This window comes from Pseudopipra pipra, chromosome 11, assembly GCF_036250125.1.
Source record: "Pseudopipra pipra isolate bDixPip1 chromosome 11, bDixPip1.hap1, whole genome shotgun sequence".
Lineage (NCBI taxonomy): Eukaryota > Metazoa > Chordata > Aves > Passeriformes > Pipridae > Pseudopipra > Pseudopipra pipra.
In genome coordinates, this window is record NC_087559.1 from 1,882,744 (window position 1) to 1,953,869 (window position 71,126).

General features: G+C 47.9%; 1 protein-coding gene across 1 annotated transcript; it reads right to left on the reverse strand.

The window, feature by feature from the left end:
- Positions 1-7,965: 7,965 nt before the first annotated feature.
- On the reverse strand, positions 7,966-26,995 carry LRRN1 (leucine rich repeat neuronal 1). The gene is made up of 2 exons (XM_064667127.1): positions 26,844-26,995; positions 7,966-11,822 (listed from the first exon to the last, which is right to left on the reverse strand). The coding sequence occupies exon 2, from the start codon at positions 11,589-11,591 to the stop codon at positions 9,441-9,443; it is 2,151 nt and encodes a 716-aa protein (XP_064523197.1). The 5' UTR covers positions 11,592-11,822; positions 26,844-26,995; the 3' UTR covers positions 7,966-9,440.
- Between the last annotated feature and the right edge of the window lie 44,131 nt (positions 26,996-71,126).

The following is a 71,126-nucleotide window of genomic DNA, read 5'->3' on the forward strand; positions in this document are numbered from 1 at the left end:
GTTTGCTGTGGGAGAGCTGGCTCCTGATCCATCCAGCATCCTGTCTGTTCTAGTGGTCAGCGAGAGTTTTGGGAACAGAGGGGTTTGGGCAGCATGTGGAGGGCAGGAATTCCATGAGCACTTGGGAGTGACTGGTGACAGCAGTTGGGCTCCTTCTGCTTCTCTGATGTCATTAGTATTGCCTCCTCCTTCCCATTTGTATGTTCTAATGTCCATTCCAGGACCACGGGATGAGTACACACGGTTTTGGTAACTGCGGAGCTTTTTGGGGTTTCATTTGTCTCCCCAGCCCTGCCTGTGCCAGGCCAAGCCAGCAGTGCAAGTGCTCTTTGTCCTCCTCAGTCACAGCAAGGTGCCTTCCTGCCCTCGTGCTCTGCCTAAAGACTGGAGCCAGTGGCAGTGTTCAGTTCTCCTTGTGATCCCATCTCTAAGGCATGTGGCATTTACTGGATCTTGGGAGAATTGTGCTGTTTGCAGACACAGTTTCTGCTCTTCCAGCACGAGCTACAGGAAACTCTTTTGTCTCACTGGGACCCACATTGCTCCTGAATGGCCAGTGGTGCAGGCAGAAACACCCTCCTGGTTGGATATTCACTGGCAGATAAACAAGGAGATTGTTTTCCTTGGGTATTGACCAGTTTGGGATCATCACCCAACCCGGGGCAGTATTGATTGGTTCTGCTGCAGAGCACGGCCTTGCCGTATTTAATCCAAATTAAATTGGATTCAGCTGTCACTTTTTTCTTAAGAAAATGCAGCTTTGCTCCCTGATGGCAGTTTGACTCCTCTTTTCCTCCCCACTGAGCTCTTGTGTTGGAAGGCTCTGGATGAAGAGGGAGCTCTTCAGCAGAACTTGGGATCATCAATAACATCAGCTCCTGCCCCCCATCCATCAGTCAGATACCTTCTCAAATAAAATGATGAGAAATCTGTTTAGCTCAGAGTAGTTGGAGTAAATCAGGGCCGTGGATGTGCTGATTGAGAGGCTGGAGCTTTTCCAGACTTCATCTCTGGGATGGACTGGGGAGGATTTATTTGGCTTTTCATTCCTTGACAGCAGTTTCTTCCCTTCATGGCAGAGGTTAGAACAATCACAGGCTATTGGGGAGATATTAAGATTAATGATTTTATGTGTAAACTGGTTTTCCTCAGTCAGAACATTAAGGGATAACAAAATGAAGAAGCTCTTTTGAGGAGATGAGGCCTCAGAGGTCTTCAGAAGAGGAATGGAAATGGTTTCCAGGAGGACTGAGGGTCTGAAGCAACTTGTGCTGAGAGGGTTGTAAATGGTCATGGTTTAGGAGCTTCAGAAGGACAAGGCCTTTGGGGTCCTGGAAGAGTAAATGCAGCAGAAGGAGGCTCTGGCTGAAAGGTGTCAGAGAACATTAGGGCTCTTCAAATGAGGAGACCTGAAATATTGGTAAACCTTTAATGCAATTTATTCAGTGGCTTCTACCACCCAGCGCTGATGGTTTCTATGCAGACTTCCCTTAGAGATAAGAAAACTTGATATTAAATACTAGAGCAGTCTTGTTTTGCATATTATTTGAATTATTAAAGAGCTTTTTAATGATTTGCTGTAGGCAGAATAGTCAAAGTATCTATTTTATCTGTGCTGATCGTCTGACCTTGTGCTATCAGGCTTGTGTTTGCTGACTGGATAAATGTGAGGGTGGAATCCAGTGAGAGATTGGTGAGGCTGCTCAGTTTGCAGTGTGAGAGGAGGAAAAGGCTCCTTGGCTGTGTTGACACAGGTCCTGTCCCTTCCACTGGAGAACTGGAGTGTTTGTCTTGCTGTGGATCTTTAACAGAGACAGGTCCCACCCTTCTCACCTCAGCAGAGCGAGGGAGGGCAGAGCTGTGCACGGAATTTCTTTGCTCAGAGTGTGAGTTTTTAGTGTAATTACCTTAAAAAACCAGGCTATAGGTATGAATGGGTTATGGATAATGTTTGAATTCAGCTTTTTGGTTCTGCCTGGTAGCCAAAGACCAGCTGAGGTCTTGACAGAACAAAACATTGTCAAGGGCTCATCCTGGGAAAAATAAAGTAAATAAAGTTGTGTTAAAAACGTGAAAAGAGGAGAAAGGAAGAGGAAAGGACTAGAAAGAAATAACATGCCCTCGTTCATGGTTCGTAACGTCTTTTTTGGTCTATTTTCTGCTGCTTTTTTCCTTGTCTCTGTCTATCAAGGCACTCTCCTAAATAAACTCTCCGGGGCAGTTCAGGAAGGCTGTGGAAATGAACTGTTACTTCCAGCAGGAGCACAGCTCTGATTGACTTTGGGAAGATAAGGATCAGAGCCCCTGTGTGAGTTCAATTCATGCAATTATGTGAAGGAAAATGAATCACTGGGGAAAGCAAACTAACTGAGAGCTCTTCTGAGCTGGGGTTTTCAGCCTGGGCCAGAGGAAATGAGGTGTCCAGACTCCATTAAAATATAACCGAAGCTGCAGCATAACTCTCCCAATCTTTTCTGATAAACAGCTCAGGAGAAGCTCCCTGTGGTTGATAACCTTGAACATTCACAGCTTCAGCCTTGACGTGCCAGGACGTGGAAGCCACAGCAACCACTTGTGTGCCATTGGTCCCCTGGGATGTGTGACAGCCAAACTGCTCCCAGGGGGAGGCTGGGGAGCAGGGCAGGAACTGCTAAAGGCAGCATTCTCCACAAAACCCATTGGAATCTGCTGCTTAGGGACCTGCAAATGGCCTCAAATAGCTGCTGCCATTGCAGGAGCTCCCTGAGTGCTCTTCAGTGGAGCACTTAAACATCTGCACCTTCCTTTGCTCCTTCTCCAGGACACATTGGGGTCACTCCTGAGGAGCTGCCGTGTCTGATGGTTGTGCTTCCCCTCGGCAGCACAGGAGGAGGGGCAGGAGCAGCCAGATGCTCCCTGGGCTGTGCTCTCACACTAAGCCTTGCTCCATAATTGCTCACATTTGAGCCTGTGCAGATGCTCCTGCCGTGATTTCCCTCCTCTGTGTATTTAGATCAGCAGAATATCAGGCCATGGTTTACTCTGCAGTTTGTGTAGGTTATGGCACAGTCTCCTGGAGCAGCACTGGGGTTCAACTCTGCTCCCTAAAAAACTGGCAGAGGTTTTGCTAAATTCTGTGAGTCCAACCAGGGCAGTGGTACTGTCAGTACCAGATTTATTGATGCCTTTGTCTCCAGAGCCATGTCCAAACAGCCACGGGTTTGTGTCACCAAAGGGGAGAGGGGCAGTAAAATCTGTTATTGTGGAACTGTGGAATGGGTTGGGTTGGACGAGGCTTGGAGCAACCTGGGCTACTGGAAGGTGTCCCTGCCCATGGCACGGGGTGGACCTGGATGGGCTTTAAAGTCCCTTCCAGCACAAACTACTCTGGGATTCTGGGATTCCAGGATTCTGGGATTCCATGATTCTGTTTGTCAGCACAAGGGTGATGTCCATCCATGATCCATTCCTGGTTGGCACTGTGACTCTGGGTGGGTGTCCTGGCAGCCTCAGGACATGGCAGTGACAGGTCACTATTTAAAGCTCCAACGTGTGGATTGGGGTTGTTTCTTCCCAGTCTGGCTGCAAACACTCCTGCCAGGCTGCAGCAGCTGCTGGGCACCTGCATCCTCAGTGTGCCTTCATTTGCAGGGAAATACAAACATGTCATTGAGTCGAGGGTGTAGAACCCTTTTTTAAAAAATATTATTATTATAGAGAACTCTTCAACTGGAATATGAAGAATAAAAGGGTAATTTCATACCTGGAACAAAACAATTAAGGAACACTTTCTCTTGTTGATGTTCAGAGCAGTGGGTTTGTGAGTGACCTGCACTGGGAGGTCACACAGCCCTTCCACTCTGCACAGGGAAATGATCCTGTTCCAGCTGAAAGCAGGCAATCCTCAGGGATCTTTCTTTGTTGTTCCCCACCCTGAGCTTTTCTGATACATCCATTAATTTTTGGAATGCAGTCCAGCAGAATATGCCCCAGTAGGAAAAGCTCCCATTTAAAAAACCTGCCAGGAACTTTTATTCCAGTTGTGAGCAGCAACCTGGAGCTGCAGTTTTTAAACATTTTTTTTTTTACCACCTTTAATCACTGCAAATCAGTGACTCCACTGAAGATTATATGATTTTAATCCCATCTCCCCACCCCCGTAACTGAGATAAAAATTATGGTTTCAAGTGATTTTTGAAAAGTCTGTACTATAAAATTCTGCAGAAAATGTTTCACAGCTGCTCAGAATTTAAGGATAGTTAAAACTTCCAGATGCACCTGAGAAAAATCTCATTTACCTGGTTTTGAACCTACTGCACCACTGAAGTTAATGAGCTGTAAGCTCTTAAGTCACTTGAAAATTTTACTTAGTGATCAACTCTAGATTTTCCAAAGTATTTATTTTCATGTATCTTAAAAAACTGTTATTGTGCCCTAGCATTCCTTTGGTCTACTTGACATAAGTATACAATAGTACAAATTTCATGGGAAATCTCCTTTATCTCACTAAAAAGAAAAATGAGTCATTTGTTACTTCCATACAGGTGGAAAACACAACAGAGGGTCATGATGTGCTGAGGAATAGGGGTAGGTGGAGAACTGGAGCAGGGAGACCCGGGAAGGGGGTTTTGGGTGTGAGCAGGGAGGTGCCCCAGCTGGGATCTGTCACTGCCAGCAGCACTGAGGGCTCCAAAATGGGACATTTAGGGGAAGGGGGAAAGGCTGGTGGAGAAACCAGGTGACATTCCACGCAAATAAAGTCCTTGGGTGAGAGCTCTTGAGGTCTCGTGAGGAGCAAGGTTGGGGAGCAGGGTGAGACCAGGGGAGGCTGATGCAGGAGAGCTGGTGAGGGGTAAAAGTTCTCCAACAAAACCCACTGCAGTAGTTGGAAGGAGCAGATGAGAAGGGTGACAGTTGAGGGGAAGCAGAAAACATCCCCCATGTGTGACACAGCAAAGACACATTATCGGGGGGCTGGGAGCAGAGGATCTTCTCCTGCAGGGATACAGGGCTGTGCTTTAGCACAGGCTGGGGAACCAGCCCAGCTCAGGCACTCTGGGTTCTCCTGAGGACAGAAGTCCCCTGGCAGCACGTCCCCTTGCCCCTCAGCTGTGGGGGTCTGGGCTGAGGGCACTGGGCTGCAGTCCTTGTGCTCAGCATGGGGAGTGGGAGGAGGCCAATTCCAGCTGCAGCAGAGATCCGTGGCATTCCCTGTGGTGAAACAGGATCCCAGGGTAACAAACAGCCACCCCTGGAGCGTTGGGCGGGTTGGGAAAGGGCTCCTTCCAGCCCCAGTCCCACACCCCTGTGTGCTTTCCCACCACTGTTGTGCACATCCATTGCGATGCTTTGTAGGATGGTGAGATGGTCACAGAGATGTGCCCAAGTGACTCCTCCTGTTCCCACCAGGGTCCATCAGCTGTGTGGAGATGTTGCAGAACTAGCCCTCAGCTGCTTATCCCAGTCATTTCAGGAATTTCCCTGTGCTTTGTCCTCAGTCTTGTTTTCAAGGTTGCAGCACAAAGCAAAAGGAGTTGCCTGATTTGAACTCAAAAAAGATGCTCCTTTATCACTGATGTCCCAGATTGTCAGTGGCAATAGGGTGAGTTTATGCCCTTCTCTCTGGTCCCAGATTCCCTGACCTACTTCCAGTTTTAACCCTTTCAGGAAACCAGTGGCCCAAACTGTTGGTCTTTTCACAGCCTTCCTTCAGGAACTCAGGGAGTCCTCCTGGGGCAGAGCTGGAGGGCAAGTTGTGGGGCTGTGCTCTTCATCCCACCACCATGTCCAGTGTTGGTTCATGGGTGAAAATACCCTCAAATCCAATAGAATATTCTGATTTAGGTGAAGAATGAGAAGTGGATTTAGCAGGAATGCTGCATCCCACAGTTGAGCGAGTTATTTACTCTTCAGGGGACTGAAATATTTTACTGTTGGGCAGCCAAGGGGAAGTAACAGTGCAGAAGTTTAGTTGGGTATGAAATGTCTCCTCTTACACAGCATTGTTGAACTGTTACCCAAATGAAAGCTAACAATGGCCTTCCCCTACTGTTTTCCAAGTGGCCAGTCTCAATCCCTGATTCTGAGCAAATTGGGGGTGTTTTTTGTTTTCAGTGAGTAGATGCAAATATGTTTTGAAGGCAATTAGAGTGTTTTTGTTTTTGCTCACAATAAACTGCAAGCACAATAGAATTGCTGGCACGAGGTTGAAGGTTATTTACTAAGATTATATGCCACATGTGATTAATCTCTTCCCCACTTTTTAGTCTTTTATTGGCAAAATTTTAAATATCCAGGGGATCTCTACAGAATTCTATGGGGTCAGATTAAAAGGCTGAAAACGCTGCTCATGGGTGGCTGTGTGTGCAGAACACACTGCCTTAACTAGGTGCTTCTGGCTGCTCTCAGGTAACTGCATCTCCCTCCAGGATTCCCAGCAACAGCAGCTTCCCTGGAATCCTGCAGGTCAGCACATCCCAGGGAAGAGTGCGGCTGTTTAAAGCCATTTTCCCCTGCAGTTCTCCGGCAGCACCACTCTAGAAAGATAACAAATGACAGCAAAGTGCCAAACAGGGCTGCAGGGAACACAAGGCCCATTATTCCCCGGTGGAAAGGAACACGTTAAACGTGGCTTTCCTTCCCCTGCAAGCTGCTGGAGTGCTGCTCTGTCCTCCTCCATGGCCACGTGTCCCCACCACAGCCCTGTTTGCCAGGCACTGCTTCTGCAGCTGCCCAGATGTGCAGAAGAGCCGGGTGAGAATCCCCCAGGGCAGAGCTGGTGTGGGCTGGCTGAGAATCCCCCAGGGCAGAGCTGGTGTGGGCTGTGCCCAGCAGCAGGGACAGGTCCTGTGAGGGTGCTCTGAGGGCAGGTGGATCCCCCCGTGGTTTGGAGCCAAGGATGGGCGGTGGGGACAGGGACAGAAGAGCAGGGTGGCTGTTCTGGGGGCAGCCCCGTGTGTAGGTCAACTCAGGGTCACTGAGGAACCAACCCCTTGGACCCCAAAACTCAGCAGGATCCAGGCAGAGCCGTGGGCTCTGTGTGATCCTGTGCAAGGGCTGCAGGAAGCTGAGGAGAGGATAGAAGAGGGGCCTTGCTCTGCACCTTCTGACACCTGTTCAGTGGTTGTTTTCCAAAGACAATGTTACAGTGTCAGGCAAGCTGGAAGCCAACATTTTATGGCCAACCTTGCCCTCAGTGTCCTTTTCTCTGGCAAAAGCAGAGTGAATCTTTACTGCAACAGAGATGAATTCCCGTGGCTGCAGTTTTCAGGTTAGAACAACACACAGACAAGATGATAATTATTGCTCTGCAGCTCTGCTGGAGAAAACACCAGGAGGAAATTTCCCATTAACATTACAAACAAATACAGGAGGAGGTGATGAATAAATCCTTCCACCCTGTGACTTCTCCATGATCAAAAGACACTTGTCTGATCCCAACATCTAATTGTCACATGATTAAAAATGTATGAGATCTCATGAACATAGAAAGGACTGTGTAGAGCAGCACAAGGAGTTGATTTAAATGCAGGATTAGCAGCTTCACCTTGAAACACAAGATCAGCAAGGCAGGGGGCCAAGGGATGGACTCGAGTTTTTGCACCAAAGCAACTTATTAGTGGAACTCTGCTGATAATTTTTCACTTCTAGACAAGGGAAAAGAAGTTTGAACTTTTCTGTAAATTTTTTGGGGGGGTCTTGGATATATCTGAGAAGCCAGTGAGTTAAAAACTTCAAAGAGTCCCAAACCCCAGGCACATCCACGGTTTGAACAATGAACTTTGACTTACCAGGAATGTATTTGGTCTGTAAAACATGTAAAAATTGCACACTGACAGTGGTCATAAAGTGTAGAAGATGCTGTGCTTGTGGCTCAGGGGCCTGGTGTGAGTGTCATCACGTGTTCACCAGCTCCCACCCTGCCGTGACCTGTGTGCAGTCCCTGTGCAGAGCTTCCCTGGAGTCAGAAAAGACAACGGACAACAATTCCGTGGGTTCAGCTGTAAATGATGCCTTTATGTTGTACCCAGTGCACACATCACACCCCTGCTCTCTGAGGTTTGCACTTTTACCACAGCATTTCAGTCAGGTACTCAGAATACTGGTTAATTTTCAGCCTGTAAAAAATACAGTTCAGTGCTGGACCCAAATATAACTTTCTTGTTAATTTTCATCTTAACTTCTGCTTTTAAAGGAATATGAATCCAATTAACTTTTTTTTTTTAAAGTATATACCAACTGGTTTGTTTCCATTTGGTAGCACTGAGTTGGTTTTTTGTCCTAACTGATGGTAATGACAGCTAAATGTCAGCTTCATTTTGATCTTAGCTCAGAATATAAACAGAAAAGTAGAAAAAAAGGAAAAGGGCCTGGTACACACTCTTCTCAATTATTTTTGCTGTGTTCCTGATGCCAAACAGTTTGGATTCTGCATGTGACTCTCAGTCCAAAAGCCATACCGAGACATTGCTCTCTTTAAATTACTTTCAGTATTTTGCATCTAACGCAGAGAAAACACTGCTATAACATAAATGCATAAAAAAACCAAAACCTGGAACTTTGCTGAAACGAAATTCCATCAAGAAAAACCCCCACAATATTTTTATATAACATTTTGGATATATTTTATGTCAAAACATGATCACCAGTCAAACTAGTGACAGCTAAACCCAATACATTATTGTGACTTCTAAAATAAAAAAAAAATCAGAACCAAACTAAATTTATTATAGCTCTGCCTTCATTAAACACCGTGTGTTGGTGATTTAAACACAACAAAACTCTAGTAATTCTTCAAAAGTGTCTACTAAATAGAATAAAAAGAAGAAGAGAACAAATACCATTTAGTCTGTTACATTAGAAAATGGGATGTACATATTCCTATTGCCTGTTAGCTTTGCCTAAGCCTTCAACTACTACAAAAATAATAATAATAATAATAATAACGATAAAAAAGGGAACTCATTGTTCAAAGTCAAAAACATTCAAATCAGTTGATACAACATTACAGTACAGTCAACTAACATCCTTCAGGGTCTCCTTCTCTCAGGGTCCGAGTCCTCAGACCGGGCTCACAATCCCAGTTCACCGCAGGTCCCAAACTGGGCTTGGCTCGGGAGCTCCTGCACCTCGGGATGGCTCCGGGACAGCCTCTCATTCCTCTGTCAGCACTGGAGTTAGAACAGCAGTAAGTCGAGCACAAGAACTAAAAAAAAAAAAAAAAAAAAAAAAAAAGGGAAATAATATAAAATACCGGAGAATTGGAAGGCGGGTGAAGCTGCCATTTGGGTCCGACCGCTGCGATACGCTGTACGAAAAACTCCTGAAATATCCACCTGTCCCTCCGCTCTGCCACGCACCAGCAAAGGCAAAAATACAAAAGTCTTCAACTCGTCGTTTTTGCAGAATAAAGCAAAAAAGTCTTTGTGCTCCTTACTACCAGAAGCAAAATATCCTCTGAGTTACCACATGTAATAGCTTCTGGATGTGTCCACTTGGGTCGGCTTGGTCTCCGCAGAGCCGTCCTTGTCCTTTTCGCTGTCCCCTTCCCAGAGGTTAATAAGGGGAGGGTAGAGCTCGTTCAGGGGGATTGAGGAGGTCTTTTGCATATATTTTTTCAGTGAGTGGTGGTAGTTTTTTCTCTTGAACCTTTTTGCAACATAAACGGAGACGGAGGCGAGGCTGATGACGGCGAACATGGAGCCCATGACGGCCGCCAGGGCCGTGCTGGTCTCCTGGTCGGAGATGTCCAGCGCGAAGGCCGCGTTCTTCGTCGTGACGTTGACGCAGGATCTCTGTGTCTGCTGGTGGATGTTGGACACGGTCAGACACACCTCGTAGTCCGTGGAGGGCTGCAGATGTGTGAGGTTGTACTCGTGGACGTCCACCGGCACCCTGGCGGTGTACGTGATGTGGGGGTTGTCAATCTTCATCGTGGCCGACGACCATTTCAAATTGGAAGTCATGACGTTGGAATTGACCTTCCAGGAGACCAGGATGGAATGTGACTCGGCTTGTTTGACGTAGATTTTCAGGACCTGGGTCCCATCCAGGAGCGTCCCGTTCACCCGGATGGTGGCAACCCTCGTGTCAGCCCCTTCTATGTTCTGAGCAACACAGGTGTATCTCCCGGAGTCCTCCACCTGGATGTTGGAGATTTCCAAGGTGCCCTCGCTGCTCAGCTTGTATTTGTCAGAGAGGCTTTCCACGGTGACTTTATTGCCCAGAGGAGTGACCCAGTAAATTTCTGGCTCCGGTTCTGCCATGGCCCGACAATCCAAGAACACCGTCATGCCGATGTCCAGGTTGAGGTGATTGGGGAAGGTCTCATGGGAGATCATTGGAAGACACTGTTCGGTGGAATCCTGTATTAGCACCTCCTTCACCTGCTGGCCCCGGTATTCCGGAGGCATGGCACAGAACATGGAGAGGGGCTCCATGAAGCGGATGTTGGTTTTGTTGGAGTTGATCCAGTGGATGACGCAGTCGCACCGGAGGGGGTTGCTGTGGATGCTGATCTCGCGCAGGTTTGGGAGGGACTCCACGGTCTTTTGGTAGACTGCGTTCAAGGCGTTGTTGTTGAGCATGAGGCTCTCCAGGGCGGGCACGTTGCGGAATGCCGAGCGGTGGATGTAGGACAGCTTGGGGTTGTTGGTGGCCTCCAGCTTTGTGAGCTCGGGCAGGTTGTCCAGCGCGTACCTGTCGACGGAAACCAGTTCTCCCATGTTGTTGATCCCAAGCTCTTTCAATCTGAGCATGTTTTTAAAATCCCCTTCTTGAATTTTATGAATTGGGTTTTTGTTGAGATCTAGGAATTTTAAATTGGGAACTTTCTCAAGTGCAAGCTGAGGAACTTTTACCAGTTTGTTGTCATAGAAGGAAAGACTTTCAAGACTATCCAAACCTACCAAGGCATTGCCAGGAATGTCTGTGAGGTACATCCCTGCCAGAACCAGACTCCTTAAATTTGAGAGCGGCTTGAAATTCATATCCAGTATTCCAATCACTGGGTTTTCTCCAATCATGAGAATCTCTAAGTTGGGAGTCGAATCAAACCAACGGCTGTCAATGACCTTTAATTTGTTGGAGTTGAGGTGTAATCTCAGCAGATTCTTCAGGCCAGAGAATGCATTTGCAGAGATGCTGCTGATCTGGTTGTGATTTATGTAGAGCTCCTGGAGGTTGCAGAGGTCCTGCAGGCAGTAGTCGGTCATCTCCGTGATCTGGTTCTCCTCCAGGTGCAAAGTGGTGAGTTGGGTGAGATTTGAGAGTCCCACGTCTTTGATGCTTGTGAAGTTATTTTGTGAAAAATCCAACTCTGTTAAATTAAAGAGCTGCTGGAGCTCGTCTGTGGTCTTTGCAATGTTGTTGCTCTGTAGCAGCAGGACTTGGGTGTCACTGGAGAGGTTGCTGGGGATCTTTGTCAGTCGAAGGTCGTTGCAGTCGACTGTCGTGGCTTCCCTGTACGTGGACTGCGGTGTGAACCAGGGCCTGATTTCACAGACACAGAGCTGGGGACATTCACTGCTCTGCATGGAAGACTCAGTCAATGAATTCAGTAACAATTCTAGCACCAAGTGGCACACAGTTAAAAGGGCTCTAACCTTTGCCATGCTGGCCAGAGAGGGAGTTCAGCTCCCCAGCTCCCTAAAATCCCAACGGGGGAGAGGCTGATCCCTTATCAGGCAGAAAATGTAAAGCTTGAAGTTTAAGGTGAAAGGCTTGGACATCCAGAAGGTTAAAGATGACTTGCTGAGTTTAGAGAAGAGGAGAAACACGCTGAAGACCCTCAGCTGCTCCTCTGTGCTCCAGAATCTTCTGCAAATCAGTGTCTGAAGATGTTCCTGAAAACAGATCAGGGTATATGTTATGCTCAGCTCACACACAGTTCATCTATTATTTAGTTTCTTCGAGCTTTGAGGAAAAATACCTGAAAACAATCATTATTTCAACACTAATCTCTTACACAAATCCCAGTTTGGTATCAGTAAGTTATGCAGGGTTTGGAACTCCCTCCCCTACTTGGTGTTGTGTGAGAAATATCTCAGTGAATTATCTAAACCTAAAACTCTGGGATACCTTCCTGTTTTACTCTGCATCAGTTGTTTGAGTGGCTTGGGAAGTGCTGAGGGAGGAGGGTGTGCTGGGTCTGAAGGAGTGCTGGAGCACAGTCCCATGGGAGTCAGTGCCAGGGCCGGCCCCGAGCTCGGATTTCAGGAATTAAGGCTCAGGAAGCTGCTGGTTTATAAGTTTGAAGCTAAATGCATATGAACTTTGCCAAAATTCATCCCAGTTAATCAAATCAGTTCCAGATAACAGCTTAGATTTAATCCAGCTCAGCACCAAACAATAACAGTAAATTTGATTAAATGAATGTAGTGCCCTTCTTTGAGCTGTTTGTACTGCACTGGGATCATATGGACTGTTCACCACAATTCCTGATTGCTGTGTAAACCACACTTTAATATCTGCTTAGCCTGAGGTTCTTCATGCAAGAGTCCATTTAAATTAACCCACCAGTGTCCAGGTACCTCAGAACATCTGGGGTGTCGAGGGGCTTTAAACACATATCCCAGGAAAATCTCCCAGTAAAATCTTCCTCAATCTCACTTTACTGGGAAATTGCTCTGGTGATTGCAATTGAGGCTTCTCAAAATAAAGTTTTGTCTTTTTATATAGATAAAACAAACAGGGATTCCCCATCCCTGGAAGTGTCCAGGGCCAGGCTGCACAGGGCTCGGAGCAACCTGGTCTCCTGGAAGGTGTCCCTGCCCATGGGGGTGAAACAAGATGATCCTGAAGGTCCCTCCAACCCAAAGCACTCTGTGATTCTGGGATACCTGAGAGAACACAACAGTGAGAAACAGTAAAGGCAGAAAGCAGGAAAATGCATCTTTGTCAATTAAAATGCAGTGAAGCCTCAACTGAGTCACAGCCCACAAAAAGCAGTACTAGAAAAAATAATAAAACTAAATGCAGCTTTTAAAAATAGGTTTAAAATAGTCATTTGGATAGAGGTGACAGGAATGCCATTTATACTACACTCTTCCACATCTGATCTGCATATTAAATAATGAAATGAGTGTTTTATTTCAGATTATGATACAGTGCTGTAGGTGGAACACACCAAACAGCATCTGCACATTTATTTTTGTGCTGTTATTCTGTGGTTGGGCTTTGGGGGAAGAGAGAGAGGAATGGGAGGCATTGACCCTGTGGAATCAGCTTTTCTGAGACTTGAATGAGAGCTGAGAGGGCTTTGCTGGAGAGGGGAAAACAAGTTGTAGAACCAACATTCCTTCTCTAGTAACTTCCAACTGATGTAAGAATTGACTGAGACATTGACTGCATTAAAAAATCAAATCCTAACGGGATGGGAACAGCAGGGATTGTGTTACCACGGGGTGGTGGAGCCTGGAATCATCCGAGCTGTGCTGACTCTGAGGGGTGTTTCCCTCGACAGCAACACATTTGTAGCTGACCCGACCCAGGTAGTTCTAGGAAAATTGATGAAATCTGGAGTTTAATTGATTTAATTGCAAGACTTTTCAAATGGCAGCATTTGCCAGTTAATAATGCAGAGCTTCCACCCCGTGAGGATCTTGGGCAGGTCCGGGAGGTGCCTCCAGAGTCTCTCCTGGACCTGGTTTCTCAGTGGGTGAAGAGAGGGAAGTCTGTGCCTTACACAGCTGAGGGCCCTAATGATGCTTTCCTACTGATTTAGCCCTGCTGTGTCTATATGAATCATATAATACTCTAAAAATCAAACTGCCTGAAAAAGACTTCAAAGGTTCTTTTAAAATATGTCAGAGCATGTCTAGATGGTGCAAAAAAAAAAATCAGATTCGATCCTTTCTTTGTTGAATATTTATATCCTCTTACTTGCACGTTGCAGTTATTGTTCATCCTTGGTAAGAAGGCATTTCTGGGTTTACTGACCACTGCAAATATATGATTTTACAAGTTATAGCAACTCTCTCTCTTCTCCAGCTATTTTCTCCTGCAAATGGATTTAATTTTCTTTAACTGCAAATGTTGTTCAGAATGACCTGCACGTTGCTGTCTCCAGCCTCCCCCAGCCCAGGGCAGCTGGGACGAGCCTATAAATGAAAATGCAGTGTAATGACAGAGTAAATTCCAACCAGCTCCATCAGTGCTGTGCTGGTGTAAGGGGCAGCCCAGGGGCCACAGCAGGAGGGACAACCCCAGTCCTGGACCTTTGCTTTAGCTCCTTCTGATGTGTAAAACCTCATCCCTCGCTCTGATCAGAGCTAAAGAGGCAGCAGAGAGGTCACCAAAAGCTGTCCCTCTGCCCCTGGATTGTCAGCTTCCCAGTCTTGCCAGCACTGGTCCCAGACACCTCTGCGTGTTTGATGTCTGAGGGAATAAAACAGCACAAGGTTTTTTGCTGGAAGACTGTGGTGCTGGAATGTTGGACTCCTCTCAGGTTCTGAAGTCCTGTCTGGAATTATAATGATGACAGGAAACAGCCTCAGGTTGTGCCAGGGGAGGGTTAGATTGGATATCAGGAAAATTTCTTCACTGAAAACATTGTCCAGCCCTGGCTGCCCAGGGAGGTGGTGGAGTCACCAAAACACATGGGGATGTGGCACTGGAGGACATGGGTTAGTGGAGAGCAGGGTGGTGCTGGTTGATGGTTGGACTGGGTGATCTGAGAGGTCTTTTCCAACCTTACTGATTCCATGCTAATCACATCTTTTCAAATAAAACCTAGACAAGTTACATCTGTAGGAATATTTTTTGTGTGTGTGGATAAGCTGGAGGACAACCAGGCTTTGAAAACAACATCTGACAGTGAGCAGTTCCAAACAGGCACCAGGGAATAATCACCAGCCCATCTGGATAAACCAGGGGTGGCTCCTGGGAGAATGCCTGGCTCCCACTGGAATTGGTGAGGGTGAATGGAGAACAACAGAACGCTGAAGGCCAGGGAATGTTTCCTAAAGAAACACCAGAAGGGGCAGAGCAGCAGCTCTGGGCTTTCTGGATTAAAGGCAAATATCTGTCCTCTAAATGTCCTCCCTCAGCACAGTCCTAGCACACATTTGGTTGGTTTTTTTCTGAAAATGGTATTTAATATTAACACGTGGCTGATGGCACTTCTTTTAATTCTGTCTTAAAAATGTCTTTTAAAAATGGTGGGTGAGGAAACTTCCCCTGAACAGGAAGGGGGTGTTAGAGCTCCTTTCAGGAGAGACTGAGTGTGTGAAGGAAATGCTTTAGCATTCTCTGCCTTCCTTCTCATTTGTTAAATTCCTATTTTCTAGTGTTCCAGCCCACAACAGCAGTTGTAACAGCTGGTAACTTGATAGCAGCAGAAATAATGGCTAATTTTATGTGAGAGATACAGAGGAAATTATTTTACTCAGAGCTCAATAAATGTATTTTCCATGGCACCTCCCAGGACCCAGGGCAGTCAGAAACCACATTTCTGTCACCAGCAAACCCACAGCAGCTGACTGGGACATTGGCTTGTTCCTGTTCCTTGAGGACAGAAATGAGCAGCATCCCTGTCTCCCATCCTGGAAATGCCATGGGAGGTTTGTCCAAGCATTCCCTTTCCAGCAAGGTTCTGAACACTGGTTGAGAATTTGTTTGGCCCAAGATTATGAGGGCAGGTGTCTGGTGATGGAGGAGAAGGTCCTTCCTTGCAGCTTCCCTTGGGAAGAGGGGTGTGCTGGGAAGAGGTGGGTACTCCAGCCACAGCCTTGCTGGTGGCTCTGGGAGGGTTTGTCTGGTTGGGTGGGTGATCCAAACAAAAAGTACATTCCCAAGCCCCCAGAGCAGTGAGAGGAGAATATGAAGGGACAAGCATGAAATAAACTGTTCATTAGAAGTGTTCAGAGTTAACCTGCCAACTAAAAAGAACAGATAAGAAGCATTTTTGCTTGGTAATTGGAAGACAAAGTGTTTTCACTTCCCTGACAAGTGGATATTAATGGTCACTATTAAACATTGCTGAAAAGAGAAACAATATTGTTTGCACTTGGATATCTGGGTGTCTGCTCTGGAACAGTGATGCTGCCACAGAAACCTTCCCTCTCCTCCCTGAAGTGGTTCATTCTTGCAAGATTTCTTTTCTATTGCAGCAGCGTCACCCAGGTTTTGGTCGGGAGCCATCTGAACTGGATGTGCTGAGGGAAAAGTTGGAGGGATCAGATCCACAAAGAAAATTACCTCGGGCTAAGACAAGCAATTTATTCTGCAGTTGCTGTGAGCCAGGAGCACACACTGATCCCAGTTTCTCCCATCTCTCCACAGAAACATTTTCCCAGATTGAGCCTCCATTGGAGCTAGTCTGTTGGAAAATTGTCTGTGCTAATGTTCTGCTAATGACTCGTGCAGGCTGTGCATTCCCATCCCCAGCCTTTGGGAACTGCTGCCATACCAACACCCCCATCCATCAGCTTGGGAAAACCTGGGCTGCTGCAGCCTGGATCCAGGTGGGTCCTTGGGGGAATGCAGGTTAGACAGCCCAGCAGCACCCAGGGCTTGTGCCAGGGCTGAGAACTGGTGGAGCTTCAGAGAGAACCAGGAAAACTGAATTCAGAGTGGGATCAACACAAGGTGCTGTTCCAGGCTCTGCTCAGGGGGGGCCAGCAATGGTTCAGGAGGCCACGGGCACAAAGTGATGCCCAGGAAGTTCCACCTGAACATGAGGAAGAACTTCTTTGCTGTGCAGGAACAGGTTGCCCAGAGTGTCTGGAGTCTCCTCACTGGGGATATTCCAGAACTATCTGGACACAATCTGTGTGCTCTGGGATGGCCCTGCTGGAGCAGGGAGGTGGGACCAGGTGGAACACTGTGATCCCTTCCAGCCCAACCCATCCTGTGGTTCTGTGGAACAAAGGGCCTGTTAGAGAGGGGACACCAGGAGAGGCTGGGAAGGATCTGGGCTGAAGGTGTGACTACACTGGGAGCAACTCTGGAGATGGACTGGGCCATCAGGAGCCCAGGCTGGGACACTGCAGGCAGGGAAAGGCAGCTGGACAAGCTCAAGGCCAGGATGCTGAGTGTATGTTGTGGTAAAACAGGACCTGCTTTGCTTTGAGCTTCAGTAGAGGCTTTAGTTCTAGTATATAGAATAACTAGTATTTAGGATAACTAGTATTTAGTTCTGGTCTATAGTTCCATATCCTCCCATTTTGTGTGGAGAAGACAGGGATTAGTGCCATGCTCCAGGTGAGCAAATCACCTCTGGGGCTTTAGGAGGGAGAGGCACTGGAACAGGGGCACCACCAAATCACACAACACTAAACCTGGTGTAAAATGCTGTGTTCTAAAATCAGCCTCACTCCAAGAGCAGCAGTGACCTTGGACATCCTAGAGAAAGGGGACTTGGAGTTTAAAACCCAGGATATTTACAGCTAACCTATGGAATGGGCTCCTTTCCCAGGGATTAAATTTCCAAGTGCAATCCTGTCTATTTAGACAAATACTGTGGAATTGTGCTTGATAGGAAGCCTTTTCTACTGAGGTTTTTAAAGCCTCCGATGTCATCAGGAAATAAGCTATTTCCAGGTCTGAATTGTGTAAAATACAGACAAATCAAGCTGCAAATGATGTCAGTTGAAAGAGCTTCCAAAACCTGGATGTGGGAGTTTGGTATTAAAAGGAAATACAAAAACAAGGGCCTGTAGGACATGTAATAATGGTATAAAGCCTCAAAACACATCCTCAGGGATTTATAATATTTAAGGTTTGGGGTTTTTTTACCTGCAAATAATGCCTCCTTTTTCTTCTTGTCTGTACACATATTCCATCAAAATAAAGTCAGTGTTTAATTTTAGGGAAAGCTCTGGTGAGAAGGTGATTTGCTGTATCCCAAGACAACCTTAGACTGCTTTATCTGTGTTCTTTTGAAAAATACTACTCTTATCTCCCCCAAAGAACTGCAAAGAGCATCCTATTCATAATGCCTGCCCTGCAGACACAGCATATTAAATCCTGAAAATGTGTAATTTATTGGGCTTTATTCTTCAGACTTGCATCTGATACAATGTTTTTCATTAAAATACTGAAGTAAATTTGCAGGAGAGGGAAGAAAAGGTTTTCATTCACAGACTGCTGTGGAGCACGAGGGGCTGGATCCCCTGCAGGGGGATTGATGGCCCGTCACATCCCCCTCAGAACTGCAACCCAGCTTCTGTCCTCTGCCTGCAAATCTGCCTGATTGCCATTAACCAGTCACACAGAAACCTCAGGGATAAGAGGTGCCTGCCAACCTGGGGGCTGTCAAATTAGAGAGGCTGCTTGCTTCTTGCTTTAGGAGAGAAAAAAACTCCTAAAGCCGTTTCAAAGCCCTGAGAACCTGAAAGGAGAGAAGTGTTTGTACAGTAGGAATATTCTGGCATTAGGAACCCAACTCATTATCCACTTCCTTCCTATGTTTATCCTCATAAAGTAGTTTAATTTGGGGAATATCTGGGCTGTTCTGTTGCCTGTGGCTTGTTTCATGTCCTGCTCTGAGGGGCTGCCCTGTTCAATATTAGGGCAGCAGCAAAGCTTTGATTTCATTCATGGAGAAGAATCCAATCTGTGATTATTGTCCTCATTCCATGCAATTACCAGGTCAAATTGTTTGACTGAAGCACCATTCCTGAGTCAACCAATTCCATTGCCAGGTTAAAACCCAGTTTCCTGAGACCTTCCCAGCAGCTCTTCCCTTCTGCTCTGACCCGCAGGGGATGGAGAAGTTCCCTTCCTTCCCACCTGTCTGTGCTCTGAGCCATCCACAGCCCTCTGTGGATTTGAAATGAGAGGGAGAATTTAAACTCAATGGGTTTTAACTTGGACAGTATCTAAAATCTACAGAGTATAACTAGTTGGAAGACCTATTCCAACTATTTTTTTGCATTTAGTATCTGCTGGTTGAAGAATGAAAGAGAACCCAGACTAGGAAATACTGCTTCAGCTTCTGATCATATAATCAATATATTTCTAAAATAATAATCACATAATCAAGAAGTGGAATGAAATCTTGGCATGCTTGAGATGTCATAACCACATGGAAGGATCTTGAACATCCTGAGGGCCCCAACCTCCTGAGGATTCCATACAGAACAGCTCAATCTCTGCTTCCTAACACCTATCAAAATCAGCACCATTCAAAGAAAATTAAAAAAAAAAAAAAAAGAGTGAAACAGCTCTGAAAGAGGAACAAGGGCATGAAGAGATTGGGCTGGACTTTGGAGTAGAATTCCCTTACAGGATTTTGAGAGCCAGGGAGCTTGGCCAGTGGAAGGGAAGTGTTAATGATAAGGAAATAAGGAGCACACGAGGAATATTTTTAAGCAGGAGGAAGAGGGATGCCAGAACTCCCCAGGATTTTCATGAAGTTACAGAAAATCCTCTTCCTCCCTTTTTTGCTGACTGGCTTCTGGCAGCGTGTGATTATTTTGCTTCCCACACAGTTCTAGATCAAACTCCAGTTTTCTGAGTCACTCAGGATCCCCCACAGTTGGGAAAGACCCCGTGTGTACAGAGCTGTTACTACCACAAAGGATGCCAAAAACCCTCTGCTAGAAACTGGAGCTGAGAAATCAAACCCAGAGTGAGTCAGGATCTCAGTGGGTATTTATAAAATCAACTTAATACTGGTGGCTGTAGGGAATGCATAAGGCCTGTTATTAAAAATTAGATGTGCACAGAGCTTCAATTGCTTATCTTCAATCAAGAAAAAGTTCTTTTTCTGGGCCTTGTTACACTCTATTTTGATAATTCTGTTTCCTGTGGCTGTGTTAACTTTTCAATTATTAGTGATTAAGTATTAAACTGTATTTTACTATTAGCCCAGATCTATATCTACATAGTTTCTACATGTAGTGTGCTGACAGACTTCAGCCCTCAGAATAAAACAGGCTTTTATTGATTTTTTTTTCTAAGAGGTTTTATGCTTACAAAATCAAATTCTCTATTTTTGAGCTATATTTATATACAAATGTTAATAACCCCATATATTGAGTTGAAAGATCTGATATGAAAGACTGTGAACATACCACTAACCAAGTAAATGGATTTAGCAGGGGAGGTGCTGAGATCTGATGTAAAGGCTGTCAGCACCAAGAAAAAGATCTGGAACTCAACCAAGTTGAGAAGGGAGAGAATTAATTCCATTAGGAGGCCACAGGTTTGGGGTTGGACCTTCTCTGAACTCAGGCTTTACTCTGGCCTAAGGAAAAAGTTGTTTCTCTCCACTCAGACAGATGAACACATGACCCTTTCCCACAAGACTTTCTGCACTTTTGAACAGGCTTCTACCTGAAATATGTGTTTTCCACCACTGTTTCATTCCAAAATCATCTGAGTGGCATTGCCATGTCATCAGGAGAGGAGAGCTCAGTCAGCTGGAATGGTGGGAATGTTCCCAGCCCTGGTTTAGTTATTTCTCTTTACCTCAATTCTCACTGAAATTTCCATACTAATTTTGTTTCACGCAGAAAACAGATGTCAGTCTTGCTTTGGGAAGTTCATGAGATTAAGAAAGAGGGAAAATACCTCATATTTAATGCACTGGATGTTTAAGAACAGCCCTATAAACTGTGCCTTCAGCTTTAGCCCTCAGTCTCATTGCCATGGGTGGGTTATTCCAGCAGTGCTCCAAACTGCTGCCCGGTGCAGGAAACACAGCAGAGGTTTTTCCTTGTAAAAGTTCAAGTTATTGATGCTTTATAGATTAAATCTTTACCTAATTACAGCGATTCTTTTGGGCACAGAAGGAGAAAGGAAAACTTATTTGCCAATGAACTTACAAAGAATCCCAGGATGGTTTGGGTTGGAAGGGACCTTAAAGCTCATCCAGTTCCACCCCTGCCATGGGCAGGGACACCTCTCACTAGCCCAGGTTGCTGACCTGGTTTTACTCAGTGCTTAAAAACTATCATGAAACCATTTTAAAGACCTATTTTCAAGCAGCAATTTAAAAAACTTTTCTTTTTTGCAACTGGTTGTTCCCCTGTGGGTGAAATAAGTTATTTTTCAATGCATTTACAAGGCACTGCAATGCCCATTAGAGTGGTGGAGCTCTGGAATTATCAATATTTACTCTGTTTCTGTTACAATGATGGATCATTTGTAATTTAAAAATGTAGCAAGGCCAATCAGTGGCTCATCTGCATCCCAGTAATTATATGCAGCACATTAGCAAGGTATGAATTTACTTGGTACTTCTGGACTTGCTTAATCAAATAAATGATGTGATGCATGAAATAACAGAAAATGTAGGATCCATTATGTCAATGATAAACATTTTCAAATTACAAAAAAGACAATCCAAGCTTTGATTGATATTTTATTAAAAAAATGTAAAATGTGATTCTACCAAATTTTGGACAAGCTCAGGAGTTCTCTCTGAATAACTTTTACATGCTGCTTAGTCTGACTCTTCCCTGTGTTGCTGCCCAAGCCTTGAGAACTCCAGAAAAGCTGGGCTTGCTCCAGGTGCACCAAGCCTTTGGGATGTGTGGGAATGCTGGAGCTGCTCCCAGACATCCAAAGCCCAGGAGCTGGGCTGGCATCGCGGGGCACGTCCTGGATGCAGCTGTGTGGATCCAAGTCTGGCACAGACAGATCCAAGTGTGGCATTTTGCTTGATGAATTAAGTTCCAGGGACTGTACAAAAGTAGGTATAAATCAAATAAAAGCAGGCATTGAGGAGTGTCCTCCAGGCTCCAGCGTGGAGGAGGAGCCCAGGGAGCATCTCCCATGGACTCAGGCAGCCCCATGGCTTCTCCAGGCCAGGAATATTGTGTTCCAAACTCCCCAGGCACTGGTGGGGACAGTCACCCAGCGCTGGCTCACGCTGGACTAACCACCAGGCAAACCTTGCCAGGGACCTGGAGGGGGCTTGGCTTCCAAAAGCACTCAGTTCTCCTGCTCTAATCAAAGCTGACAGATGCATAAATTGCTGGAATCACCAGAGTTAGTTAAATTAAATACCTGGAAATGAGTTGCTGACTGACAACCTCTAAAATTTCCAACTAAACCCCCAAAGTAAGCTTTGCCTCTGTGTTAAATCACTTCAGGTTGAGGAGTGGCCTGGAAAATACTGCCCTGGGTGAGCACTGGGGACTAAAGGGCAGCACCTCAGGACAGAGAATTATGGAGCAAGGCTGTTGTGCCCAATAAAATAAGGGAAAGAGCTGTTTCTCCCTGGCACTTTTATAACTTGTGTGCATTCTCAGTACTGCACCCTGTTAAATTTTTCAAGCCCATTACTTGCAACTGCTTTGCCTTGTTCTGTTAGTTAAAAAGAAAAGAAAAAGGTAACACTCCACTGCAAATACTTGATCTTTAGAAACTGTGCTCCAGGTAGAAACCAGGGCCTGTTCTGTTAATAATTCAGCCAGATGGAACATCGAGAAAACGCTGGCTTGGATCACCAAATTAAGGTCTTATGAATAGAGGGTGAAGCTATAAAAACATTTTGCAGTAGAATTTAAGGGCAGAGACTAATTTTGTTCCCACTGATGCCACAGACTCGTCCTGCCTTCCTCAGGAGGAGAATTAGGCCAAACCAAAATAGGCCAGTCCAGTATTTTCCTCCAGTGCCATATGTAGAAATATGAAATAGGACATCTAAAGAGCCAAACCAAATTTGAATAAAGTTGCAGGGTTTGAAGCAGCAAAGAGGAGGAGAATGGGGTTCAGGACTTTCACGTGGGGACCTCTCAGCCCTGCATGGAGGAGTGTTCCACTCTGACCTTATGGAGCCCATTAGTGAGGGACTTAATTACTCAGCTACAGGAAAAGAGCGAGCCTGGGCAGGTCTTTGAATAACTCAGCACATCTGCAGGGACTGGTTCTTAGCAAAGCTGTCCCGTGGTGTCTGTGCAGAATTTACGCCCTCCCAGCCTCAGGGAAGCACCATTAGTTCCACCAATAAAACCATTCCTAAGCCAGCTCCATGATTTCCTTTACTTTTGCCCATCTTTCTTCCCGTGGTGGGCACATGTTAATTGTAGAGACAGAACAGAGTATGGGTGTTTTTGCAGTGGCCTTGCTTGGATTTCTGTCCTGGTATAGCAGATGTGGGGTCTGGCTCCTCTCCTTCCCACCTCTCTGCTCCCCCAGGAGCCCCACAGGTACTGCCAGCTCCCGTAACACAGGAAAACTATCCCAGCTCCCAAGTTCCCTTTTGTGGAGAGCTCACAACTTATTTTTAAGAAAGATGTGTTTAAGGCACGACCCTGCTAATGACTTAACTGCTCTCACAATTCCTGGGAGCATCCTGCATCTCCACAATGGCAATCCCAGCTGGGAGAAGATGCAGGAACCAGGCGTGGAGAGGCAGCAGAAAGGCAGGTTCCCTGCCCATCAGCCTCATGCCAGCAGAGAGGAGGAGGGAGGGAGGGATTTCTGCGCTTCCAAAAACTTTACATAGATTTTCTTCAGTTCCGTGTCTACAAAATGTCTGCCAGGGAAAAAATCTGGAGCTTGGCAGGATGAAGCCTCACACGTGTATTGTTCGTGTAACTATGGTAACCTACAAATGCCACCAGTGTTTCCATTTCATACACAAATGAGGGGACAGCTGTGGGGACCACATGTCTGCCAATGGAATAATATATGTGAACTAGGATGGCTTGGTCACAAAATTACAACTCATCTATATTAATCAGGGCTTCAAAGAACAGGCACCTCCAAGGCGACAAAGTGCCCTGGGAGAGAGGAGGGGGGTTATTTCTGGAAATCTTTGGCTCCTCCGTAAATATTTTCAGCATCTTGCTACTTTGCTGGTTGAAAAAATAAAGTCAAATAAATGCTGTTAACAACCAGCACTCTTCTGCAAACATCACTTAACTCTTTTCCTTTGGTTTTGTCTCTTTCTGGTGCCTGAGCCTGGTCTGAGCCTGACACAAAGCCCAGCCTGGGACCAGGCATGTGCTCCAAGGCCTGGGGAAGGAGCAGCTCCTAAAGAGGCAGAACTAACGTGGCACAGAGCTCTGCAAACAAAACCTCTCTTTTCACTCATTGATATCATTAGCAGAAATAAGAGCTTCAAAATAATTCATACAAAAAACTAAAAAAAAATATCTTAAAATATTGTTTAAATGAACTTGGGGAGTTTATGTCATCCCTGACAACAACAGAAAGAAACCTGCAGGCTCAGTGATGCAAATAAATCCCCTTTCCAGCAAATACGAAGCCGTGGGAGCTGCAGTAGCAGCAACACTTGACCCGGGTTATGATTCATCCAAGGTGCTTTAAGTGTCCCTACAAATGAAATCATGGAGAGGGAATTTGCTGCCTGCCTTGGCAGCAGCAGCCAGCCGGGAGCAGCAGGAATACAGCAGGAACACAGGAAAAGTTTTCCCTGGCTTCTGCAGTGCCCCGACACTGTATCGCTGGGAAACAAAGGGCTGCAGCATCCCCTGGGCGTGGGCTGTGCCTCCTGCACCCCCGGGCACAGGCTCAGCCGTGGGATGAGGGCAGAGCTTCACACAGGCTTATTTAAAAGACCCCGTTTGCTCCACGAGCTGGAACCAAATGCACAGACAGAACCATGGAATCACAGAATGGCTGGGCTGGAAGGGACCTTAAAGCCCACCCAGTGCCACCCCCTGCCCTGGGCAGGGACACCTTCCACCAGCCCAGGTTGCTCCAAGCCCCGTCCAACCTGGCCTTGGACACTCCCAGGGATCCAGGGGCAGCCACAGCTGCTCTGGGCTACTGGTTTTAAGCCTGGGCTCTGTCGCCTCCGAGGTTGTCTGAGCCCTGGTCAGACCCCTGAAGCTTCAAAAGAAGTTTCTTTCTGCAGCCCAAGTTTGGACATGCTCAGCATTATTTATGGGAGTAAAAGTTGGTTATCCTTTTATAACTGTACAACTTGATGCAAAATCCTCCTTCCTTCAATAACCAGCACCGTTATTTGTGTCTGTTCCAGGTGAATGGAAACGACTTTATAGTCATCCCAGCAACTGGTCTGTTCAAGTCCAAAATTCCTCCTGGGAGAGATCATTTTGCAGGGACTACATCAAATGTCGTGCAGGTAACTTTTAGCGGTCGAGGCAGAAGTTAAAGTGGAGCTTTTGTCGTGGGGCAGTGACACACGTGGCTGCAGAGCAGAGGGACAGGGGGCACTGGGGCACCAGCTGTGCCCTGCCCAGGGGGTGAGAGCCATGGGCTGAGGGACAGAACAGTCCTGCCCTCTTCACTCCTCCCATCTGGGAAGCTCTGGGCATTGGTTTGTCTCCCTTTCAGAGTGCCTGTCTTTTAAATTACTGTAAATTCCAACTTGCAAGACTTTGGGACATACTTGGGTAGGATCCTTTGGACAACACTGGGACTGCTGCCCTGTGTGACTTGGGTCATTGGAAGCCTCTGGGAGCTCCCGTGGGTACATCTGAGCTGTTCACCAGAAAAGGTTTATGATTTCCTTCAGAAAGATCATGTTCCTTTTATAGCGACCCTTTAAGTCCGTAAGGAAAAGACTTAAAGGTTCACAAATTAGTTTTTATTGAAGGGCTATCATGCTTTTCATTACCAGGGAGCTATCACGTAGCTCCAGGACAAAAATAGAAGCTCCCTGTGCGTGATCTCTCACCTCTGGACAACATTATTGTCTACTTTGAGTTTAATTCTGTTACTTTGCCTTTCATCGCCTGGTGGGAAAGGCGCCCCGAGTAACTTGGGGGAGAGCTAAAATCGCAGGCCAACATCTGTTGTGCGGCCCCGGTGATGCTGAGCCCGCGGCACAAAGCGCCTCGTCCTCTCCCTCCTCCTGCAGGGGAGAGGGGCCGGCCCCGCGCTCAAAGGGCCCTTTGACAGGGGCGACAAAGGGGCGGCAGAGGGGTCGGTCCCTTTGTCCGCCCGCGGCTGCGCGGGGAGGGAGCGGGGGCGAGAGACCCCCAACCCCGGGGGCCGAGGGGACCGCCAGACCCCGAGCTGGAGACCCCCAAACTCGCAGGGAGAGGGGCAGCCAGCCCCGGGGGCAGGGGACCACCAGAGCAGGGGTGACGATCCGCGGCCGCCGGGCCGCTGCCCCGCGCTTCTCCCCGCACCTTTCCGGTACCCGACTCCCCAGGTCCCCCCAGCCGGCAGGTGCGCTGCGGCCGGGCCCCGCTGGAGCATCCCTGTCGTGCCCCGCGCTCTCCGCTCCCGGTCCCGCAGCCCCAGGTGCGGGGCGGCCGCTCCGCCCGCAGCGCCCCGCGCACAAAGCCGCGGCCGCGGGAGGAGGCGGCGGAGCCGCGGCCGCGCTCACACTGCGCCTTTATGCCGCTTTCTGAAGAGCCATTGTCACACTGAAGGCTCCTTGTCTGCTCGCATTCCTGCGGGTGAATGGATGAGGCAGGACATCTGCCGGGATCCGCTCCCATTCGCATGCAAATAGGGACGCGGGCAGCGCTGCCGCACCGCCAGCCCCGCGCCCACCGCCGGCACCCGGGCACCGATCCGCCCCCAAAACCCGCGATCCACCGCCAGACCGGCCAGGGGGACAGCGGAGCGCCCGCGGGGAGGAGGCGGGCGATGCTGCAGCCGAACCCCGCAGCCTCGGCGGTGCGGGGCGGCCGCAGCCCCGGGGCGGTCCCGGCGCGGTGCCGAGCGGCCGAAACCCCGCAGCCCGCGGGGACTCCCCCGGCAGCCCCGGGGGGCACCGGGGGGCGCGTCCGCCGCCGCAAACTTTGCTCCCTCCGCGGGATCTCCCCGGGCGATGTGCGCTGCACATCCCCGCATCCCAGCGCGCATCCCCGCATCCCAGCGCGCATCCCCGCATCCCAGTGGAGCGCACCGCATCCCAGCGCACATCCCCGCATCCCACGGCACATCCCGCATCCCATCGGAGCGCCCGCACCCGCGCAGCTCCCGGGGGTCCCGCTCCCTGCCCCGAGCCGCTCCGCACTCACCGCCGGCCGGGCGCTCCCGCGGGGCTTCCCCGGGGCTGTACATCCGCCGCTGCCGCCGCGCTCCCGCCGCGCCGGGATGCGGAGAGGGGCGGCGGGCTGGGTGGGTGTGTGGATGGATGGGTGGGTGGGTGGGTGGGCGGCCGGCTCCCGTCCCCGCGCCCCGTCCCCCGCCCCGCCCGGCCGGAGCTCTCCCGTCCCCGGTCCCGCCCGCTCTGGAGCCGCTGCCGCGCGCACCTGGGAAGGCGCCGCGGGTCACGTGACAGGCCGCGCTCCCATTGGCTGCGCCGCGCGCCGCCACCGGCTGTGAGGGGCGGGGCTAGGAATGCCCCCGCCCCCAAACCACGCCCCCAGAGTATGGCCCCGCCCCCTCGGACCGGCGGGTGATCCTGCGGTGCCCAAATCTCCGACTGTCCGTCACTGGGTTCGGGGGAACAGCCCCTGCGGTGCCCAAAAATCCGATTGTCCGTCACTGGGTTCAGAGTGCACAGCCCCTGTCAGTGCCTGGCCAGTGTCAGTGGTGCCCTGCAGAACGTGCCCTGTCGCTGACACACTGTGCAGTTGTTTGGGATGACCTGACCATGACAATGTCACCATCACAAACCCCAGCCTGTGTCTGAGGCAGAGCGTGGACCTGCCAGGGGTCTTTCCACCTGCCCTTTGGACCCTGCTTCTAAATTTTTTCAGACTTCATTAGAAGTGACACAGAGGGGTAGTGACAAAGTGCTGTGGCTTACCAGGATTCCAACATTGGGGTTTCTGTGCTGTGTAGAGAGGAAAACCTCGAGCCATGGAGATGGGAACTCGCTGTGCCCCATGACTGAGATTGCATTTGTGTGTCCTCCAGGGCTGCTCAGTGAGGGATTGATGAGTTAGCCAGGAGAAAAATAGGCTACAATGTCCACCTGGTTTCAACCTGGAGGAGACTGAGGGGAGATCTCACAGCTCTTTACAGCTTCTCCTGAGGGGCAGCGGAGGGGCAGGTCTGATCTCTGCTCCCCGTGACCAGGGACAGGACCTGGGAAGGGCTGGAGCTGTGCCAGGGCAGGGTCAGGTTGGATCTCAGGAAAAGGTTCTTCCCCCCAAGGGTGGTCGGCACTGCCCAGGCTCCCCAGGGCAGTGGGCACAGCCCCAAGGCTGCCAGAGCTCCAGGAGGGTTTGGACAACGCTCCTGGGATTTGGGGTGTCCTGGGCAAGGCCAGGAGTTGGACTTTGATGATCCCTGTGGGTCCCTCCCAGCTCAGGATATTCCATAACTCTGTGATTCTGTGAACTGTGGGAGTCATTTGAGCCTGAAATTCGTGGATTTAGAGCTGTCTGGGTAAGCCCTTGGATATGTTCCACTGCCCGTTCCCTCCTGGTTTGCTGACTCTGTTTTCACTTACCTTAGTTCGGAGTTATTGACTTGCACATTTCTGTACCTTTTCTTATCCTGACCTTGCTCCTCACCCACTTCTCTGGTCAAACTCCCTGGGTGCACTGGCTGGAGCCTCACGTCGGACCTTAAGAACAATTAATCTGTGTTAGACGAGGAGTTTCTGGCTGAAGTTTTGGCACTGATATAAAAATCAGCTTTTCTTCATACCTTAAAACCTTTATTTCCTGCTTTTTTTTATTACTCAACCAACAGAAGGCAAAGCTCTGCTGGGTGGTGCTGTGCTGCCTCATCCCTCATGCCCTCTGTTAAGATAATGGGAATTCTGTGTTCCTCAACAGGCACTGGTGCTTTTATTGACAGGTAATTGTTGGGGATATTGTTCACCCTCCAGCCCTGCACAAAGCGTTGCAATCACCTGAGCACAGCCTGGATGAAAAGGTGCTGGTTCCTCATCAGGCTGAGCTCAGCACCTCCTCCAGGCATGGCCCAGAGTGGCACCTTCCCAGGAAATGATTTTAAAGACTGGTTAAACAGTTTTTAATATGAGTTAACAATAAGTTGAACACGTGGCAAATACAGTATGCACTTAATGCTTCAGATTTCCTCCCAAGGCAATGAATTTTTTTCTGGGAGCCCAAAAGGTCATTTGAGTAACAGTAAAAGTGAAGTTTTTCATACATAAGGAAATTGAATTTTCAGAAGGAACTCATCAATGTCCAAAACGCCGCTTTTCCTTCCACAGGGCCCGTTCTCATCTGTCCGGATGTTCCCTTCCCTTCTGTCACTAATTCCTGATGTGGAAGTAATTCAACAGAGGATGCATCTTGGAAAACCCAGTGTTTTGAATGGCTTCAGTTCCTTGTTTCAGGGCAGGGAATTTATTTTCACTTTCCCAGCAGAGTAGCCCCATCCTTTCACACAGTTCCAGTTCCATGGGGTCCTCCTGCAGCTCTCTGCACAATTCCTCTAACCCCAGGGAGAGCAGTGGGACCTGCAGCCCCCACAGCCGTGTCCTCCTTGTCTCCTGACGGGCACTGGGGTTTGAGGGAACTGTGTGAGCCTTGTTTCTCACACACACTGATGATGGTGTTGGTGTGAGGCTGCTCTGGTTCCTCAGGAGGCTCCTGGGCCCGTCCTGTGTCTGTACAGCCCGGAGGAGAGCCGGGGGTCTGGAACTTCCCAGGGGACAGTGTTCTCTGTCTTTAATTTTCATGAGCAGCTGAACACTTGTCTGTCACTGCAGCGGTGCTGTCTCCACTCCAGGCTTTCCCTGTTTTAAATTACACACACAACAGGCCCCTCCCCTTCCAAGATCCATGAGGAGCTTTGCAATGGTCACAAATAAGGTTCCAAAGCAGAGCTCACACCTCCAAACCCCAAAGCAATCAGAGATGGTTGGAAGCTGAAGAGCAGCTCCCCAAGCTCTCCAAACTCCTCAGGACCACAGAATGGAAACCTTCCTTCATGGGACAGGAGATTTGGGGTGTCCCTGCTGAGCCATTGGGTGCAGAGCCCTGAGTGCCACAACCAGTCATTCCTGAACACCTCCAGGGATGGGGACTCCACCACCTCCCTGGGCAGCCCCTGCCAATGCTGGAGAAAAATCCTGCAAGGCACAAATCTGGTGGACCTAAAACCTACCTGCAAACAAAGAGGAGGAGAAATACAGTGAGAGTTAAAATTTTACAATCTTGAGCCGGTGTCTTGGTTTCTAGGCAGTTTTCACAACATTGAAACACTGGGAATGAGAATAATGTTGAGATGGAAATTAAAAAATCTTTCATTCCTGCAGGATGCAAATGAGTATTTTTGTGCAGTAAAGAGCAGTGGAAGTTGTTTCTCTCCCAGGCTGTGAGGTATCAACAGCTCAGGAGTAGCTGCTGCAGGACCTCTTGGACTGAGGGGAAGGTTTGCACTCAGGGAGAAAGGCAGTGAATTTTCCTCTCCATGTTACCTCCCATGAGCTGATCGAGGTACAATCTCCAAAAATGTTTTCCTGTCATCAGTATCAGTCAGAACTAAGTGCTCTCCCACACACTCCTGCTCAAGGGGTCTTGAAAAAGAAGGTCCCAGGAAAATATGAGATTTATGACTATTTGGGCTGCACATTGCCCTTTTTGATTGCCTCTTTTTTTTCATCTTCTCTCCTTCTATACCCTCTGACTTCATCCCCTTATTCCTCCATTGTCTTTGCATTCAGCTGCTTTCCTGGTTCATCTTCATCCCTGAAAGTGCTGTGCAGGGAGTGTGACATCTGCTGTGTCCACTCCATCCCCGTGTCCCCTCCTCCTTCCCTCCCCAAACCTGTTTGCAGCTCCGGGACAGAGACCTGTCTGCTGGTTTGTGTCTTCACAGTGCCTGGCATTTTGGGGACCAGGGCTTTAAAGCTTTGGAAGGGTCTTAGGCTGGATAATAATAAAACAATGGAGCTCTGGGTGACCTGTCACGCACGTCGCTGCCTTTTCTCTCTGAGCAGACATCCTGCCATTAAGCTGCTTAACGTCCCAGTGTGTGCATAATCCATCCCCTGAACTGTGCCACGGGATCCTAAAGTGCCTTTTTGGACTGAAATATCAACTGGGAAGAGGGAGCCAGTGGGACTGACAGGTAGAAGGGGCACCGTCAAAAATAAAAATAAAAGAGAAATAAATAAATAAAATTTAAAAATAATTAAAATAAAAAAATAATTAACATATAAAAAATAATAAATATAAATAAAAACAAAACAAAACAAAAAAAAGAGACTTGCTACTGGGCATGTGAGAATCTTGCTGTGTCCCAACAGCAGCAGCTCCTGAGGGATGGGAGATGGAAATAAGTCTGTGAGCACAGTTTACAACAGGCAGGTGGAATTTTTGGAGAAGTATTCTTGCTGAAGACTTGTTTGTGGGTTAAGCAGAGAAAGAGATATTACAGTTTGACTGTTGTTACAGGTTTCTTAGTATGGGTGACACTTTTTGTGAACCCAGCAAGGTTTTCTCTTCACCCAGGGTTTGGATGTGGACGTTTATTTTCAGAATTGCCTGAGTGTGCTGGATTTATTCAGAAAGGTACCAGCACAGCACATGCAAATCACCCACCAGTAACTGTGTAAGCCAATGACCAATTACCTCAATAACTGGTGATTTGCATAATGCATTCCCAATTATGCATGCAGATATAATAATTGCATGCACAAATGGGGTGAGTGATTGCAGGTGCAGAGTGGGGATATGATCACGTGTGCTGGGCCCACAGAGAGCACCTGGGTGGGAGCAGCAGTGCACCAGCACCAGGGGATGCTGCACACCCAGTTTGGTCCTGGGAAGATCCTTCTGCCTGGATCACTCCCTGGAATTGCACGTTGTTTCCAGGAGAAGTGAAGCAGCTCTCCAGCAGCAGGGTTGTCGTGGTTCCCCGTCCTGGCAGCGGCAGTAGGGAGGCAGATGGGAACAGCTGGATGGGTTTATGTGGGGAATTCTGCAAGAAGGAGCTAAGATGACACCCAGCAGTGCTTTAAAAGCAGGTCATTCCTTTCACATGCTATTCCATCTCACTTCTCTTATGTTTTATTAATTGGGAAGCTTTTTCTTTTGGTTGATGTTTCTTTCCCCAGATGATCTGTCATGTGAATGTTTCATGAGGAGGGACTCTAATCTCATTTCATCACTTTGCAAGGAACCCCCCAAAGCTTCTTAGAAAGCCAAAGCTCCTTAAAGACAATTGAGGAGCTTCATTGCAAGCACATCTTTTGTATTTACTCCAAGAGTAAGACTGAGAACACACGGGGCACGAAGCTGCTGTCTGCTCGATTCCTGTCATGTGCTAATGGATGAACAGCCGTGGAAACATTCCCTTGCATCTCCTGATACAAGAAGTGATGCCCTGGGTCCAGCCAGTCAAAAACCTGCTGTTCTCAACCATCCTGCAGCACAGGTTGTGCACAGACAGGGCTGAGTGTGCAGCTCTCAGAGAGCTGGGCTTAACTCAGGTCTTAAGAGCTGAATTTGCAATTCCTTATGAGCAGGATGTGAAGGAGCTTCTCTGGGCAGAGTTATTCCTTTCCACTTAATTCAGCTGCTGCTTTCAGCATGTCCAGCTCAAAACCCATCTCCTGCCCCCCTTTCCTCCCCCCTACTTCTCTACCATGAATATTTTGGCCGTGTCAAAGGATTCAATATTTCTTTTTCAGGGTATTTTTTTTTCCTGTGTCTTGCTTGTTGAAACCTTCTTGGTGTGAAATTAACTTCAGAGCTCCTGGACCTGAGGAGGAATTGAGTTGACATCTGTAGCTCTACAGACCTGCTCTGTTAGAGAGGAATCCCCAGTGGGATGTTCCTTGCTCAGACTAAGATCTTTTTACTCAATAATTCTGTGTATTAGAATAGAGCATCTCAAGGATTGCAGTTTGAGGATTTTTTCCCTGATTCCGTATGAAATAAATGAAATTACTGCACAGCATGTAAACTTACATATTTAAAATTTTGGCTGGATGTTTGCTGCATAGTGGCATGTTTAGCAAAAACAACAAACACACCAAACCCATCCTTTATTGCTTTCATTCTACCTCTGAGACAAAGGTTTGTGTCCAGGAAAGAGCAGCATGAAGGTCAAAGGTTTGTGTTCAGGGAAAAGCAGCGTGAAGGTAAAGCAGGTAAAGGAGGTAAAGGAGGTCACTTCACCCTCCCCACATGTGGGGAAGGATCTGAGGCTGCTGGAAATCCATTTTACTCCAGGGATCAGCGATCCACAACAAAAATCCTGTGCTCAGGGTCAATGGATACAGTGGGAATTTGGGGAACTCTACACTATATTAATGAATATATTGTGTGTGCACGTGCTGGGGGCTGGGCAGCATTGTTTGGTAGCAGTACAGTGACAGTTCTATTTTTAATGGAAATAATGTTCATTTTAAGCTTTTTCCATGCATGTAGGGATGGGTGGCAGTTCTGGAGCTCCTGGGGTCACACCTGGCTGCCCCCCGTGCCAGGCAAAGCAGTGTCTGGGGTCCTGTGCTCCTGGAATGGGCACCTGGGCCAAGGCTGAGCACAGGGAGCTGTCCCAGGAGTCACTTGGGGTTTTTCTCTGCAGTTGTGATTCAGGGGTGTTGGTTCAGTCCCTGGGGCTGTTACAGACACAGGCATGGCCTTGGCTGAGCTGCTGAACTGCTCCTCCTCTGTAAACGAGGGCTCACAGCCTTTGAACTTCCCTCCCCTACCTGTTGTGGTTGTAGACCCTCAGTGCCCTCAGTGCCCTCAGTCCCTGCGCTCTTCCTCCCTGGGAGGAAGCAGAGACCGCTCTGAGAACTGGGTTCCTCGTGGCTTTAGCCTGAACTGTAGCTCTATTAATACAAAGACAAACAGAATTTAAATTCAATTTGACCTTAAGTGGCAGCTGTGACAAAGCATGGCATGTTTGAAGTCTGGATACAATTATTTGGAATTGCTAAACACTGCACTCCAATCCTGACCTTTCGCTGGCACCGGAGCCAGAGGAGGGCCCTGACTTTAACTTCTGAACTGCAAATCACCCCGTTGGAAGGAGCCTTCAGAAGCCATTATAATCACAGGGAATGTTGGAAAGTGTGTAGAAGCTATAAGCAAAATATTTATTTTACACACTCATCTGCATTTAATCCATAAATCTGTCTACTACGAGAGTGTTTTACTGGTGTAGAGGAGACAAGTAAGCTGAGATCATAGCAGACATGTCCTATAAGGCTTTGCTGGAAATCATTGCTTTTTAATCCCTTTATCCCTGTTATTTCCTACCACTGTGAAAATCCAGCAGCAGGGAAAGCTGGCACAGTGTAGGACAGATGCATAATGTGTAATGCTAAGCAGGCAAGAATCCTTCTGTTTGTGTAATGCTCCAAACACATTAGAAATGTCAGTGTTAGTGCCGTGTCCTACATAAATAAAAATAAATTATCCATATTCAGCCCCGTGTTCCACACCTTTGGGATGACCTTGTGGCATGTGCTGCCTTGATATCAGTGACTAATCTTCTAAGCAGTGTAGTGGAAGATGTCCCTGCTCCTGGCAGGGAGGTTGGGATGAAGTGGTCCTTAAGGTCCTTTCCAACCCACCCCATTCTCCCTGATAATTGGAGCTAGCCAGGAAAGTTGAGCTGGACTAGTTGATATGAAGAGCAGGTACCACCCAAGTGGGCTGTAAAAACTGAGTTGTGTGCTTCATGGAGTATAACACCTGATCTCACACCTTTAATTTTTAATTTCCTTTGCATTATTTCTTCCCCACATAAACACTGCAAACACGCTTAGGCAGTGGGATTGAGCTGGAATGTCCGCAGGGCATCTAGAAATATCCAGGTGCGTGATTGCTTCCCTGATCTTCCCATTAAAGCCTCCTCCAGGCTGTAGTACAAATTTAATCAGCTGAGCTGCCTCCTGGAGCCCTGGGAAGTGGCTGGTCAGGGCACAGTTGGAGGTGTCTGTGCCAGGGTGACAGTGGCTGCAGTTGAAGTGCTCGGGGAGGGCTCGGGGCAGTGCTGGGGACAGCGGGACACCCTCATGTGCCAGGGGTTTGGGAAGGGGGCGGTTCATGGGGATTTCTTTTCCTTACATGTGTGTTTTGCAAGGGAATGTTTGAGGATGCACGTGGCTGTGAGAGCAGAGCTGTGTGTGAGGGATTTACGTGAGCAGCAGCAGCAACAGTCCCCTCCCAAAGGGAATGCCAGCGATTCCAGGTCATCCCGCCCTGCTGGTGCCAAGTGAGGACAGAGCCTGTGCCCAACACCAAACTGCTCCTCTTTGCTTCAGGGTGGCATCAGGGGCACCCCCAGTCCTTTGGGTTAGAAAGTGTTCAATCAAAAAGATCAAAAATTGTGTGTTTCTCTCTTGTTGCCCAGAGGAGCTGTGGCTGCCCCATCCCTGCAAGTGTCCAAGGCCAGGTTGGAGCAACCTGGGAGAGTGGAAGGTGTCCCTGCCCATGACAGGGGGTGGCACTGGATGGGCTTTGAGGTCCCTTCAATTGTGGGGTTTTATGATTCCATGATTCTCCTGCTCTCCAGGGAGGAGATTGGACTGATGGCTCTTCCGACATGCTGAGTGGAACACAATTCCTGTTGGAATCAGAAGTTTTATTGTCCTGGAAATAGAAGTGCAACGAGGCCTGATCTTTGCTCACCCTGGTGCCTCCTGGCCCAGCAGTGGGGCAGCCTGTCCTTGCACATCCCCCAGCATTCCCCGTGTCCATCCTGTCCCATGTAGGACCCTGGCAGGGAGTGACCCCATCCCTGCTGCCCCCACCTCCTCCTGCAGCAGCCAAGGGGTTGGTTGCTGTTTCTGCAGTTCAGGGCTGCAGGTTGGAGCCAATTAATGTGAGCACAGCCTCCTCCCCGAGTCATTAACCACGAGGACAAAGCCTCAGGGTCCCCTCTTCCTCTCTCACCCTGTTAACACTCCCTGTGATTTCCTGGCAGCTCTGCCAGAGCTCCCAGGCTGGAGCCCAGCTCTTCCAAAGGGGCAGCTGTGGGGGCACAACCCTACCTGGATAAATCAGAATTTATCTGATCTGTTAATCTGGGGCAAGAGAACACATGGAGCATCGGGGCAGAGCCAGTTCAGGGTTTTGACAACAAAAATACGGGTTCTTTCAGCCAGAATAATTTAAAACAATGGCTCATTTCTGTGCTGTTCCTGACATTCAGGAGAAATTGTGGGAGAGTGACAGGTTCTCAGGCTGTTCTATCTGACTTAAAAACATGGGCCTTAGGAAATGACTTTGTACCTAAACAACGAGCAGTTTTCCAATTATTTTACTAAACAAATACGAGTATTCTGTAGAAACAGCTGCGACTCTCGGAAGGTATTTTTCCATAAGGTAAATTCAATCAAAGGGAATGTGCTGCTTTTAGATAATGTTCCAGGGGTGAATGCAGAGAGCAGAGCTGAGGAGCTGGGATGCTGAATCTCAGAGCAGAGGAGCCCCTGAGCCCCCACTGCTGCAACAGCCCCAGATCTCCCCCTGCCCCCTGCCAGCCATGACTCCTGGATTCCCTACAGCCCCTCCAGCTCCTGCACTGCTGGGAGTCTGATTCAAAGGGATACAGACAGTTTGCACTCCATGTTGCATTTCAGCATCCCACTGTGCACATCACTGGCAGAGGTTGGGATATTGGATCACAGGATGGTTTGGGTGGGAAGGGACCTTAAAGTCCATCCAGCCCCACCCCCTGCCATGGGCAGGGACACCTCCCACTATCCCAGGTTGCTCCAAGCCCCATCCAACCTGGCCTTGGACACTTCCAGGGATGGGGCAGCCACAGCTTCCCCAGACAACCTCTATGGAGAACAAACCCCTCTGGAGCTGAGCTGTGTTTGTCCACATTCAGATAAGAACTTTGTGGCAGGGCTGAGAGCTGAACCCAAAGGTTTTGAGTCACCAATCCAGGACTGGTTGATCACCCAAGCCTGTTAATCTTCCCAATACATTTAGAGTTTTGTAGGTCCAAGCTGGTTCTGTGGAAACCTGCTGGTGGTGCTCTTGGGGATGGATGAGCAGAGCTGCCTCCTCCTACACTGGCTGTGCCTTCCTCATGGGAACCTTCCAACCCCAGAGGAGAGGCTGCTGGGCAAGGCCACCTCTGTATTTATGTGCTGTGCTGTGGGGTGATGTCCATCATCCCAGGAGGACCACTGAGTACCAGGTACTTGGGTCAAATTCCAGCTGAGTCCTACACCCAAACTCTTTGATCTGGGAATCCACACAAGGACACCAGTGGCCTCCTGGACACCTGGTTGCCTGTGAGGAATGTCAGAGCACAGGCTGAGGGTAAACCCAGCAGAAGAGGAAAATATCAGTGAAAAATCTGAGCTTCCTGTGCATTTTTAAAGCATTTACTAGAACTTAAGAGAGCATTATCTCCCTCGCTAAGCAGTGATCAGATGCCTGCAAGAGCACCTTCTATAGATCCTGCTCCTATAAAATCTAATTGGTTTCATATCTTTTAAATTCTAAAGGCCTTTCTTTAGAGTTGTGGTTTGTTGGTTTTTTTTAAAAAATCAAGGAATAGATTTATTCTTGATGTCTTGAGCACATTATTGCAGTAACCTCATCCTTGGACCACAGCTTTGGCAGAACACACACATCCATAATGAGGGACTGCATGTTCTGGGGAGGTTTTATTACAAAAGAAGTGAACAAGTATATTAGGAAGAAAGGGAGAAAACAGAGAAGACTATTTTTTTGGCCAAGCTTTGTATTACAGATCTCATTTCTCTGGTTGCAGCTGCCTTGAGGCTCCCATTCCAGCGAGCTGCTCTGTTCTGCTGAGCTGGAGATGCTTCCCAAATTTGCTCTTTGGTGAAACAGGCACTTGTGCAGGTTCCCCATAAAAATAACTGATTTGGGTTTTACCAAGAGCTCTGGAACTGCTCCAGTACAAGAAAGAATTACATTTATAGGGAGGTTTATCAAGATGGGAATAGTGGAACAAACATTTGAAATGCCCGGTGTAATCCTCTGTCTTCCCCCAAACAAGCCTCCCTGGGCAGGATTTGCAGCTGTTCTGGAATGAAAGCTTCCTGAAAGGAATCTATTTCCCTGTGGGACTGCCCAGCTTTCAGCCCTGCTTCTGGGGGAAGGTAAGAGAGCTCTGTTTTCATTTACTATTTATGAGATGTGCATTCAGATTGCCTAGTGACCACAGGACTCGGTGCTTTTAAGAATCTGCAAATGAGATGAAGCTCATTATTTTTTAATGTGAAAGGGATTATTGCAATGTGAGTGCAGGGATATGTAACCTCAGAGCTGGGGCTTGCTGGGGGATGGATTTGGAGGCTTTTGCTTTAGGAAGCCAATAAAGAGCACACAGGATTTCCCAGTCATTCTGCTCAGCATCTAAAAGCAGTGTTAACTAGAAATAACACTAAAGGGGATTTTTTGTTTAATTGCAGACCACCACTTGTAGGAAATTGCCCTCCTTGTGTGTGCATTTCACTGTACAGTGTTGAGAGAAATGTAGGGGCATGTTACCAAAATAAATCTTTTTCTTAATAAGCAAAAATTCCTGGTTGTCCCCTCCTGCCCCCATGCAACAGAGCTGGGCTCGGGGTCCCAAGGGAAAGCAAAGGCTGAAAGCACAAATCCAAGTTGATCCCGTGATTTCTGGATGCCAGGGAGGCTCTGGTCACACACAAGGTTTGTGCACAACTGGAATATTTTTCAGGCCTATGTGTCTGAGCCAGAGCTGTCAACAGGTGGCAAAGGCACCTGCAGGAGAAGGCTCTGAGTTATCAACGTGTGTCAGTGACAGTTGGAGCTGTTACAGAAAACAGGGAATTGAGGGGAAGCAGCAGAGCTTTGCTGTGTGGGGGGAGGATGGAGGGGCATCGAGCAATTGAGCAGCTGCCAGGACTTCACAGAGCCCTGGGAATGACATCCCTGCTCCCAGCAGCAGCCTGGGATCTGCAGGGAGGAGGCACAGGACACGGAGATGCCCCTGAACACAGCGGCCGCTGCCTCCTCTCCAGGGCAGCAAGGCAGCATTTATCCAAGTGTCCTCAGGGAACTGGTGACCAGCTGCCAGGGAACAGGCACTTACAGTCCTGAGGTGCTTTTTAAGACCCCAGACTAATTTCCTTGCCTGTGTTCCTGCTCTCCTGAGCTCATGCTCCACAAATGCAGTAATTGCAGGCATTTGTTTCGAGCCGCACGAGCCTGAGCTCCGGAGCAAGTTTTATTTACTGCAATTATATCTGGCAGGTAATTTCTAGTAAAGCCAGGGAAATGATAAACCTCTCACTAAATCCATGAACAGAAAAATAGGGTAAATTGATCAAATAAAAGCTGTTTCCTACCTAATAAAAAAATTATTACGTGCATAACATCCTGGAACAGAAATAGCTCTGATGAAACCATGAAAAGCAGGAACCTGCTAGAGGCATCTGTGCAGGGTTTTTAAATTTGGGTCCACTCCTAGCAAAGAGACTTAGAATCTGCTTTTGTCCTAACAATGAATTATTATTTTACCCTTTGATGGTGGTGGAGCTGCTCCAGCTCTGCCTTATGGAGCAGCAGATGAGTGATTTAGGTCCCTTAAAGAATCCCTGACAAAGGTATTGGCAAAAGGGAATTTAATTTGAGTTTGTAAAGTGTGATTTAACAAAGTTTGATGGCAAGTTTTAGTCTATCATTTACTGCATGGATGAAACCTGCAAAGGGAAATGGAATTAGAATTGATTTAGAATGATTTACACAGAGACTGAAGAGCCAGAAGGGTCAGGGAAACCCTCTTGTTGAGTCTCAAGGTGCAGGGTAGAATTTCTTTCTCATTTGTGTTTGGATAAGGGGAAAAGACAGCCTGGGACATGAGAGCATCCATTTGGACAGGTTAAAGAAAGCTTAGAGCAGAACTGGACCCTTTTGATTTCCACAGCAATATCTCTGCATTCCCCCCTCATGGAGTGTGTTAAAAGCATTCCCAGGGCAGTGGTTCCAGGAGCTGCCCCAGGGTTAGGGAGGCCACAGGCAGTAATATACAGCATTCCCATTTTCCAATGTAAAGCATCCTTGTGTGTGACTCCATGTCACTTCATGCCTCATTATCCATCACCCTCTGTGGGCTGAGGGAAGCTCTGTCCAAGCCTGGGTTGGGAAGCAAGGCAGAAATGGGAGATGAGGAAGGGCTGCTTATCACTCATGGAAAGGCTCTTCTCTGGATCCTCCCTGGTGCTCCCCAGACTCCACACTGTGAGCCCAGACAGAGAACAGTGTCACTCAGAGGCCCATATATTCCTCCTCCTTTGGAGTGATGGGAACCAGGAGTGACAGGCTGAGAGCTGGGAATTACCCATCATGTGGCACCTCCATCCTCCTCCCAGTGCCCTGCTGGCCAGTCTGGGCACGACGTGATTCCAGCTGGTCTCTGCTTGCATTGAGATGGGAAACCAGGAGATATGTCACTGTGGGAAGGGCTCTGCCCATTCTCTGGGACTGTTGGGTTTGCCCTGCCCAGCTGGCATCAGCCCTGGCAGGTCCCTGGTGGGAAGGTAGTACTAAGCCTGGCTTTGCCAGGCTGGCCTTGTGCAGGTTTGAGGATTCTTTGTCCTTCTTATCATCTCCTGGGCACGGGGCCCTCCCTGAGCTTGAGTGGTGGTTGATCCCTGTGAGGTTCCCCAACAAAGAGGAGTAGTGAGGTCTGGGATAACCCCCTGGGCAGCCCGGCTGTGTACATCAGGATATCCCTCTATCCCAGCTGTGCACATCAGGATAACCCTCAGTCCCAGCTGTGCACATCAGGATATCCCTCTATCCCAGCTGTGCACATCAGGATAACCCTCTATCCCAGCTGTGCACATCAGGATATCCCTCTATCCCAGCTGTGCACATCAGGATAACCCTCAGTCCCAGCTGTGCACATCAGGATATCCCTCTATCCCAGCTGTGCACATCAGGATAACCCTCAGTCCCAGCTGTGCACATCAGGATATCCCTCTATCCCAGCTGTGCACATCAGGATAACCCTCTATCCCAGCTGTGCACATCAGGATAACCCTCAGTCCCAGCTGTGCACATCAGGATATCCCTCTATCCCAGCTGTGCACATCAGGATAACCCTCTATCCCAGCTGTGCACATCAGGATATCCCTCTATCCCAGCTGTGCACATCAGGATATCCCTCTATCCCAGCTGTGCACATCAGGATAACCCTCTATCCCAGCTGTGCACATCAGGATATCCCTCTATCCCAGCTGTGCACATCAGGATATCCCTCTATCCCAGCTGTGCACATCAGGATAACCCTCTATCCCAGCTGTGCACATCAGGATAACCCTCTATCCCAGCTCATCCCTGCCTGGCTCAGCCTCCTCCGGCTGCACAGGGGCTGCTCCTGCTGGGATGGAGGGGTGGGACAGGGGAGCAGGGAAGGGGTGGCCGATGTGCTGAGGGAGACAAGGGGGCACGGGGAGGGAGGGCTGGTCCCTCCCCTGCACACGATGGGGAGGGAGGGCTGGTCCCTCCCCTGCACACGATGTGCTCCTGTGGGGGGAGCAGGGACAGCCCGAGGGAGCTCTGCTCTCTGAGCACTGTCCAGCTTCACACTGAACCAGCCTAACCCTCGCCCTAACCCTTCCCTGGGTCCCATCCCAGAGGACACTGCTCCTGGTCTCCCTGGAAAGGTAAAGCAGATGTCAGTGTGTGATTTCAAGGGGAGCACCCCTGACACAGCACTGCTGGGCTGTCCACATGGAAGAGCTCCTTCCTTGGGCACTAAAATGAATTTGTGTTACAGTTGTGCCAGGTTGGATATCAGGAAAAATGTCTCTGCTGAAGGAATGGTTGAGCTTTGGCACAGGCTGCCCAGGGTGGTGGTGGAGTCACCATCCCTGGAGGTGTTCCAACAACACTTGAGGACGTGGTTTAGTGGGCATGGGGGTACTCAGGTGAAGGTTGGACTTGAGGATCTCAAAGGTCTTTTCCAACCTTGATGATGCTGGGATTCTATGGAATCAGCAGGCATGACTGGCTGGAAGAAAAATATCTGCAGTATCTTGTTAGAAATGCTGCTCTCTGGCCCTGCAGGAAGGTTTGGAAGTCATTGTGTGTTTGTTTAACTCACATATAATACTTCATAGTCCTGACATTCCTTGGGAAGGACATCTTAGGCACCTTACCTATTCCCCTGTTATATTCCTGCTGTTATATGTATCTCTTCCATCTCTTCCAGGCTCCAGCCTTTTGAATGCTTGACCAAATTCATGATGAAATAAATTCTGTGTATATTGCTAAAGTTTATTGTGCTGTGAAACATTGCACAGAAATCCTTTGTCTGTCCCGAAACTTCAAACAAATCTTTGCTCCTTTTAAAATAACCTTTGAAATGTTTTTCATCACAATGAGTGAAACAGCAAGAATAATAGATGTTGTAGGATTTGTAGCCACGATAGTTTCCTGCTTCTCCAAATGCTTTTGGAAATGCTGATTGATTTGTAACAAAGCTTGAAATGTCACCAGGAGGAATGAATGAAAAATGCACTGCTCTAATGTATGTTGAAGTTGAAATTGGCTCAAAGTTTTAACCTTTAGAGTTGCCTTTTTTTTTTTTCCCTTTTTTTACCTTTTCACAGCAGTCAAATAGTCGGGAAGATAACTGGGAACAAAATGCACATAGAAAAAATGAATAAATTATGCCCTTATTTTTGGCACATTTACAAGAGAGACATTTTAAAACTCCACTTCAATGGCAAAAGAAAGGATTGCTCTACTTAGAGTAAAGCCTGTTCACTTTGGAACAGAGGGATGTGTGGTCTGAGGGATCCATGGCCTGGCTGAATTCTGCAGGTGGTTTTCTTGAGAGGTGGAAACCCCCCTGACTGTGCCCACGAGCACCCTCTGAGCCTGTGGAGATGGCTCTGCTGGGACTGGTCCAGGCAGGATGGGACCATTTGTGTCCTGGTCAGTGGTGGAAACGTGGCTGGGAGGGTGAGAGCCACGTCCTGGCAGTGTTTCCTCCCCAGCTGGTTCTGCTGGTCCAACTGGCAGCCAGTCGATCAGGAGCTGGGGGGGTGTTTGGGCAGGAATAATAACAAGGCTTTGCCTGCTCTAGAATTTGCAGTAATGGGAACTGTAAACATGGTTTGAAACCCAGCCAGTGTCTGATCCAGCAGGATGACCCTTCAGGGACTCTGAGGCTGCTGCAGGGCCACCAGCTCCTCTGTGCTTTGTCCCTGGGCCCTTTTCTCACTGCTCGTGTTCCAGTTCTCACAGAGCTCAATGCGTTGCCCTCCTCAGCTTAGAAATGGCTGGTGCTTTCTAGGACTTGCTGCTTTTTTTTTTTCCTGATGAATTTACTCACTGGAGTATAAAACATAATAACAAAAGCCTGGGGAGCTGTCTCTGAAATCAGTCTGTGGTTGCTGCTGGTGGGGGAAGATGTGCAGCAGCTGGAGCTGCAGTGCTGGGACACGGCACTGCTTGGGCCTCACTCTCCCCTTCTTCTTCCTCAGTAGCTGCTCCTCTCTGGGCAGTTTTAAACCCAAATGGGTGCCAAGCAGTGAGGGGGACCGAGTGCATTTTGTTGTCACTGAGAACCAGCTCTGCTCACCCTCCCAGAGGTGTCTCCTCCTCCCTCCTCAGCAGAGCCCATGAGGTTCCATTGCTCGGCACGTCCTCGGTGCTGCAGCAGGACTGGGTAAAACTGCTGCCAAATGTGGTGTTACAGCTTTTGCCCAGGATTTTGGGGCTGGAAACCAGGGCCTGTTTCTTCATGCAGCTCCCACTGTCCCAAGAGCTGTTCCCTGTGCTGTGGTGATGGTGTGGTGGTGAGGAGAGGTGGGAAGCAAGAGGTGCTGAGCACAACCACGTCCTCACATGCTCATGGTGGCTCACAGGGAACACCAGGAAGGAAGAAGGCAGGTTCTCAGGTTCCACTTTGTGCTGGTGCTGAAACTTGCTGCCCCATCAGAGATGGAGCAACCAAAGCCCATCCCCGGGGTGTCTGTGAACGCTGACGTTGAGGGAAGGTCAGGAGGGAGCTGCATTGCAAATGAATGAAATGAATCCCGGAGCAGTAATTACAGGGCTCTCTCACCTTGTTCCTAGACGGTTTTTTTTAGCAGAAAAAGGCTCAAAATGAATCCACCTATCTCATTTCAGCCTCATGATGTGTTTGTTCAACATAAAAAATCGATGTTGAACTAGAATTTTGTGGGGAAGGAGAAGGTCCGTGGGGATTACATTCCTGTTCAGTGCAATTTCATGTTTTAGTGCTGCATAGACTGCCTTAATAAGGTCTCCTTGAACAGGAGCTGTGTATTGCAGTTATTGCTGTGCTGGTGTGTAAAAATCAATCCTTGTAATTTTTATTGGTGGCCACGTGCTGTCTTTGGTGTCATTATAATTGGGGCTGTCGTTGACTGACAGCAGCCAGTAATCAAAAGCAGGTTTGTAGTTCTGATCCCATCAAACCCCAAGGACAGGGAGTGTCCTTGTGCTTCACGCTCCTCCCTGGCACTTGGGCCATTCCTCACAATGCCAGTTTGCTGGGATGAGGAAAGCTGGGACTGGGGGGAAGAGCTGGGGTGGCAATGGAAGGGCTGCACCTTTGGCCAAGACACCACCAGTGCAACCAAAATTCATCCCTTTGGTTGAATGAATCCTTTCTCCCTGGGTTCCAACATGAGCACATTGAAGCACCTGGCAGTAATTCTCTCCCTGAATTTCTGTTGGGATAATGGGCAATTAATAGTTTGTACTTGTCTGGGGAAGGGCGAGAAGGAGAGGAAAGATTGCATCCTTTGGAAGCAGCACATCCGTTCCCTGGATCGCTGTCTGGGTGTTTATCTGATCTGGGCAATGAACAGGAGATGAGTGCAGGGAAATCTGAGTGTGATAATCTCCTTGGAAATCAGAGTGAGGCAGAAGCAGCCGTCTGGAAGTCTGGAAGGGGATCAGTCCTGGCCTTCCGGGATGTGTTGGCTGAGAGATTTCCAGCTCAGCCAGGGGAACTCCTCCGAGAGGCACCAGTTTGACTGCAGGGGCTCCACCCTTCATGGTTTCACATCCCTCTGAGTCAACTCAGTTATGACACTTGATTACCTATTTAGCTCTCAGCATCTGATTAAAAAGGTTTGGTTACTGAATTTGAACTCAGATTACTTTGGTTAAGGCACCAAATGGCATTTACATGAATTAGCTTTAAATGTCAAAATCTATGCATGGCATAGAACCTCCAACATGCCTGTAATGAGAAATGCCTGCTATAGATCAGACCTGTAGGAACTCAGTTTGGCCTGTGGTGCTCATGAAAAACAAATCTGCCTTTACCTGCACACGTTCCATTTCTCTTCCCTTGGCTGACAATCCCCTGCGTGTTGGCATCTGACTGCTCAGAAGATTTTGGAATTAACGTTGAAATTATTCATTTGTGTGGCAGAAGCATCTGTTCCAACGTTACATCCTTGTCTGGTACTCCTTCATTCCACATGGGATGATGCACTAGAAAGGCACTCGAGAGGCAGGTTATAAAAATACCACAAAAGCATTTGTTGAAGAGTCATCTGTGACTTCCATGCATTTCATTCTGGAGAGATCCCATGTGGATGGGTGATGTTCACTGTGCTTCCTTCCAGGGCCACAGGGATTCATTTGGGAGTTTCTGCAAGGGGTGGTTCCCATGTGGGGCACACCTGTTCTGGGGGGTGGCTGTGGGGGATGATGTGCTCAGCACAGCTCCGGGCTCAGGCAGCAGTTCCATGGAACCTTCAGTTAAGATTAAATCTCTTCAAAGACAAAAGGCTTGCACTGAGTGTTATGTGAGCTGTAAATCACCGGGCTCTCCTCAGGGCTGAGGTGAGCTTTTGGGTCAGGGTTCAGACTAACATCCTCGGGAACCCATTTTACTCTTGATCCTCTAAATGCCTGCTGGGATAAAAGGCTTATCATCAGTTATCAAATGATAGCCATGGCTCCCTGGGCTGTTTTTAAGCCCAGGTTTGGTGCAGATATTACAGGAATTTTCAGAGGAACAAAGTGCTCAAGAACTTGATTCATGGGTAGAATTTGGCCCATGTTTTATAGGTCTTCAAGGAACCACCAGAAAACCATTTTTCCCAGGTCTTTGTTTTGAAGTTTAACCCTCTGGTACAGGAACTGTTGGCAGAAACTCAACGCAGAAGAAAATATGAGCCATTTGTCAAGGAAAGGAGCAGCACATATTTTAGCCCTACAGCCCTGCAGGCTTTCAGATATTACCCAATAAAACCCAATAAACCAGCTCGTCCACTCTTTCTTCTTGAAGCCCCAAACCCAATTTTAAGTCTGTTTTCTCCTTAGAGTTCACCCCCTACCTTTTCTGCTTCTGGAGGCTGGGTGGTAACAAAGGCTGGAAGGAATTTCAGGGTGTTCTCATCTTTCCCAACCTCCAGGTCTCCTCAAGGATGCAAAATGCACAGCTGAGAGCCACTGATCTGCACAGCCTGAGGTTTTCTTGGCTTGAAATTCTGATCTGGGCCAAATTCCAAGCTTTTACTCATTTAGATGAGTAAATCTAAGAGAAATTAAAGATGAAGATGTATTATCAGAGCCTTAACTTCCGTGTAATATTGGTGCATGCCTATGATTTTGTCATTACATCAGTTCTTGAGATGTAGAAATTGCTTTCAGTAATTTAATTCTCACTCTATTTTATTGCATTTTTGTGTTGCTTCCTTGACCCCGGGTCTCTTTGCTGCGTTATAAGTTGTTGTTACAATTTTTCCTTGAATATCTGTGTCTTCAGGAATATCAAATATGGCATATCCATTCCCTTTCACTGGGAACCAACCATGAAAACCCATGACAGGGACAGTGCCTGGGGTGAGGCACAGCCAGGGTGGCTGGGGGGGGTCATGCTTTGAAAGCATCTTTTCAAGTAAATGGGATTTTTTACCCAGCAAGCTCTAACTTCCATTCATTTGGTTTATCCCAAGTTTGGTTTGATTCAAAGCAAAATACTCTTGGGGGTTGGGGGCTTGTTGATTTAATGATCTGGAGAGTTGGTTTGTGTGTCAGGAGGTGGTGGAGTCCCCCTTCCTGGGGGTGTTTAAAGCACGTGTGGATGTGGCACTTGGGGACAGGGGTCAGTGCTGGGCGTGGCTGTGCTGGGGGAACACCTGGACTCGATGGAATTGCTCAAGGAATTGCTTCCAACCTCGGTAATTCCACGAGTCTCTCATAAAGGGCCTGGCTCACGTGCTGCCCTAAAACAGCCTCTCCTGTCACCACTGTCAAAGGCAGGACAATGTGCTGGGAGGGCCACTGGAATGATCCAGCAGAACGTTTCTTTTGTCCTTATTTTAGGATGTAAAACTTGCATTCTCATAAAATTCCAGTGACTCCTCAAGCAGTCCTGTGGCTCCCTCCATGACAGCCTGTCCCAGCTTCCCAAGGACCAGGACATTTGCTCAAGGTTGCTTTGCAGGCTCCTTTCATCAGGCACAACGTGGCACTGGGCTTAATTAAAATATACACTCCACTGGCAGGGCTGGAACAGAGCTGAGTTCATCTCCTGAGTTCTGCTCCAGAGGAAAACACCGTGGGCAATCATGGATTTTATATCACTGTCCTTTATGGGGTGGTTAATAACCGTGATTATTGGAGAGCTGCAAAATATCTCTCATATTCTGTCCTTTAAACAAAAGGCTTGATAGATTACCAGCCCATTAACCTCCCCCCTCCCTCTTAGGGAATAAATAAAGCCTCACAGCTCTCGCTGTGCAGCTCAGAATGGGCTATTTGATGCTTCAGAGTTTTCCAAGAAATGATTCTGTGACGGGTCATTAAACACTTCCCCATCATGAGCAAGAGCATCACTGATGTGGACGTTATCCAGGCTCACCTTGCCATCCCCACGGACACACTGCCACACCTGCACACATCCAGTGCCCATGGGGATGGGGTAGAATGCCCTGTGCACGTGCCAGGGTGTCCTTTTAGCATGGAATTAAGTGCCAGCAGTCTGTTGGAAGCCTGGCCCAGCTCGTGCTCTGCAGCCCAGGCAGTGTTTGTGTTCCTGAGGAACCAGCCCCACCTCCTGCCCCAACGTCCCCTCAGGCTGAGGGGCACTGAGGGTGTCCCTGTGCTGGACAGGTGAGGTGCCCCGTGGTCAGTGCCACTGCACATGTCTGTGTTTGTCCCCAGACACCCCCTGGGCAATGTCCCAGCTGGCACTGGCACTGCCCCAGTCCGTAGCAAAAGGGATTATGGATTTAGTTCTGAGACGTGTCTGAGCCTTGCGAGGCAGCTCTGCAGGGGGAGTGTCCCCCAGCCCAGCCAGGGGCATCCCCTGCTGCCCTGGCACTGCCTCTCCTGGGATGCACCTGGGAACAGCCCAGGAGCAGCAAGGACGTGGCAGTGCCTGCCTGGGAATGCAGGGCCATCCCTGAGGGAGTCAGACGTGCAGGACTCTCAGGCAGTTTCAATGGCCGTGAGTCTTGTGAAAATTAACTTATTTCTGACTGTTTCCAAGTGACTTTTAGATTCTAATAAGCCCACGTGTGTTTAAATGCAATTTAAACCTGGTCCTGCTGGCATCTGCATTGGTGCTGCCTCGGAGGTTCCTCAGGTGCTCCAAGTACAGTCCAGGGGCTTTTTTAGCCTGAAACCCCGAAGGATCTGAGGGCTGGGCTGATTCTTTATTTCTCCCACCTGGCTGGCATTAAGCAAACCCCCACTCCCCACTGCCTGGAAGAGCAGAGCCCAGCTGGGGGACGTTATGACCCCTGAAAGTTCTTCAGCAGCAGCTTCAGCAGGGCCTGGAGGGGTTTGGCTTAAATATCTGCTGAGAGACACCTCGAGCCCCTTAGTCCTTGCCCTGGTGTGCTCTGTGCTGGACCTTCAGGAGCTGCTGCTGCAGTTCAGGTAAGGCTTGGAGCAGTTGAAGGTCACTGTGATTCCACTGTGCTGATAATAAGCAAACCGAGTTTGTCTTTTTGCTGGCGGTGAAGGGGATGCCTGGAAAGACATTAAAAATAGCTGCAGGGAATCTGCTGTGCTCCTTGCAGCTTCTCAATTGTTGTGCTATTAATAACGTGCTCCAGACATCCCCAGAGCTCCCACCCCTCCCTCCAGAGGATGTCAAGGAGCCACAGATAGCCCAGTGTTATCAAATTTGTGCTGCCGTGCAGAACCTTGTAGGGACCTGTGCATTGCTAGGCTGGAAGATAAGTACATTATTACCAAGGGTTTCATGCAAATGAAGGGTTATTCTGCTGTAACATTGTCAGATCATTACAATTTTCTGCTTTAATAACTCCTTGAAGGGGTTTTAAGATCCCAGGTTGAATTTGAGGGGGAAGCTCTGTGTTGCAGGTGCCTGCCCTTGGTCTGGGTGTCCCCCCTGGGCAGCACAGTGCCCTGGGGAGCACTGGGGTCATGTCCTGCCAGGCTGGGCTGTGCCCACCCATGGGGTCTCCCTGTGCAGCACCTTCCATGCTCTGTGTGTACACAGTCACTTGGGTTAAGTGGAGACAGTGATATTCTATTCATTTAAATGTTGTAACATCTGACACAGCTCTGATATTAATGACCCACTTGGGGCCAATCCTTCTCCTTGAAGGGCTTTTTGGTTACAAATTCATCACACAGGCATCAGGCAAAGACCTATCACTCACTTTTTTTTTGGGGGGGGTAGGGGGAGGAAGGACAGATATCGATATTCTCCCAAGATGTGAAAGTATATCCCCTTCTCAGCAGTGCTGAGTGTGCGGGAGGAATTCCCTGGGACTGAGAGGCCCCTGTGGCTCAGGGAGCACTCAGGGAGTGCTCAGGTGTTGCAGCTTCAGCCTAAAAACCTGATTTTTTTTTTTTTTTGTTGAGTTTTGTGCTCTTCCTTCCAGTTTGGTTTAGGTAGAGTGAGCTCACTTTGCTTGTGGTTGGAGACAAGGACAGATAACTTTTATTATTTTGAGTTGCTGAGAGGAAGGAGCAGAAATAAAATGCAACCCCAGCCTGTTCTGCAACCCGGTGGAGGGTTTCTGTGCTCAGACTGGTGGGTTTGGTTACAGCTTTGCAAACCTGCTTGTTGGGGGTGGTTACCTCCAGAAATAGTACAGAAAAGCAGTGTTGCTTTTAAGGAATGGGATTTCCCTGTGGCAGCTGCTCTGGGATTGGTGCCTCAGGCTGAGGGAGCAGGGAGGGGGATGTTCTGTTCTTGCCTTCAGAAGTTGTTGCAATGTGTCAAAAAGTGCTATTTTTCGCCACACAGGGAGCGGTGCTGCCTTTGGAACGTGACCTATATAAAGATATGGTCCAAGTTATTATTGTTACATGCTGGAGGTTTAGTGTTTCTAGGCTTAGTCAGGACAAAAAAATCCCATTTTTTAATAGACAATGAGCCTGGAGTGCAGAATCCAGCCCAGCAGCCTTCCTGCCTCTTTGAGGGTGCAGATCAGCTCCTCTGGGTGATGCCCTGCAAATGCATGTCTGTGCCATGCCAAGTCTAAGAGCTGGGCTGACTTTTCTCACAGCAAAAATAATGATAATTTTCAAAAAGACTGAGAAAAAGAAAAATAGTAGCTGTTAAAATCCTGGCATTGCTGTTCGTTTGTCTCCTCTGAGCTGTCTCCACAACCCGTCTCTCCTATTTTTCCATCCTGGATAGAGCTGCAGGACCCAATTTATAAACCACAAGTCCATAGTGAGTGTCTTGGGTGATCGTGTCATGCCCAGGCAGCTGAAAGCTGCTGATGGTTCAAAACCATCTCCCTGGAGTCCAGATCTGAAGCCTCCAACAGCACAAGGACGTGGAGCTGCTGGAGGAGTCCAGAGGAGGCCATGGAGATGCTCCCAGGGCTGGAGCCAGGCTGGGAGAGCTGGGGGGGTTCACCTGGAGAAGAGAAGGCTCCAGGGAGAGCTGAGAGCCCCTTGCAGGGCCTAAAGGGGCTCCAGGAGAGCTGGAGAGGGACTGGGGACAAGGGATGGAGGGACAGAGGGCAGGGATAGATGGGATATTGGGAAGGAATCCTTCCCTGTGAGGGTGGGGAGGCCCTGGCACAGGTTGCCCAGAGAAGCTGTGGCTGCCCCATCCCTGGAAGTGTCCAAGGCTGGTTTGGATGGGGCTTGGAGCAGCCTGGTGAAGGTGTCCCTGCAGGTTTATCCCAGCACATGGTCACGTGGAAGCAGCTTTGTGACCCCGAGTCTGTCCCACTGCAGGCTCAGGGTGTCCCTTTGGGCATCAGGTACCACTAATTTGCCGTTTGCAGCTTTGAAATGCAATATATTTGTTAGCACAGGGCTCTTCTCCTGGCAGTGTAATGGTGCTGATTCAGCTCTTTAGTCTGGAGAAAACTGTCTTCTCTGTCCAGAGCAGCTCTGCTCATTGGGATATGGGGAAGTTGTTGAGGGACAAAGGCTGTTTCTGGTCAGGAATGGATTCCCAGAGAGCTTTGCCAGCCCCACCAAACCCCTGGGAGCTGCTCTGAAAACATAAAGGGTATTTCCTCACACTCTTTTCTGTGTGTTCAAAGGGAGGGGAAATCATTAGAAACCCCAAAGTGAGTATGTTTCCTTGCCACCCATGGAATTACTCATTAATCTTAGTTTATTGTGTAAATTATGAGCACCAGGGGTGACTGAGGAACCCGCAGTGAACCTCCCTCATGAGGCTTTGAGCCGCCCTTAAATCTCTTGAATTGTTCTCTCCAAACTTGTGATGTATTTAAAGCCCCTTGAGCAAATAACAGATTTACATTAATTCCCTATAATTTTCTTTATAAGCACACGGTTGTTGATTCTGTTCCATTACAAAAACTCGTTTATTAGCTATATAATTAAATGGTACTAATGAACCTCCATTCTGCTCGTGGTTCTGGGTGGATCTGATTTCACTTGCACTGAGAAATCCTACCCTTCCTTTCCCACTCCTGATTCTCCTGTGATATTTCCATTTAACAACAGGAATAGAGTTCACACCAAATTTGTTACCATCCCTCTGCCTTAACACCTTCACTTCCATTGTGGTTCCTGTGACAGTTTTGGAAGCACTTTGGAATTTGTCCTGGCACGGCACATTCCTACAGAGCCCTGACATTCTTTAGCTCTTCTGTTCTCTCTACATAATTAAAGAAGTTGAAATGTGCAGAGATGGCCACTGAATCAACCCAGAGAGATAAAGATGTCTACTTGTATTTATTTCTCCTGCGAGATATATTCTTTATAAATCCTTCATGGCACATTAAATATTGACTCTTCCTTTTCTCAGCGAACAAAATAATTGTGCATCACCCAGTTCCTCCTTCGAAAGCACAGGATGGATTGCTGGGGCACTTTACTCAATATTTAATTAAATCCAGTTAAAAAGACCAGAGAAAAACTCCCAGTGATGTATGAGGGACAAGGAACTTCAAAGTGCAGCTGGTTTAGCAGCAGCAGAGCAGTTTGCTCAAGGATGCTCTGTGGATTTGGATAACACAGGCTGGTAGGGAAGGTGGTCAGGGAATGCGTCAATATTTGGGAACTGTGACTGAACAATCTTAATTTTCTTAAAAAAATCCTTCCTCTCTTCTGTGAAATTGTGTTGTTTAAGTGCCCAAGCCTGGATGTGACCTAGCTCTGGTGGCAAGTGCTCGTTATCCCTGCACAGCCCTGGGTCCGGGGCTGGCACTTGGCACGCGAGGGATGAGTCATTCCTGCCTCTGGGAATTCCCTTGGATGGCTGGGAGGCACCAGCCTCTCTCAGCAGGATATTTGCTGAACACAGAGTCTTTCAGAAGGAAGGAAAAGGTGATTTGTCTTGTGTTTGAAGGGAAATCTGAAAGCATAACTCACGCTGGAGCTGGGAGTCACCTTAAGTTTTCCTTTAATTTTTTTGGAGTGCAGGTTGAAGAAGGGCTGGTCTGGAGGGAATGCAGAATTCCAATGAACCTTCAGCAAGTGCACTGTATTGAGGGGAAAATTAAATAATGGGATGTGCACTCCTGCCAGGAAGTTTGGCACTTGCCACCCTCTCCTTTGGCCTGTGTGTGTAGGGTGTTGTGCTGGGGTCCATGGGGACACTGTTCCCACATGTGCCGCCTTCCCAGGGCCTTTCTTGGAGAGGAGAAGCCAAGAGCCCCACACATGGAGGAGAAATGTTCCTGTTTGCAGCAGGATCTGACTCTGGAGATCACTGTCTCCACCAGAGCTTTGTCCTCAGAAACAGGGCTTGTATTCCAGAGGGACAGATGGGATGGTCATTTGGTGTCTGCCCATGGCAGGGGGTGGAATGAGATGGTCTTCAAGGTCCCTTCCAACCCAAACCACCCCCTGGGTCTGTAAGGGAACACCAACCAAGACAATTCCCACACAGAGCAGAAGGCAGCACCAAGGTGGAACACTCAGTGTCTCCCAATGGATGATCCCACTGACACTCTGGGAATGCTGGGAGGGGCTGTGGAGAGGGAAAGAACAGCTGTAAAAGGCTTGGAATAAATGCCTTCCATTGCAGGCTGAGCTTCCCCTCAAATAAATAAGGTCAGTCTTTTTGTGGTGGATTGAACACAAGATGGAAAAAGAAGTGAAATGTCAGTTTTATCAGATCACAACATATTTCTGGGAGTGTTTCAACAGTGATATATATAATGAGGTATAATATTGAATGAAAGTGGGTGGTTTCTCTTTCTCATTCTTCTTTTCAAGTGAAAGTAATGAATTAAAATAGAATTAATAAAAAAAGGAAGAAATATTCCCGGTGTTGAGTCCTTTGAAAATCATGTTGGGACTTAACAAAACACCAGATTAACTTAAGTCTCAATATTTTAGAATTTAATTAAATTTTGTTTCAGGAAATGGTGGGAACAGCCTCTGGGGTATTCCCAGGTAGTGCTTTGAAACTTTCTTTCTTCCACTGCAGAAAGCTTTAAATGGGTGTTTTTTATAGAATTCCCAAATGATTTCCTGGGAGGGACCTCAAAGCCCACCCAGTGCCACCCCCTGCCATGGGCAGGGACACCTTCCACTGGCCCAGGGTGCTCCAAGCCCCGTCCAACCTGGCCTTGGACACTCCCAGGGATGCTCAGTTTTAGGACAACTCTGTGCCTGAATAAACCCTGTTCCTGGCCCTGTGGTACCATCATGGTTCCATCTCTGTTTATGGAGAACAGGCAGTGCCATTCTTAATAAATAATCAGCCTTCCCTAATGTGCTAAATCATTAAATGACTTGACCCAACTTTCTGCAGAGAGTGTTTGCAAACACATTGCTGTGATCCTGGCGTGTGCTGGAATCTGTGGGGAGGAGCTCAAGGAAACATTGCCAGCCTGGGGATTTATTATTTATGTCGCTTTTTGAAGGTTTTCATCTTCCTGGGGCCTGTAAGCAGATGGGCCTCTAACATTTCATTTCCCTGGGTCCTAATTAAAGCTGGAAACATTGAAGTTATGGAATTAAGTGACCATTACTTAATATTTCTCCTGTTAAGATTTTTTTTTTTAATGGTTTTTTCACTCTCTCCAAGGCTGTGCTGAGTTGTTTAAATTCCCAATGTCTTGATCATGTTTTCTACATCTTTTTCCTGCTTTCTGCTGCTTTGGAACCACTCAAATCCCACGAGCAGCTCCCAGTGCTTCCAGGGCAGGCCTGCTGCCCTTTGATACCAGCTCTCCAAATAAGACCTGATGTCAATACTCATGGAGATCTGCATTTCAGGCACGAGGAATTCAGCTGAAATATTTAGGAGTGAAGAAATTGAAATTAAAAACAAACAAAAAAAACCTCTTCCCTGTGCTTAGCCTGGCTGTTTAGCTTTGGATGCCCAGTGCAGCCCTGGGTGTTGTTTTTTGGGTGGAATATTGGAGGCTGAGGATGAATATTCAGCAGTTTGTGGATGTGCACACAGTTCTCAGCTGTGGGAATGGGGAGAATGGGAATTCTTTGGTCTGTGCAAGCAGAGGGGCTGGGACCAGTGTGAGCATCCCCTTGAGATGTGGGGGCTGATGTTCCCATCCCTTGGCATTTCTAGTTCTGTAAAAACACAGGCCCTGCAGGGACAGGGGAAGGGCCTGGAATGGGAACCATTTGATGTGCTAAGAATGAGCCCAGTCTGGTTCCTTTGCAAACAGCCAGAGAAATGGAGAACCCAGTACCAGTACCCTGGCAGGCCTGGTGCTACTGGTGTGGATTTTTCCCTGGACACCAGATGATTTCCCCAATTAACCCAGGACTGTGGGCCTGTCCTGCCCCATTCCAGGTGCTGGATGGGCTCCCCAGCATTGGCTGCTTCCAAGTGAACTTCCCATCAGGATCCCACCCCATGGAGATGTCACAGTGCTGCAGCTCTGGGGCTGAGACCAGCTCAGTTTAACTTGGTGCCAGTAACACCAAGGGCACAGTTCAGCCCCCTGTGTGGGCCATTCACTGAAGGGTTGGACTCTGATCCTTGTGGGTCCTTCCAGCTCAGGCTATTCCCTGGTTGTCCTGCCTGTGCCTGTGGCCCCTGAGCCATCTGCAGCAGATTAACTCCTCTAAATCCCTCCTTCCTGTGATCCCCCAGCAGCACTTCCAACCCCCCAATTTGTGCCCCCCAGGTTGCCCTCTAAGCCTGCCTTACCTTAGCTGACCTGACCCATGACTCTGGTCCAGGCTTTGCCGGGTTTTACCGGCTGAATTCCCACCATATGGTGCTTCCTCCACAGCCACGTCCTCGAGAAACTGCTTAAAGGTGCAGGGATCTCACTCTGGGGCTTTTGCCAATGTTGTTTTGACTCCAGGGAATATTTTTATTGACTGTTTCTCTCTTTTCTCTGCAGCTATCAGCTGTTGTGCTGACTTCCACTTTTTTTTTTTCATAGCTGAACACTCAGACTTGCCTTAGTAACACAGAAAATCGAATAATGGCTCAGGTCAGAAATATTCCATTTTATGACCTTTGCAAATCCTCTTTGCTCGTGGGTTTTATGTGATAAGTTAATGCTTCAGTGAGAAATGGTCTCAAAGTAGGCACATTAAATAGCACTTGTTTTTGACCTGTGGCATCGTTAAGTCAAGAGTTTTCCAGATTTTCCTGCACACGTGTCTGGTTGTTTGCTGGGGTTGCAGCTGATATGGTTCTATTCATTTGGCTCTGTCAGGGAAGCAGCTCAAGGACTCTCATGTGTGAAATTCAGCCTCTGCTTTGTTTTTCCAAGTACAGATGATTTGCAGTGTGGGATCAATGGGAACAGGGGACCAGCAGATTCCATCTGTGGCTGGTGGGTGCAGCAAGTGGAAGCTCCTGCTGTCCCTGGGGTTGTGGGGTGGGTTCCCCCCTGTTACTTGGTGTCTGGATGTTTGTGTTCCCTTTCTTCCCCACACATGTGTTTGCACCTGAATTTAAAGCCAAGTGAGACTGTTGTGCAGTATTAATGGCTGTCCTGTCTCTGTATCATAGAATGATGGAATGCTTTGGGTTGGGAGGGACCTTAAAGATCATTTCATGTCCCGTGGGCAGGGACACCTTCCACCAGCCCAGGTTGCTCCAAGCCCTGTCCAACCCAGCCTTGGACACTTCCAGGGATCCAGGGGCAGCCACAGCTTCTCTGGGCAACCTGTGCCAGGGCCTCCCCACCCTCACAGGGAAGCATTCCTTCCCAATATCCCATCTATCCCTGCCCTCTGGCAGTGGGAAGCCATTCCTTGTGTCCTGTCCCTCCATCCCTTGTCCCAAGTCCCTCTCCAGCTCTCCTGGAGCCCCTTTAGGCCCTGGAAGGGGCTCTCAGTCTCCCTGGAGCCTTCTCTTCTCCAGGTGAACAATCCCAATCTTTCCTTATCCGTGCTCCTCCATGGGGAGTGAGGACACTGTCTGAGCTCCTTACGGAGGATGAAGCTGTGCATGAGGAGGATGATCAGCTGTTCCATGAGAATGAGCACAGGGCTGTGGGAATTAGGACACTCAAGGCAGGAGAAGGGCCTTGAGGGCTTAATAGACCACTTTATGTTTGCCCAGACAATCCTGCTGTGGATTATTGAAAGTTGTCCCATGAATTTTTAAGTGCAATTCCAGGGATTGTTAATGAACCCACATGTGTTGGAGGTGCTGCCCTGTAACTGGAGACTGACACAGGGAATACTTCCCTCTTAGAAAGAGGAAAGAGGCAGCTGCAGGTCAGGGCTCTGCCCAGTGTTGGAGTGGAAGGAGAGAGAGGTCGGAGGCAAATGGACAGTGAAATATGTTATTGCTGCTATTGCACTGCAGTTGGAATAATAATCACTCACAATTTGAGGGGGTTTACAATAAAAGCTTTTTTCTTTAAGACTAGGATAACTTGGTTGCTAAGCCATTCAAGGAGGAAAGCAGAGCACACCTCCTGTGCAGTCATGGCATGAGTTCTGTTACCATCTCATCCTTGTGGGATCTGTGTCTGTTCATCTCTCTGCCAGTTCCTCATCACTTTTCATCCTCCATCCCCACTGGATTTATTCTTGCAGCCCTTCCTCTGCCCCTTTCCTTTCTGCAAAGCATAGTAGAAATGTTTTAGTCTCAAGCTGGAGCTTTGGAAACCAAGCATTTGGTAAATGTGGAGTTAAAACAGAATTAATTAATTTTGCCATAAATGTTAGATTAAGGTTTCATTTATGTATTATAGCAAATAGGCTCAGAGCAGAGATTTATTTTTGTCTTGCAAGACCATTTTGATACAGTTTATTGACATAAACTGGAATCATTAGAGATGCCTCTCTTAACTTGTGGCTTGAAATGCAAATGAAATGATCAGTGCAGTGGCCAATTAAGGGAGGACATTTGCAGTTGAAGTTTGCTGTGTGGCTCCAAGTCACAGGGTAGCAATGATAGTTAAAGCAATATTATGAGAAATGGACACTTCCATTCTGGTGATGAAATTGTGAAATGAATCCACCAATTTGAGGTTTAACAGTGTTGTCAAGGGCTGAGTGAGATGGTCTCCCCTGGCCATGGAGTGCTGTCCAAGGGAAGCTGCTTTGACAGGAGCTCATTTGGGCTTTTATTCAGCAATTCAGTTGAAAGGGGCTATTATCTGATATCACTTCAACCTGAAATGAGTGCCAGCTCAACTAGCAGGGAGTGAATTAAATTTGATTGCAATAATGCACATAAAAAGCCCCCATAAACCTGAAAGTTAAGTGCCCTTTTATTGGGGTGAGGGCTGTTAGTTCTGTGGAGAGAACTGTGACATCCTGCAGGAAAGCAGGTGCAGGTTCCCTCCAGCCAGTCCCTGGGGGTGCCCCAGGGGTGTCCATGAGTCAAATCACTATAAAGGAAATAAGGAAATCACAGTTTCTTTATAAATTGTTTGTAATTAGCTTGTGAGCATAAAAAAGAGGTTCTGTTTCTTGACTGAATTATTCACAAAGAGTTATTTACTCAGTCCTAGTTAGGAACAGATTTACAATAGCATCTTCTCTTTTTCTGTGTTCCTCTAATCAGCCTGATAGTTGCTTCCTCTGTGGTTATTATATTAAAGTCTGCAAGTACAGTAAACACAATTCCTTATTGCAGACATTTATCTATAAGGCAGAAATAAAAAATTAGAGGAAAGAAAAAGGCATTGTGAAGGTTGATTTCTTTTATATTTATAGAGTTAAAACTTGCAGATGTGAACAGAAACAGGGTCTCATTTATCATCACACTTGGTTGCATCTTTAAATAACCCCCTTTTTATCAAAATATGTTCACAACATGATTCATGAAAGCAGCAATTTGGCAGGTTGAACTATATTTTTCTGAATTGAATCTCTGTTCTCTCTGGTTTAATATTTAATAACTAAAGTATATCTGCTCGTGAACTAGATAGAAATGACAACTCTTCCATGTGGGCTGATTAGGGGAAGAAAATCCTGCAGGCAAGTAATAGCTCAGCTTTCAAAGGATGCTCTTAAGCTATTCAATTCTTATTCCTCTTTGAAATTTTTATAATAATTTGAACAACTTTGAATTAACAAATGTAAATGAGTGTTTTAAATCACACTTCTTAAATACTTACCTAGATAACTTCAGAGAAGTGAGTTCTGACTTCTTGCAATTAGATATTTCTAGAGAAGATTCACAACTTCAGGATCTTTTTAGCATTGCAGGAAATGCATAAAATCTTTTGTTTGAAATAAAATAGAGTGGTTTGGGTTGGGAGGGACCTCAAAGCCCATCCAGTGCCACCCCCTGCCATGGGCAGGGACACCTTCCACCAGCCCAGGTTGCTCCAAGCCCTATCCAACCTGGCCTTGGACACTTCCAGGGATGGGGCAGCCACAGCTTCTCTGGGCAACCTGTGCCAGGGCCTCCCCACCCTCACTGGGAAGAATTCCTTCCTGGTATCTGAGCTAAAACTCTGCTGTTTTAGTTTAAAATGAAGGGAACAAACCAGAAGAATTTCCCGCCAGCTTGGGCCCAGTTCAAAGTGAGAGATTAAATGTGCTCACTGATGGAATTACACAGCATTTCAAAATACAGCAACAGCCATAGCAGTGGTAAAGAGCAAAGAGCCCTTTGGCTTTTCCATTAAGCTCCCAAAAAATAACAGATTCCAATTTGCTTAATGCACAGTTCCCCCCTGCCCGGGGCTGGCGCTCCCCAGCTGGGCAGGATCTGGTGACAAACAGCTTCCTCTTCCCTCCTGTTGTTACTCCATTGGCAGCTCCCAGCTTTGGCATGAACACTTGAATGCAATTAGAATAAAGCAATATTAAATTGTTGTAGTGGGAAACCAAAATCCTCCACTTGAGGGGGAGCAGCTCCTCTCACCCTCATGTGCCAGCCTGGACGTGAGGTGTCCCCTGCAGCTTGCCAGGGAGCAAGGAACAGCTCAGAAGTCTTGTTGAGGATATTTTCCCCCCCTTAATTGTGCTTATTTTGGTCTTCCTTCAGCATGTAATTGATTACTGCATCTTCCAGGCCTGAAGGGCATCAGGGTGGTGTCTTGCCCTCTTCCATTGCCCGGATCAAGCCCTGGTAGGGTTTCCACAGTGGCAGAGCTGTGACTTGATAAATGCAAAGAACAATTAACTGGCAGTTTCTAATATGTTAGTTAAAGGTAGGGATCATTTCCCACCAGGGCAATCTGCAGTAATACCTGTGTGCTGTGGTGGGCAGGGATTGGTGGTCCCTGTGGAGGGTCCACAGCCCATTCCTGGGGAATGAGGTCACTGGGATGTCTCATTTTAAAGAGCAGTGGTGAGATTGGGGCTGGTGAGACATGGGGGGTCCCCCTGTGCTGGGCACTGCTGGGGCCTCCCCTTCAATCCTGGGGTCAGGGCTGGGCCCCTCATGACAAGAAGGGCATGGAGGGGCTGGAGCGTGTCCAGGGAAGGGAATGGAGCTGGGGAAGGGGCTGGAGCAGCAGGAGCAGCTGAGGGAGCTGGGGGGGCTCAGCCTGGAGCAAAGGAGGCTCAGGGGGGACCTTCTGGCTCTGCAACCCCCTGACAGGAGGGGGGAGCCGGGGGGGGGTCGGGCTCTGCTCCCAGGGAACAAGGGACTGGAGGAGAGGGAACGGCCTCAGGCTGTGCCAGGGGAGGGTCAGGTTGGACATCAGGAAGAATTTCTCCCTGGAAAGGGCTGTCCAGCCCTGGCACAGCTGCCCAGGGCAGGGGTGGAGTCCCCATCCCTGGAGGGGTTTAAGACCCGTGTGGATGTGGCACTTGGGGACACGGGGCAGTGGTGGCCTTGTGGCACAGTTGTGCTTGTGCTGGTCAGTGCTGGGAGTCCTGCAGACAGAAACACAATTCCTGCTGGTAGAATCCTGAAATCAGTGTCAATAAAGCAAGGCCATGGAAGGAGCAGACTTATATATGGCATAAACATGTATATGGCCACATATATATATCTCAGACCTATATACATGGCATAAACAGAGTGTCTGCAGACTACCAGAGCTGCTCTGGCAGAGCCATCATCCCACAGCCTATTTTTTGCATCCCCAGGCATGTGCTCTCTCTTAAAAAACCCTGAGAAAATAAAAAATAGCTCTTCCCAGTAATCCTGGGACAGGGGAACAATCTAATCCCCAGCCCAAATGTCCAACAGGGATGTCTGGGCAGGGAAAGCTGGAAATAAAGCTGTTGCTGGGGAGAAATGAAAGCTCCGGGTTGGGAAGTGGAACAAGACTTGTAATATGTAATGAAAATCAAATTTAGCAAGGCCAGCACTCATTTCATGGGGTTTGGAGGTGTTTTTTTTTCCAAACTCCCAGAACCATGAAGTTCTTTGAGAACTTCAGTGATCAATAACCCATTACAACAGTGACACCAGCTTGGAACCTAATTACTAGTGCAGCAGAGCTTCCCTAATGAGTTGCAGGAGTTACTGGAATGGGCAAAAGTGAGCGTGGGGGGATTTAATATCCTTTTTTTAATATACGTTTTTTGCTGTGTACCTTGATCTCTTGAGCACAACAGAATTCAGGCTAAAAAGGAGGATAATTAGACTTTTATCAAACCTCAGACTGCAGGTGCAGCACCTATTTCTCACTGCTTGGCTAAAATTCTGATTTTCTGGATTACAAGAACCCCCATGTTTTACTTGCACAGCTCTTAAACCTTCACTGCATTTTCTTCTAAATAAAGCATACAGATGTCTATTTTTATTTTTAATTCTCCTTCCTATATATTATATTGTGTGTCTATACAATATTATGTTGTATACTATATGTGTATAATCACCTATTGTCCAACCTGGCCTTGGGCACTTCCATGTATCCTTGATGATATTTAGAGCTGCACCCATAAATTATCCAGACACCTCCTACACCCGAGGCCCTGAAGATGAACATGTAACTGCCCAAAAATGCTAAGCCAGGAAAACTTGTGGAGTTCAGGCCTTTTTTTCTCAGGAAGCTGTGAGCTTTGTATTTGTAAAAAGGCAAAAAATTCCCCCCCAATTCCAGCTATCAAAGCTGAATTTGGCTTCTAAGGTTCATTTAATCACTCCAATGGCTTAGTTAGAGAGAACGCTGCAGAGGGGTAATTTATCTTTATTTGTCAGCTCCCCAGGGCTGAGTTCTTTTGAAGGGCAAAAGTGAATAGGAGGTGAGGATAAATTGTAAGCTGTCTAAGTTCTGACCTGTGATTTCTTTCACACATTATGTTCAGGGAGTTTTTGAGCAGTGGTGCCAGGAGACCATCAGTGAACTCGCAGGGTGTTGCCAGCCTGGGGTTTGGCTGAGCCTGGGAAGCATTTTACACATTTTAACCCAGGAAAATGGATTTAAAGAGGACAGGAAGGAGTGGAGTTCTCTGCAGATCTTCACTTGTGGTGTGTTAAGTTAATTTAAGCACTGTAAATTGGCTCCATGAAGCTCCCTTTGCCCTGGGTTTTGGTGTGGCAGCAGCACCAGCCTCATCCCACACCCCCCAAAGTCAATGCAAGGGCTCCTATTGATTTCCAGAACGCTGGAATCTTATTTAATGAAAACTTTGCTGAAGACAACTCGCCCATGGCCTGACTGATGTTGTTCTAGGGGAAACTGCTTCCTGCTGTGCATTTAAAAATGGCTCTGCTCTGTGATTAATGCTGATTCCCAGGAAAGCTCTCCTTGCACGAGGTCACCCCTACGTGTGGCAGAGCCCCTCAGCTCCAGGGGTGGCCAAACCCTCTGTCCATCTGACACCTGAACCCCCACTAATCAGTCATGTGGTTGCAAAAACAAAATGAGATTTGGGATTGGAGTGTTAACGTTTCTGACAGTAACTTTGCTCACTTGTGCTGTGCTCCAGGGTTGGGTGGTGGTTGCCTTGTCCTGCTCTGGTGCCTCTTTGCAGGTTCTGCTCCAAGCACTTCACTCAGAACCTTTTTGCTGTTTGGCTTTTAGATTGAAACTTCTGAATCCTGAGTTTCACAAGTGCCATTTCCAGTCCCATTGCAGGCAAAGCTGAAACACTGACAGGTTGATGGTGGAGATCTTCCAAGAAGGGTCATTCTCTGTAGGTCCTGGCTGCCAAAAATGAACATTAACACTTGGGCTACAAACTGGTTTGGTGGAGCTGCTAATCAGGCAGGTTTTCCCCTTGTGGCTGATGAAATGCTGGCTGTTCCCAGGATGACACTGCCATGATTCAGCCACCACCAAAGCTGCTGGATGTCGTGTCCCAGCCGGATTTGTCCATGAGATGGTTAATGCACTTCATCTGTCTCGCCCTGAAACTTCCTGCCTTTGCTCACAGTGAAGCCAGACAGCTCTGAATTTCTCACATGAACTCAAATGCCACCTAATTCCTGTCTCCTGCAGGAATTGGAGTCTCCTTAGAGGATTAACTAGACTTGCATATAAAGCCTATAAATTGCTGTCAGAGCTCTGTGTTTTGGGGAGCTCATTTCTGACTCTGTTTCATTATAAAATGAGGCCAACAATAAATATTTCTTTGATTCCCTGTGAAGTGCATCTAGATATGTGTGGGGAAACTTCATCTTAAAATTCACCTTTATTGCGACTTGACAAAATGCAGTGAACTAATACTTACCAGGGACATGATTTTAAGTACAAACTCCTAAATTTAAGCTTCTTTTTGGTAAATATTGATCACATGTGGCATTTCTTTGATTGCCCCTCCCAGATATTGTTAAGAGTGTATAAGCAAAAATTGTTTTTCCAAGACAGCAGGAGGAATTTAGCTGAACTAATAATAGTTTGAATTAGAATATTAGGCTTTGATTAGAGGCAGTACCTTGCAGTAAGGACTCACAGGGTCTGCTCTACCACATCATGGCATTTATTTTACATTCTCTCCTTGGTCTTTGAGTTTGGTTAATGGGATTTAAGAGGTAAAAGTCATCTTGACTGTTTCCTTGAAGAGGAATATTCAGGAGGTAAATCTGATTTTTTAGGTGTTAAATTGTGGATTCTTTAGTTCCTCCTTCACTTTTCTCTCTGTGTTTCATACTCTTGCCCACATTAATTTTTTACCAGGGACATACCAGAACCTGAACAAGTTCACCCCATTATGTGGTGAGGATTCAAGCAGAAAAGGTGAGCAATGTGTGGCACCATTTGTTTCTAGCACATGATCAACACCAAATTGCTGGTGGATGCTTGGTTTTACAGTGCCTGTTAAAGCAGTTTTATCCCTGGTGCTGAGCAGGCAGCACACCCCAATCTCCAGGTTAAAGAGGTTCATCTTCATTCCCTTTAATGGGAATTCTCAGTTCTTTCTGCTCCATCCCAGAGGTGTCCAGGAGCTCCTGCAGCAGCAGGGAGCTGGGAGGGATGAGAAAAGCAAGAGGCTGAGAGCCCTCTGGGAAGCTGGGACAGTAATTAAAGGTGGCAGTAATTAGCTGAGGCAAGAGGAGATCCAGTGCCATCAGCAGAGCTCTGGGGTGGGACCTGGGGGGAGCTGGTTCCTGCCTCAGTGCAGGGTCATGGAACTGCCCTTCTGCCTCAGAGCACTCCAGTCACACCTCTCAGTTGCTTTTGTCCTGGCTGTGTTTGGTTTTCATCCAGGAGTTGGGATATGAAGCAGGAGGTCCCCCAAAATCCTGCCCCTGGCAGCCTCAGGTGGGGCTGGGGGCTCCTCCACCTCTGGGTGCTCAGCAGGATCTTCTGCTCTGTCCTTGGCACTGCCACGAGAGCAGAGGCCTGGGGAGGCTGCAGGATGTTCTGGGAAGGCAGAGCAGCTGCTGGGACCTGGGTGTCTGTAATGGGGTTGTGTCTGAGGTGAGCTGCTCTCTGAGCAGAGTGGTGTGAACTGGCTGAAACAGGCACAACATAATGCCAAGGGTCATCTCTTCATTAAAATTGTCTTCTTGTCCTTCCTGCTCGGTGCCATAAAGTTGAGGATGTTCAGGTGAGGGTAAAAAGCTGCAGCCAGTGACAGCCCTGGGAGAGGAGCAGCAGCAGGAGGGGCTGTGGCTGTGGCTGTGCCCTCCCAAACACCCAGCCCTGCTCAGCCACCGCTGGTAAATGGCTCCAGAAATAAAGATCTTTGTTCCAAAGCCCGTTCCAGGTTGCTAAGTGACAGCACCGGGCTTGCCTTGTGCATTCCTTACCTCACCCAGCTCCAAGAGCAAGGCAAGGGATCGTTAAAGGCAGGATAACGTTCAGGGGGGCAGGAATTAAATATATAGTTCTTGTGGGAAATAAATGCACGTTTTGGCTCATCTAAAGAACAGGGAGCACTGAGGGAGGAAGGGGAGGTGGAGCCCTCAGAGCTCCATGTGCTGACAGGCCCTTCCAATGGGGGATGTTCCAGAGAGGAGAGCTGGGACATCCCCCTTTTATCACTCTGTGCCCTTCTGTTCCCTCTGGATGTGCAGCTTGTGGTTGAAGTTGCTCCAAGATACTTTTCTGTGTCCTACTGTTGGTTTCTACTTTTGCTTTGCTCCCAGAAATCCCAGGTATCCCTAGAAATGAAGGCATTTTAAAATGCTGCACTTCTTCCTCCCTCCAAAGTGCCTCACAAACACCAAAATTTGGGCAGGTCTCATCTCCTTTCTCTAGTGTGATTTTCCTTAGGGGTAGAAAGATATCAGTGCACATTTAAAACATATAATTAAAAAGAAACTTATCTAAAAGCAGGTTTCCAATTAGCCCCTTGTTCAAACCATTTGGCATCATTCCTGTGCTCCTTAGCAAGGAGAGGAGGAATTCAGGGCTGAAAAACCTGAGCTAGTGGAAGGCGACCCTGCCCAAGGATGAGCTTTAAGGTCCCTTCCAACCCAAACTCTTCTGGGATTCTGTGATTTTATTTTGCCTTTCCAACATCCTGAGGGTAAAAAAGGAAATCCAGGGGATGATACCTCAGCTCCTGCCTTGACTTTGGTTCCGTGATTTAATTATCTTGGTGTATAAAGGAAAATAAAATGTGCCAGATAAACATCTTGGACTCCCCACGGCCTCTCTGGAGGAAGGGACTGGAGTGAGAGGGACTAAAATAGGATTTCTTAATAAAAGCTCATTAACAGAGCCTGTGTGGCTGCCTTAACTATGACAAATATGTATATTTGATGATCACAGGAGAGTGCTCTTCAAATCTAAATAATTCCTGCTGTACAGCTTGCCCAGGAAAAAAATTGTCAGATATTTTCAGTCAACAGCAGTTGGCTTTGCCAGGCTCCTCGTCAGCTGTGATGAGCTATTAGGGGAATGTTTATGGACACAGCAAAAATAAACTCCAAAAAGCATCCATCATCTTTACTGCCCCTTTCCAAAGTGAAAGGGGCTATTTTGTCGCTGGAAGAGTTTGCAGAGGTCTGATAGAGGCTGGGAAGATGGAGGTAATTGAGGGGGTTTAGTGCTTTTCCACCCCTGGCATCAGGGTTTCAGAGATGAAAGGGGAGATAACTCATCTTCCTGTGGCACTGGCAATGCCCTGCAAAGGCTCCAAAGCACAGAACTGCAGCAATCATCTGGTCCTTTGTTATTTTGGTTCAATATAGATCTTAAAACCTCACTTATCCCCCAAAAAGCTAAATTTTAGCACCTCTCAGGTCACTGTCCCTCAGAACTGTTGGCAAAGGGAAGGGGCTTTGTCATTCCTGTGGTGTTTTGGGGTGTCCTGGGTTGGGTTCCAGAAGTTTCCTGTGTGTTCCTGAGGACAGAGATGCTCTGTGGTGTGGGAGGGCTGTGCCTCTCACCTCACTCTGAGCTGTCGAGGTGTGCCCAGGTTAATTGGATTTTAATTTAACTAATCTCATTTTAATTTAATCTTATTTTATTAGAATTAGTTCTCTTCAAAAGGCTGAAGTTGATAAAAATTACAGTTGGTGTGGAGTGGAGAGAGAGAAGAAGGTAACAAAAATCCCACTCTGTCCCACTCAGGGGCTTGGACCACAGTAAAAATCCTTGTTCCCAGGCAGGAGGGAGGTGCTTAAAAAGCCACAAAAATTGAAATGAAGCTTTAAAATAATGATTATATTGGAGGCTTGTGCTGCCATCCATTGTGCTTTACCTGATGGGATAATTACCACTGTTACAGAACATTTTAATTACAACACTGAGTCAAACTTGTGCAGCTCCTGAAAGCACCTGACTGCAGAAACTATATTATATATGCAAGATACACTTTTTCCACTCATATTTTCCTTCCTTTATATTTTGCTGTTAACAGAGACCAGTTGCTGCTGTCACATCTCCTGCTTGTTTACAAGTTTCAAGGTTTTTCCAGAGTTGTGTGGGAAAAAGAAATGTTTTCTTTATAGACCTATTAGATTATCAAGAGACTCTGATTTTTATAAACGTGCTTTTTAAATCCATCTGGGCAGAGAAACTCTTTGATAAGGTGATGCTGCAAACTGAGAGTGAGAAAACTGCAGATCGGGGTCATTTAGCAGATTTATGAAGGTTTTCTCAGGGTGAGATTAGAAATGATGCTGGGCTGCAAAGGCAGCTTGGAGAGCAGGAGCAGCTTTTCAGAGCTGGAACAGGGGAGTTTGAAACAAAGTGATACCCCCCTGCTCTGCAGTTGGCTCTGGAAACAACCGTGGAGAGGATAAATCCAAATTGGTTCTGTGTGCCCTGGGCAAGCCTGGCTGGGAAGGTGTGCAAAACCTGGTGCTCTTTCAGGTTTTCTTTTTGCTGAGGAATGAAGTGGATTTTGCCATTTTTGATAATTGTCCTTTTGGTTTCAGCCTGAGTTACTGATCATTTTTCCTGTGAGCACCTTGCTTTGCCTTCCAGCCTTCCCCTCCCTCTGCCCCACACGCCCAGAGCTGCCTTTGCAAACCCAGCACTGCCTCAAACCACATTTACAGCACAGCCTGGGCACAGAGAGAACCCTGGGGTGGGACAGGACCTGGATGCTGAACAGCAGGTGAAACCCAAGGTGGGACAGTCCAAACCTCCATGGGGCTGCAGGGGGAGCAGAGCAGGGCTCAGGTGAACTCTCAGTGTACAATATTTATCCTGGATATTTATCAATCGGTATTCATGAGCCCATGCCTGTTCTAGGAGAATATCATATACCCACAGGTACTTCCCTTTGATGTTTCTTTAGTCTTCAAGATCAAAATCAACCTTGTGGCAAAAAAAACCCCCATTCTTTGCAAAAAGTCCTTGGCCATTTGTGAGGAACAGTTGGGTTTTCTCCCCTGGGTGGTGGGTGCTCAGCACCCCTTCCTGCTACAAACTGCCCAGCAAGGAGGGGATGGATATACCTGGTTGGCATCCTAAAAAGCTGATTTTTGGCCTGAAAACCGAGGAGCTGGTGCTCCATTTGCCTCCTTGGTGTGCAGGTGGTTGGGTGGGTCCATGGTGGAGATGAAGGAGCCCAGACAAGGGTGTGTTGTGTCAGCTGGGGGTGTTTGGGAGCCCTCAGCAGGAACTCCTGGGTGGTGGTGGTGATGATGATGATGAAGCAGCAGCCTGTGGGCCTGGGCAGGGTGTGCTGCAGGGATGGAATGAGGGAACACCATTTTCAGGAAGCAGGAGATGAAAGGAGAGGAAGGTGTTTGCATTTATAGAGCCCCAGAGTGGTTCCCCTTGGGAGGGACCTCAAAGGTCAGCAGGTCTCCCAGGGAACAAGGGACAGGAGGAGAGGGAACGGCCTCAGGCTGTGCCAGGGGAGGGTCAGGTTGGACATCAGGAGGAATTTCTCCCTGGAAAGGGTGGTCAGGCTTTGGCAGGGGCTGCCCAGGGAGGTTTGGAGTGCCCAGCCCTGGAGGTGTCCCAGGAAGGCCTGGCCGTGGCACTCAGTGCTCTGGGCTGGGGACAAGGTGGGATGGGGCACAGGGGGGATCCATGGGCTGGGAGGGCTTTTCCAGCCTCGGTGATCCTGGGATTCTTGTTCCAATCCCTTGCCCTGGGCAAGGAAGGAGTAACACACAGACCCTCCCACACAGGCAGGACAGTAATTCCAGCAGATTCCCTAAAAGCAGGGACACCTCTGGCCGTTGTGTGTTATTATTTATTTATGACTTGCTGCTTTATTGACACGGAAAACTGTTTTGGAGAGCAGCTGACACAGGTTTTGCAGTTGAATTTTTAGCTGCATGGGGTTGGTGTGTGATGAGAATCTCACCTGATGGGCTGGAAAAGATGCCTCTAATATTCTGTTCTTTGTTACCTCTCTGGAAGGTTCAAATTGTGCTTGGGAAAATGAAGAACAAAAATATGCACAATGACTCCATTAACTCCCTGGCAATTACACTCCAGCTCTTTTCAGGATCACTAAGGAAAATTAGCTCCTTAAAACCTGCCTTAAACCCAGCAAGTTCTTTCCTAAGAAATTAAGGAAGAGGTTGGCAAAAAGGAATTGTTAAATGCATCCTGTTATTAAATCCATCACACCACCATGAAATAAAGATTTATAGTTGTGCAGTTTGTCATGGGAACGTAATTCTGTGTTTCATGGCTTTACCAGGGAAGGGGTTGTGTTCAAAATCCATAGATTTTTTTTTTTTTTTAGGGACATGGATAGTGGACCTGTTTCTGGTGGAAATTAGCTGTTGGTTTGAAAGCTGCCCAATTCCATTAAGTCTCGTGGAAACTTTGATGGCAAAGCAGCAAATAATTATTTTGGTTTGGGTTTCACGTTTCTGTTCTTTGTACCAGCACAAAGTAAAGGGTTTGGGGTCTTTGAAGGGGAAACTTTAGAGCAATCTGCTTCTCATTCATTCTCTGGATCCTTTGACTTCTTTTGCCTGGGGTTTTCCAAGCTGTGTAAGGAGTTTGTCCCGTTCCAAGCATCCCCATGGCTTGGGTGCCTGTGGCAATCCCATAGTGAAAAACTAAGGAGGATATTTCTGGGACATGGGGAAAAGGGAGAGTGAATGGCTCTATATTTTAGAGTCTCCATTATTGTAATCTCTTCCCACTGTGAAAATCTCACTTAAAGTTTCATGGGAACATCTTTTCCTTAAACACAAGTTCCTCACTTTAGCTTTTACTGGGGGGTATTAAAAATACGTGCAGGAACAGATAACACTTTGTGGCTGTGTAGTAGCTGTTAAGCAGAAAAATCTGGATGTGGATGTTGATGGTTTGCAGATACAGAAATTGTACCACCTGCTGCTGGAAAACATGGAGAGTCCATGAATATTATGGGAACTGCTCTGACAGCTGCTGGAAGGGGAGGGCTGGGAGCAGCTGCCAGCCAAGCAGAGCACTGAGAATATCAGGGAGGCATCGAAGCTCTCTAGGAAACAGGAGCTCAGCTTTGCACCTTGATAGAAATATGTCCAAAATCATGCTAAAAAAGGCAGAAAATGAATTTTAACTGCCTGTTTTCTATGCACGGGAGCTTGCTGAGCTCACCTACACACTGCTGCTGCGAGCACTTGGTTTTATCTCACTTTTCTTCAACTAATACCTTTCTCAGAGGTTTCTGCACCTTTGCAGTGTCCACACAGCGTGTGCCAAATAGGAATTCCCAGGATGGTTACCCCTGGGTGCTCCCTTGGCCTCACCCATTGCTCTTTGAGCTGCTGATTGTCTCCTGCTCCAGCCCTGACCTGCAGCACCTCAGGGTGCTCAGGGGTTGTCAGGTGAGCTGGTCCTTAGAGCCCTTTAATGCCTTTCAAATAATCCCCTGCTAATGAACACCTAAACTGCTTCCACTGTTAATAAGATAAATCGGTGTTTTCTTGATTCTTATGCACAGTTTATGGTGATTTTAAGCCCTGCAGAAAGTGGCTCTTCCCACGAACAAATCAGGATAATTAGCCGTAGATAGTTATTATGCAAATTTAGCAATCTGCACCTTTGAATGGGAGTGGAGGAGCAGGTTGAGCATAATGCCCGAATTTGGGATGCAGAGGGAGAAGCCGTTCTGGTGTAACCTGTCCAGGTTGTCCCGGCTCGGGCTCAGCTGCAGGAATGAATTTGGGAAATGAGCCCCAGCCGTGAGCTCAGCCCGTTCTCGGTCCCCAGGGGGGAGCGTGGCTGGGTCGGGTGTCCCTGGATGATTCCAGCGAGCACTTCCCATGGCAGCTGGGAATGGAACAGCCCCAATTCCAGAGGGGAGCGGCTGGGCAGTGTCACAATGTGCTGGTAATTACGGAGAGGAGCTCTAACGAGCTGTGCTGCACAGCTCCGTTCCTGCTTTTCCATTGCCCAGCACGGATGGGGCAATAAAAGGATCGGGGGCTCGTTCTGAGCCTCAGCTAATTAGTGACTCCAGCCGGGGGCTGAGGGATCTGGGGGTTCCCTGCTGGGCTGCCCTGATTTTGGGGCCCCGGCTTGGCTTTGTCAGAGGCTCTTTGTGCTTTGAGCAGAGCGGTGACAGCGCTGGGGGGCTGCAGGAAGAATTTGGGCTCACACAGAGGCCGTGCCTGAAATAACTGTGTGGTGTTTCAAAGAGTGTCTCTCATCCCTGTCGCTCCTCCTGCCTTGGAAGGGCTGCTGGGAAAGCCCTAGTGGGGCATTTTTTTTTGACCAAAACCTCCTGTCAGTGACATTGCAGAGTTTGGGCAAGTATTCATCTTCTGAGGTTTGTTTAGAAAAATCCTGACTGTGTGGACAATATTCAATTTTAATGCTTTTACTCCCATATCTTTTTGTTTAGGTTTCTTTTGAGATGTTTTTTGAAACAGACATAAATACCATCAACGTGGTATTTATGAAACAGAGAGGAATGTTT

Bases quoted from the DNA above. Each gene is read 5' to 3' on its own strand.
- LRRN1 (XM_064667127.1), bottom strand. From the start codon at position 11,591: ATGGCAAAGGTTAGAGCCCTTTTAACTGTGTGCCACTTGGTGCTAGAA.